Raw genomic sequence first — 72,089 nt, 5'->3', positions numbered from 1 at the left:
GCACCTGGGTGGCTCAGTTGGTTAAGCATCTACTTTCAGCTCAGATCATGATCCCAGGGTCCCGGATTGAGTCCCATGTCAGGCTCCCTTCTCTTTGGGGAGTCTGCTTCTCCCTCTCCCTCTGCCCCTCCTCCCCACTCATTCTCTCTCTCTCTCTCTTTCTCTTAAATAAATAATTTTTTTAAAAAATAAATAATAAATAAATAAAAAGACAAAAAAAAAAAACCACATGAAAGCCACATACTTACTGAAAGAAAAGTGCCATGCTAAAATTCTATTCCCAGAGGAAATATTCTAAATATATAAGAATCGTATGGGTACATGATCATATTTCATAGAAGAAATAAAGGTAATTAAAGATAGAGAAAAAAGAATTTACTACTTTGGGTCTGCACTAAGGATATAAACTATAGTGGGTTCTTTAGGTGTAAGAAAATTATTCCAAATGGAACATTGAAGGGACAATGAAATAGGTAAATGTGGGTATAAGTTGAAACAGTGACCATATAAAACCATAATATTAATGTCTATGGTTTAAAATTGTGTAAAATCAAAGTACATTTATAAGTGGGGGTGCCTGGCTGGCTCAGTCGGCTAAGCATCCGACTCTTGATTTTGGCTCAGGTCATGATCTCAGGGTCATGAGATTGAGCCCTGCATCAGGGTCCATGCTGAGTGTGGAGCCTGCTTGAAATTCTGTCTCTCTCTCTCTATCCCTCTGCCCCTCCCCCCACTCGTGTGCTCTCTTTCTCTCTCAAATAAATAAATAAAAGGTTTGTTTTTTTTAAAGTACACTATAAGTGTAGCAATTAAACCAAAAGGGGGATAAGTGGAGTTTAAAGGACCTAAATTTATCACAATGTCTAAGAAGAGGTAAAACAACTATTTATATTGGACATTAATAAGTCAAGGACACATGTTGGGATTTTCAGGATAAACACTAAAATAATAACAAAATTTTATAAAACTATGAATATAGTGAAGGAATATATCTCAATTAATGGAACAATAATTTATTGAATAACTTAATTAGTAGAATTATATTCAATGAAGTCAATGAAGGAAAAGATTTCATATCAGAATCGTTTTTAGACAAAGATGCAGGAGTTCAAACAAGAACCTCAGCCTTATCTTTTGGGTCCTTTCTGAGTGTTCAGGGGCCCACAAAGTATTGAGGGTGGATATTGGAGAATGAGAATGACTGATTCTAAGGGCAAAAGTGAAAGCATCCCCAGGTACCTCTGAGTCACAATTTTCCACAGTTCTTACAGAATCACTTACCTCAGCTTTAAAGAGAGACTGGTAACCCACAATATATATTCTCAACCTCTTTTTCTAGAAAAATAGCCATGTAGTTTTGTGAGGAAGCCACATCTTAATAAGCCTCATCTTTTTTTTTAAAGATTTTATTTATTTTTGAGAGAGAGAGAGAGAGAAAATGAGCAAGGGAGAGGGGCAGAGAGAGAGGGAGAAGCAGACTCTCTGCTGAGCAGGGAGCCCGATGTGGGGCTTGATCCCAGGACTCTGGGATCATGACCTGAGTCAAAGAGAAATGCTTAACCAACTGAACCACCTAGGTACCCCTAGAAGCTTCATCTTCACGTTATTCTTGCTCTCCCTTTGTTTTTCAGTCTCAAGTGAAGGCCTACAATAAATTTCAAAGGTCTCTTTTGCAGTATTTCCTCCCCTTGAGACATATCTGTTTCTGTAAAGACTAGTTTGTCTCTACGTGGAACTGGTAGTAATTGATTCTTCCAACTGTTTCAATAGCTGAGATTTGAAACATATGTATTATCTCAATTTCTATTTTCAATAGATCTTCTGCAACAGGATTTTGTAGTCCCCAGACATAATTCGCATTATCATTTTATCACTGACTATCCTATTTAGGCTGAATGTCCCACTATTGTTCCCTCAAAAGAAGACACCCCTCACCCCAAAGTTGCTGAACAGAATTTGCTCCAAAAGGCCATTATCTTGGGAAAGAGTAGTTTATGTCCCATGATGGGAAAAAATTGTCTACTAATTCAATAGGACAAACGCCACAAATGACTCATGAAAGAAGGCACAAGAAAACTAAGGATAACACGTGGTGCCACAGACTTTGATCAGACCAAAGAAAGATGAGCCTGGGCTGAGCATAACTGAACATACTATACATTGCACAACAGGAAAAGACTTCTGATTTCCTTCAGATTCATATGTTTATAGAGGGAATGGGAGTAGCAAGGATCATCTGACCTGAGTTGGATTCACCAAATCATCTAGCAAGTTAACAAGCTTCTCTCTCTACAACCATAAAAATACTTATAATGTAAGGTAGAGAAGCCAAGATTTAAAAAAATATTTTAGTCACAGATAAAAAAATATATATACATCACAAAAAATTGGAGAGAGTTGGAGTGATGTCAACAAAATGGCAGACTAGGAAGTTCCAGGCCCTTGTTTCCCCCATAAAAATATTGAAAATGATTAGACTAGCTAAAATTACTGTATAAGTGCTCTGGGAAACAGTCAAAGACCTGCAGAGTGTCTAACCAAGAAAAAAGCCACATTCAGAACAGCAGGGAATTTTGTGGCATTTTTGTTTGCCATTGTCCCACAGTCTCCCTGATATGGCATGACCTTGGTCTGGTGGGAGTGACAACCCAGATCTCGAGCTCAAAATGTGAACCCCCTGGACTTATTTTTTTCTTTTATCACTTTATCCAGTGACATTAGGAGCAACTGGTCAGCATCATTATAATCATTAGTTTCCCAAAGTGCTTGAAAGTATCATATACAGAGTTACTCAGCTCCTTGATTCTTCTAAGTGGTTGCTTAGAAATATCCAATGCAGATATTTTTCATATCTCTATCACCTGATCATGCCATGGACTATCAATGCTCTCCTTATTATTAACAATACTGTCTAAGCATCTTTAAACTGAATCAGGTTACAGAACCAATTCCAGTAACCCCAAAACCAATTCAGAAAACTCATCTTAAAATCCTGTTCCTCTAGAACCACTCTTGGTACCAAAATCTGTGTTAGTCAGTGTTCTCCAGGAAAACATAACCAATAGGATAGAACCAATAGGATGGGAATTGGCTCATGCAATTATAGAACCTGAGACGTGCAAGCTGGAGAAGTGAGATCCAGCTGAGATCTTGTCATTATCTGCCATCTACAAGCTGGAGACCCAGGAGAGCTAGTGGGTATAGTTCCAGTCCAAGTATGAAGATATACACACCAGAGGAGCCAATAATGTAAATGTCAGCCTAAGGCAAAAGAAGAGTGATGTTCCACCTCAAACAGACAGACATAAGAGGAAGGAATCCTTCCTTCGTCCACTTTTTTATAGGACAGTGCAGAGGGCCAGGTTCCAAGGGCTGTGCTTACTGCTGGTAGATGGGTTTAGATGGGGGTGGGGGAGTTGCTTTAGGCAGGAACAGCGGTTAGGGCAGTGGTTAGGGCAGTGCAGGAAGCTCGTGTTGGGAGGCCTGCTTACAGAAGCAGAAACGGCTGGTTATCTTTTGCTCCCAGTGGGGCTTCTGGTTATCTCTAATAAATTCCCATCTTCTGGGGCCTGCCGGCCTGGGTCTGCTCTGAGTAATTTTCCTCTTCATAACCAGGCTCTCAAGGAGACTGGATGATACCATCCACTATGGAGGGAAATCTACTTTACAGAGCTCACAGATTTAAATGCTAAACTCATACAGAAAGTCACCTTCCCAGACATATGCAGAAATAATGTTTAATCTGGGCACACCATGGTCCAATCAAATTGGCACATAAAATTAACCATCACAAACCCTCAATAAAATACTAGCAAACCAAATTCAGTGGTATATTAAAAAGATTATATACCATTGTCCAAATAAGATTTATTCATGGAAAGCAAGAATGGTTCCACATATGAAAATCAATTAACATGATACATCAAATTAACAGACTAAAGGGAGAAAAAAATCACACAATCATCTCAATTTACACACACAAAAAAGTCATTTGACAAAATTCTACACCTCTTCATGATGAAGAAGTTGACAAACTAGAAATAGAAGGAAATATATGAAAATTCATATATGAAAAGCCCACAGCTAATATGCTCAAAGCTTTTCCTTTAAGACTAAAAACAAGAGAAAGATGCCCACTTCTGTCACTTTTATTTACCATAGTATGAGGAAGTTCTAGCCCAAGCAATTAGGAAGAAAGAAAGAAAAAAGAGAGAGAGAGAGGGAGAAGGTATCAAAAAAAAAAAAGCATTGGAAAAAAAGATGTAATAGACGACAGGAACTTATGTAGAGAAAACCAAAGATCTTCCACCCCTCCCCATGCACACAAAACACACATACAAACTGTAAGAACTAATAAAGAAACTTAGTAAATTGCAAGATACAAATTCAAAACACAAAATTGGGATGTGTTTCTATCTACTAACAATGAATAATCTGAAACAGAAATAAGGAAAAAAATCATATTTACAAATAGAATAAAAAAGAATAAGATACTTAGGAATAAACATAAGCAAGGAGGTAAAGATTTATACATGGAGAATTATAATACATTGCTGAAACCAAGACATAAATAATTGGAAAGTCATCCTGTGTTTATTAATGAGAAAACTTATCACTTAACAACTCACTTGGAATTTGTAGGGATTGTATTGAATCTGTAGCTTACTTTGTGTGAGTTGTTTTTTTGTTTTTTGTAAAAATAGAAAAAGCTATCCTAAAATTCATATGAAATCTCAAGATCCTTTGCCCATTTTTAATTTGGAATATTTTTCTGCTATTGAGTTGTAGGAGTTCTTTATAAATTTTGGATATTAACTCCTTGTCAGATATGTGGTTTGCAAATATTTTAATAAGATTGATAAACCCCTGGCCAGACTTATCAAAAAGAAAAGAGAAATGACCCAAATAAATAAAATCATGAATGAAAGAGGAGAGATCACAACCAACACTGAAGAAATACAAACAGTTATAAGAACATATTATGACAACAATATGCCAACAAACTGGACAATCTGGAAGAAGTGGATGCATTCCCAGAGACATATAAACTACCAAAACTGAACCAGGAAGAAATAGAAAACCTGAACAGACCCATAGCCAGCAAGGAAATTGAAGGAGTAATCAAAAATTTCCCAATAGGGCGCCTGGGTGGCTCAGTTGGTTAGGCGACTGCCTTCGGCTCAGGTCATGATCCTGGAGTCCCAGGATCGAGTCCCACATCAGGCTTCCTGCTCAGCGGGGAGTCTGCTTCTCCCTCTGACCCTCTTCCCTCTCGTGCTTTCTATCTCTCGTTCTCTCTCTCTCTCAAATAAATAAATAAAATCTTTTAAAAAAAAAAATTTCCCAATAAACAAGAGTCCAGGGCTGGATGGCTTCCCAGGGGCATTCTACAAAAGAGTTAAAGAAGAACTAATACTTATTCTGAAGCTGTTGGAAGAAAAACTTCCAAACTCTGTTGTATGAAGCCAGCATTATCTTGATCCCAAAACCAAACAAAGACCCCCACCAAAAAGAATTACAGACCAATCAATATCCCTGATGAACATGGTTGCAAAAATTGTCATCAAAATACTAGCCAATAGGATCCAACAATACATTAAAAGGATTATTCTTCATGACCAAGTGTTATTTATTCCTGGGCTGCAAGGGTGGTTCAACATCTGCAAATCAATCACTGTGATACACTACATAAATAAAAGAAAGGACAAGAACCATATGATACTTTCAATAGATGCAGAAAAAGCATTTGACAAAGTACAGCATCCTTTCTTGATTAAAACTCTTCACAGTATAGGGATAGAGGGAACATACTTCAGTATCATAAAAGTCATATATGAAAAGCCCTCAGCAAATAAAAAAATAATAATTCTATGATCAGGGAATGAATGCATGCATGAATATATAAATGGAACCACGTGAAGGGTAGCATTATGAATTTGCATGACACTTAAAAATCAACTAAGGTCAGTTCAACACCAATGTCTCAGTATTACATAGGAAAGGAAAACTGAATTAAATGGGTTTGTTCAGTGATGTTCATAATCATTCCAAATGATCGAGTAGGGTAATCTAATGAGAACAATGCACACAGAGTATCTAGAATACTGGCAGCACAAAAGTAAATAGGATGACAATACAAAGGCAGATTATTTAACATTCAAATCTAATTTTTAATTGTCCTAATTGAGTGGACAATTCTTTTCCCTTCCTTCTTCAACCTGCTGAATGTGATGTATCCAAAGTCAGTTGTTTCAAGTGCCTGATTCTTTTGTTAGATCTACAAACCTGAATAGGATACATAATCTCAAGATTCATTTCCATCAGGGCGCCTGGGTGGCTCAGTTGGCTAAGTGTCCACTTTTGGCTCAGATCATGATCGAGAGTCCTGGGATCGAGCCCTGCATCGGGCTTCTTGCTCAGCAGAAAGCCTGCCTCTTCCTCTCCCTCTGCCGTTCCCCCTGCTTGTGCTCTCTCTCAAATAAATAAATAAAATCTTTAAAAAAAAAGTTTCATTTCCATCATCTGGGAAATATAAAATTAAACTGAATAGTTTATTAGCAATATATCATAAGGATGATTCAATATATAAACATAAAAAGTATTAAAAGGATTATAATGTATATCATATAAAAATACCATATATTCTTATATATAATATATATTTAAATATATATATGTTGGGGCTCATAGGATAGAGGTGGTGATTACTTATAATTAGTTTGGAGATTAAAGTTTAACTGAATTGTCTGGATTATGATATGACACGCTGTTGAAATTTTTAGAAATGCTACTAAATGGTCATTTGGGATCAATCAACCTATCATTCTTCAGACATTATGCATTAGTTCAATATACTCAGTGAGTTCAATACAGTGTGTCCAACATGTATGGCTGACAAATCACACCGTACAATACAGAATACTTCCAGTTGTAGAGTTGTTGCTGCTTAAAACATTTAATACCTACATAGGTCTCATGAGGATGAGGTGAAGGGAACAGCATTTATTTATTTATTTATTTATTTGACAGAGAGAGATACACAGGGAGAACAGTAAACACAAGCCGGGGGAGTGGGAGAGGGAGAAGCAGGCTCCCTGCTGAGCAGAGATCCGATGCAGGGTTCGATCGCAGGACCCTGAGATCATGATCTGAGCTGAAGGCAGATGCTTAACGACAAGCCACTCAGGGGCCCCAACAGCATTTCTGATTAAAAGAAAAAGAAGCAACTGAAAAAATATAGTAGGAGTCACAGCAGTGCACCTGGCCAAAGAACAGAAGAAGATAAAACTTAAGGAGAAGAAGAGACCCAAAACTGAGGTGCGCAAGCCTGGATGTGGGTGATCATTATCACTTTAATGTCATTGTTTGTGATGTTATGACTCTGGTTAAGAGTGACCACAAGAAACAACACTAAATTCAGAATGACCGCCTTTACCCACTAAGAGAGGAGGATGGAAGAATGAAGAGCCAAACACAGAAAACACCAGCTGGTGTCTGAGAACTGATTGGTTGCATGGGAAAAAAAAGCCCACACACATTGGAATGTTCGATGCAGAATCATTAACATGGTCTTAAATGCCCAAAACTTTCTTCCGGTGTGGATCTTATCTAGCTTTACAGATAACAAGACACCTTACATTATTACTCTAAATACTTATTCTAAGAATATTATCTGATTTTGAAGCCACTTCCTACTGACTTGTTTCAACATATACGGAAGAATAATCAGGGGTTGTTGCTAATGTGAATTAAAGGTGAAGTTTTAAAAGTTAACTGATAAATTAATAGCCAAGCTTTATCTAGGTTAAGTAGGAAAGTTTGGGACAATGCAAAATGAGAGCAGATGCCTCTGACTTTCTCTTCATGTATGTGCAAACTGAGGATAGGATCTTCAATAGGAAACATTTAGATTACGATAAGGGCTTTGGATGATTGTTAATATGTTAAAATATGGGGGCCAAAACAAACCAGCAGGGCTTTTGCCTTTGCTCACCCTTTCTTAGCTCCCAGCACCATTCAGAGGGACCAGAATAAGACCATCTAAAAAAGAAAGCAGAAAGTTATCACGACCTTGGAACTTGACACAGACTCGAGAGAGAGGTTGAGGAGATGGGGATGTTTCCTTCCAGGTTGACAGCCAAATTCACCAATATAGAAATAGACTGAGAATCAGGGTGGAAGTTTAAGCCCTAGGGAATCTGAGCATGATGGACAAAGTCTATACAATAAGCAGTCCTAAAAGTTGGCTTGTACAAAACATGAAGACTGACACCCTCTTCATTTCCAAAGAGATGAGAGCCACAAAGACAGAGCAGTGGCAGCTCCTCTGAGTTCAGATGAAACCACAAAGAAAGTCATTGAATCAAGGAGCTCATTATAACCACCGTGACACAGCCCCACCCCTCTGCCCAGCGGAGTTCAGAGTAAATGGCCTTTCCTGGATGAAAGGCACTGCCACAGCCCTCATGACACCTACTCACCTCGTATATGTGATACATGTGGGAGGAGACTCATTATTTGTTCTTTGTAGAAAATCAAGTGTGAAATGATTTCATCATTTTCTTTTCAAGTCTTTTCAAGGTTGTTCCTTAATAAATAAAAGAAATTTGATTTTTTTTTTTTTTGAGATTTTCTACACTGGTTCCAAGCTCTCTTTTTAACTTTCTTGGAAGTGTTCTGATGTTGTGATTAAGAGTACAACTTTGGTATCAGATAAGGCAAGATACTAATTCCATTTGTGCATTCAAACCTGTATAATCTTGGTCCAGCTGACCTTACGAATTCAGTATTTCCATATTTGTAAAAAGAAGAGAAAAAGAGTACCTTAATCAAAGGGTTCTTCTAGGTATTAAATGAGAAAGCATGAACTATTGTTATTGTCCTTTGTTCAAGTCAATACCTTTTTCTCCTTTTGCATAGTTTTACTACATTTTTTTTCTTTCTGGGAATATTTTATATAGTAAAGGCATCAGGATTTGGCATCAAGAATTGTCCAATGTAAAGAAATGTTAGCAACTCCCACTTCTCCCCCTTTATGCTTAATTTAGGACTTTCTCCAATGGTTGGCTGATGCTAATGTCCCCATACTTGAAGATATGCTTACTTTATAGCAAGGATAATAGGGTATACATTCTCAGTCATTACGCCTTACTATATATGAATTTATACCTGAAAATTAGTGATGCAAATTGAATTCAAAATTAGTATTTTCAAGTATGAAAGTGTTAAAAAGTCTTCTATGGTAACAGAACAATCACAATGTTCTATTAAAGTTCGTGTTTCAAATAAAAGAAATTTGCATCTTCAATAAGAAAATATATTTAAATATCATAATTCATTTCAAACAATAAAACATATACAAAATAAAATCTTAAAATAGTTGATTACTGTCAGTAAAGTAAAGGAAATGTATTTATTGTCATCAGAATTGTTCTAAACACAATATTGTCCTCTGTGATACTAAGAACAAAAATCTTGTGGCATTTCTTAAAAGAGTGCCCTCTACTGTCTGTAAAGATTTTCTTCCTAGCTTTTGGTGCTCATTATTCAGGCTTTATATTAATAATTACTTGATCTGTGAAAATTTTGTCAAAGTTGTCTGTAAAAATTTTAGAGAAAAAAAAAGAGGTTTTATATTCCATTCTTGAATGGTGCTTAAGCAGTCTGTTGACAAAAATATGCAGGACAACCAATGTACATAACTTACTTGAAGAACACTATCACCATCAATGATGAAGGTCAGTTATATGCACACAATTACAAAGACAGAGCATATGTCTTCTGACCTACAGTTATTATAAGACTCCATATATTTTAAGAGGTATCCTGATTTCAGAGGTGTTAAAATGTGAAAAACAACATACCTTAGACTTATTTTTTTTTAATTTTTTTATTGTTATGTTAATCACCATATATTACATCATTAGTTTTTGGTGCAGTGTTCCATGATTCATTGTTTGTTCATAACACCCAGTACTCCATGCAGAACGTGCCCTCCTCAATACCCATCACCAGGCTAACCCATCCCCCTACCCCCCTCCCCTCTAGAACCCTCAGTTTGTTTTTCAGAGTCCATCATCTCTCATGGTTCGTCTCCCCCTCTGACATACTCCCCTTTTCTTCCTCTCCTGTTATCTTCTTCTTTTTCTTTTTTCTTAAAATATGTTGCATTATTTGTTTCAGAAGTACAGATCTGTGATTCAACAGTCTTGCACAATTCACAGCGCTCACCGTAGCACATACCCTCCCCAATATCTATCACCCAGCCACCCCATCCCTCCCACCCCCAACCACTCCAGTAACACTCAGTTTCTTTCCTGAGATTAAGAATTCCTCATATCAGTGAGGTCATGTGATACATGTCTTTCTCTGATTGACTTATTTCACTCAGCATAACACCCTCCAGTTCCATCCACGTCGTTGCAAATGGCAAGATCTCATTCCTTCTGATGGCTGCATAATATTCCATTGTGTATACATACCACATCTTCTTTATCCATTCATCTGTCGATGGGCATCTTGGCTCTTTCCACAGTTTGGCTATGGTGGACATTGCTGCTATAAACATTGGGGTACACGTACCCCTTTGGGTCCCTACATTTGTATCTTTGTGGTAAATACCCAGTAGTGCAATTGCTGGATCGAACGGTAGCTCTAATTTCAACTGTTTGAGGAACCTCCATACTGTTTTCCAGAGGGGTTGCACCAGCTTGCATTCCCACCAACAGTGTAGGAGGGTTCCCCTTTCTCCACATCCCCGCCAACATCTGTCGTTCCCTGACTTGTTAATTTTAGCCATTCTGACGGGTGTGAGGTGGTATCTCATTGAGGTTTTGATTTGGATTTCCCTGATGCCAAGCGATGTTGAGCACTTTTTCATGTGCCTGTTGGCCATTTGGATGTCTTCTTTGGAGAAATGTCTGTTCATGTCTTCTGCCCATTTCTTGATTGGATTATTTGTTCTTTGGGTGTTGAGTTTGATAAGTTCTTTATAGATTTTGGATACTAGCCCTTTATCTGATATGTCATTTGCAAATATTTTCTCCCATTCTGTCGGTTGTCTTTTGGTTTTATGGACTGTTTCTTTTGCTGTTCAGAAGCTTTTTATCTTGATGAAATCCCAATAGTTCATTTTTGCCCTGGCTTCCCGTGCCTTTGGCGATGTTTCTAGGAAGAAGTTGCTGCGGCTAAGGTCGAAAAGGTTGCTACCTGTGTTCTCCTTTAGGATTTGGATGGACTCCTGTCTCACGTTTAGGTCTTTCAACCATTTGGAGTCTATTTTTGTGTGTGGTGTAAGGAAATGGTCCAGTTTCATTCTTCTGCATGTGGCTGTCCAATTTTCCCAACACCATTTGTTGAAGAGACTGTCTTTTTGCCATTGGACATTCTTTCCTGCTTTGTCAAAAATAAGTTGACCATAGAGTTGAGGGTCCATTTCTGGGCTCTCAATTCTGTTCCATTGATCTATGTGTCTGTTTTTGTGCCAGTACCATACTGTCTTGATGATGACAGCTTTGTAATAGAGCTGGAAGTCCGGAATTGTGATGCCGCCAGCTTTGCTTTTCTTTTTCAGTATTCCTCTGGCTATTCTGGGTCTCTTCTGGTTCCATACAAATTTTAGGATTATTTGTTCCATTTCTTTGAAAAAAGTGGATGGTATTTTGATGGGGATTGCATTGAATGTGTAGATTGCTCTAGGTAGCATTGACATCTTCACAATGTTGATTCTCCCAATCCATGAGCATGGAACGTTTTTCCATTTCTTTGTGTCTTCTTCAATTTCTTTCCTGAGTATTTTATAGTTTTCTGAGTACAGATCCTTTGCCTCTTTGGTTAGATTTATTCCTAGGTATCTAATGGTTTTGGGTGCAATTGTAAATGGGATAGACTCCTTGATTTGTCTCTCTTCTGTCTTGTTGTTGGTGTATAGGAATGCCACTGATTTCTGTGCATTGATTTTATATCCTGCTACTTTACTGAATTCCTGTATGAGTTCTAGCAGTTTTGGGGTGGAGTCTTTTGGGTTTTCCACATACAGTATCATATCATCTGCAAAGAGTGAGAGTTTGACTTCCTCTTTGCCGATTTGGATGCCTTTGATTTCTTTTTGTTGTCTGATTGCTGTGGCTAGGACTTCTAATACTATGTTGAATAGCAGTGGTGAGAGTGGACATCCCTGCCGCGTTCCTGACCTTAGGGGAAAAGCTCTCAGCCTTTCCCCATTGAGAATGATATTCGCTGTAGGTTTTTCATAGATGGCTTTTATGATATTGAGGTATGTACCCTCTATCCCTATACTCTGAAGAGTTTTGATCAAGAAAGGATGTTGTACTTTGTCAAATGCTTTTTCTGCATCTATTGAGAGGATCATATGATTCTTGTTCTTTCTTTTGTTAATGTATTGTATCACGTTGATTGATTTGCGGATGTTGAACCAGCCTTGCAGCCCAGGAATAAATCCCACTTGGTCGTGGTGAATAATCCTTTTAATGTACTGTTGGATCCTATTGGCTAGTATTTTGGTGAGAATTTTTGCATCCATGTTCATCAAGGATATTGGTCTGTAATTCTCTTTTTTGATGGGGTCTTTGTCTGGTTTTGGGATCAAGGTAATGCTGGCCTCATAAAATGAGTTTGGAAGTTTCCCTTCCATTTCTATTTTTTGGAACAGTTTCAGGAGAATAGGTATTAATTCTTCTTGAAATGTCTGATAGAATTCCCCTGGGAAGCCATCTGGCCCTGGGCTTTTGTTTCTTGGGAGATTTTTGATGACTGTTTCAATTTCCTTAGTGGTTATAAGTCTGTTCAGGTTTTCTATTTCTTCCTGGTTCAATTTTGGTAGTTGATACATCTCTAGGAATGCACCCATTTCTTCCAGGTTATCTAATTTGCTGGCATAGAGTTGTTCATAATATGTTCTTATAATTGTTTGTATTTCTTTGGTGTTGCTTGTGATCTCTCCTCTTTCATTCATGATTTTGTTGATTTGGGTCATTTCTCTTTTCTTTTTGATCAGTCTGGCCAGGGGTTTATCAATCTTGTTAATTCTTTCAAAGAACCAGCTCCTAGTTTCGTTGATCTGTTCTACTGTTCTTTTGGTTTCTAGTTCATTGATTTCTGCTCTGATCTTTATGATTTCTCTTCTCCTGCTGGGTTTAGGCTTTCTTTGCTGTTCTTTCTCCAGCTCCTTTAGGTGTAGGGTTAGGTTGTGTATTTGAGACCTTTCTTGTTTCTTGAGAAAGGCTTGTATTGCTATATACTTTCCTCTCAGGACTGCCTTTGCTGTATCCCAAAGATTTTGAACAGTTGTGTTTTCATTTTCATTGGTTTCCATGAATTTTTTTAATTCTTCTTTAATTTCTTGGTTGACCCATTCATTCTTTAGTAGGATGCTCTTTAGCCTCCATGTATTTGAGTTCTTTCCGACTTTCCTCTTGTGGTTGAGTTCTAGTTTCAAAGCATTGTGGTCTGAAAAGATGCAGGGAATGATCCCAATCTTTTGGTACCGATTGAGACCTGATTTGTGACCTAGGATGTGATCAATTCTGGAGAATGTTCCATGGGCACTAGAGAAGAATGTGTATTCCGTTGCTTTGGGATGGAATGTTCTGAATATGTCTGTGAAGTCCATTTGGTCCAGTGTGTCATTTAAAGTCTTTATTTCCTTATTGATCTTTTGCTTAGATGATCTGTCCATTTCAGTCAGGGGGGTGTTAAAGTCCCCCACTATTATTGTATTGTTGTCAATGTGTTTCTTTGCTTTTGTTATTAATTGCCTTATATAATTGGCTGCTCCCATGTTCGGGGCATAGATATTTACAATTGTTAGATCTTCTTGTTGGATAGACCCTTTAAGTAGGATATAGTGTCCTTCCTCATCTCTTATTACAGTCTTTGTTTTAAAATCTAGTTTGTCTGATATAAGGATTGCCACCCCAGCTTTCTTTTGGTGTCCATTAGCATGGTAAATGGTTTTCCACCCCCTCACTTTCAATCTGGGGGTGTCTTTGGGTGTAAAATGAGTCTCTTGCAGACAGCATATTGATGGGTCTTGTTTTTTAATCCAATCTGATAGCCTGTGTCTTTTGATTGGGGCATTTAGCCCATTTACATTCAGGGTAACTATTGAAAGGTATGAATTTAGTGCCATTGTATTACCTGTAAGGTGACTGTTAACTGTCTGTTGTCTGTGTTCGTTTCTGCTCTTTGCTGCTTTTAGGTTCTCTCTTTGCTTAGAGGACCCCTCTCAATCTTTCTTGGAGGGCTGGTTTCGTGTTTGCAAATTCCTTTAGTTTTTGTTTGTTCTGGAAGCTTTTTATCTCTCCTTCTATTTTCAATGATAGCCTAGCTGGATATAGTATTCTTGGCTGCATATTTTTCTCGTTTAGTGCTCTGAAGATATCTTGCCAGTCCTTTCTGGCCCGCCAGGTCTCTGTGGATAGGTCTGTTGCCAATCTAATGTTTCCACCATTGTAGGTTACATATCTCTTCTCCCGAGCTGCTTTCAGGATTTTCTCTTTGTCTCTGAGACTCGTAAGTTTTACTATTAGATGTCGGGGTGTTGACCTATTTTTATTGATTTTGAGAGGGGTTCTCTGTGCCTCCTGGATTTTAATGCCTGTTTCCTTCCTCACATTAGGGAAGTTCTCTGCTATAATTTGCTCCAATATACCTTCTGCCCCTCTCTCTCTCTCTTCTTCTTCTGGGATCCCAATTATTCTAATGTTGTTTCATCTTATCGTATCACTTATCTCTCGAATTCTGCCCTCGTGATCCTGTAGTTGTTTCTCTCTCTTTTTCTCAGCCTCTTTATTTTCCATCATTTGGTCTTCTATATTGCTGATTCTCTCTTCTGCCTCATTTATCCTAGCATTTAGTGCCCCCATTTTTGATCGCACCTCATCAATAGCCTTTTTGATTTCGATTTGGTTAGATTTTAGTTCTTTTATTTCTCCAGAAAGGGTTTCTCTAATAACTTCCACGCTTTTTTCAAGCCCAGCTAGTATCTTTAAAGTCATGATTCTGAACTCTAGGTCCGACATCGTACTAATGTCCGTATTGAGTAGGTCCCTGGCTGACGGTACTACCTCTTGTTCTTTTTGCTGAGGTGATTTCTTTCGTCTTGTCATTTTGTCCAGAGGAGAATAGATGAATGAGAGAACAAAAGGCTAACAGGTTTACAACGTCCCCAGCAAATATACTGTATACAAATCAGAAAAGACCTGAAACCAGGGGAAAAGAAAGGGAAAGAAAGAAAAAAGAAAGAGAAAAAGAAAAAAAAAAAGAAAAAAAAGATAAAAACAAAAACAAAACAATTCAAAAAAGGCAGAATATGATCAAATATGATCAGGCTAGTGCATAGATCAGTGCCACACACTAGATTTTGGGCGTATTTTGGTCTGTTACAAAAAAGTGCCTCCTAAAATTTTAAAGGAAGAAAGACATATATGTACAAAATAAGGGTTGATACAATGAAGGGATGGAAGATGACTGTAAAGATGAAAATTATAAAAGATTTTATAAAAGGATTTGGTAAGATAAGTTGTTTGAAAAAAGAAAGAAGATTTAAGGAAAAAAAAAAAAGGAAAAAGGGAGAGAATGTGATCAGGCAGGAGACTAGAACAAAGCCATACACTAGTGGTTTAGGGTATATTTTGATCTGTTAGAAGAAACTGTACCTCAAAATTTTAAAGAGAGAACAACTTATATATATATGCCAAAAACAAGGATAACTACTATGAAGGGATAAAATATGACTCTAAAAATGAAAAAAAAATAAAAAATGTTTTTTTTTAAAAAAAGGGATTTATAAGATGTTGGTTGAAAAAGGGAAAAAGAAAAATAAAAAAAAAGTCAACAAAAATTAACTTAGATGAAATAATGAATCATGGTAAAAAAAAAAAAAAAAAGAAGCCATGAATCTATGTGCAGTATTCCCCTAGCGCTGGAGTTCTCCTATTCTCCTTGATCGATCAACTTGGTCTTGGCTTGCTGGCTGTTTGTGTTGATCTTCTGGGGGAGGGGCCTGTTGCTGTGGTTTCCAAATGTCTTTGCCGGAGGCGGAATTGCCCCGCCCTTGTCGGTCTGGGCTAAGGAAGCTGCTCCAGTTTGCTCTCAGGAGCTTTTGTTCCCTGCAAGCTCTCGGTACAGCTTTGGAGGCCCAGGGCGAAAATGGCGGCCTCCCAGTCTCCGCCCGGAGGAGCCGAGAACTCGGGGCCCCACTCCTCAGTGCGCCCCCAGAGAAAAGCAGTCACTCCCGTGTCCCCGGTCTCTGGCCGCACTCCGTGCTCACCCGGCCTGTGATCGAGCGTTGCTATCTCTGGCACCCAACCCCGCTCGGAGTCTCCAAACCCAGCAGATCCCTGCAGTGCGTTCCCGCACCGCTCCTCCCCGGGAAGGAAGGGGAGTCTCCCCGGATCTGCTGCTTGTTGGGTCCCTTCTGGAGGAGCAGTGGCCTGACTGGGCCGCAGATCACAGTTTATGGCAACCCCGAGCTGAGAGCCTGCGACTCTGCTCCGTATCTGCAGCCGGCTTCCCCGCCCCGACACCTGGGAGCTCTGCCGCACTCAGGCACCCCCGGTCTCTCTGTGACCCCAAGGGTCCTGAGACCACACTGTCCCGGGAGGATTCCACCCCCCGCTTAGCCACTGCAGCGACGTCCCTCCGCCGAGCCAACTTTTAAAATGTCCGATTTTGTGCTCCGCGGCTCTAGCACTTGCCAGAAGCGGCCGGCGGAGGCCCCTCCCCCGCCGTCTATCCTCCCGAATATCGCCTCGGATTCACTTCTCCGCACGTCCTACCTTCCAGTAAGTGGTCGCTTCTCTGTTCAGAGAGTTGTTGCTACTCTCCTGTTCGATCTCCTGTTGAGTTCGTAGGTGTTCAGAATGGTTTGATCCCTATTCAGCTGAATTCCTGAGACCAGACAAAATCTAGGTCTCCTACTCCTCCGCCATCTTGCTCCGCCCCCCCTTAGACTTATTGAAATAGATTGAGGAGAGGAAAATATGAAAATGAAGCCAAATATAAAAATAAGTATGATAAATTTTAAAGAAGCAAAATACTATGTCAAGTCTAACATGTAAAAATCTATTAAATTATCTAAAAAATTATATAAAAATTGTGTTTTTGATGACAATTGTGAAAAATAGAATAAACTTTTTAGTTTCTGAATTAATTGAGCTATGAAACAGGGCAAAATGAAGTTTGCAAACCTACTCAGATAAGAAGTTTTTTAAAAAATTATATTAGCTGACTAAATGGCATTTCAATAAATTGTTCTGATGACTTAAATGACATTACAAATATTAAAATATCAGTACGATAAGAGCTAAACAAGTTTCAAATTCAACTGCTATTAGCTCAGCAGAAATATGTAGAAAATTATTATGGAAAATATAAACAGCTGATTCTCAATTTAATGGACTCTGGAAGATAGACTTCAGTCATACACATGTGAAATCTAGCTGGGTGAAGGAAAAAAAAGAAAAACTTGCATCAACATTTTCTTTAAAAAATTTGTACATTCTATAAATGATTTGACAAATGACATGCTTCTTCCATATTCCATTTATAACATATAATTGCAGAATAAAGAGGAAGATAAATTTTTAATTTGTCTACTGAATGATATGGCATGCCAATATCCATTTCTGTACCAGTTGATAAGTATTTTAATATGACCCCTTCCATGCTTGCAGGAAGAGTGCACAAGAAAGGTCCAATGAATTCCCAAAATACAGAGAGGCCTTAGTATTGTAGCTACTGTTTGAAATTTGAACATTAAAGAAATAATAGCAGAGGTAACTGGTCTAGTAGTCAACCTGGATAAGTACGTGTAATACCCAAAGTTTGTTTCTATGAGTGAATCAACTATATTTAAAAGGCCAAGGACAGAGTATACAGTATATAGATCATTTCTAATTTTTCTTTTCTGTTTTTCTGTACTTTTATCTGAAATGAGAATGTATTCATATTAAATTCACAAACTGTAATCTTTATTAAAGACCACCAAATATACTTTTTGGATATCCAAAGCCTATAGGGCAAATTCAACTTAGGAGACAGCATGAAAGTCTTTTCTCAACAGGCCACAGACTGTTTCCTACATTAATTTTGAAGCAGTCAGGGAGCAGTTAAAGATGGTGGCATAGGAAGATCCTGAACTCACTTCCTTTCATGGACACACCAGATCTACAGCTACATACGGAACAATTCCTTCAGAAAAAGTACCAAAAATTAGCTGATGGTCTATCTTCCAATCAGCCCGAAACTAGGTGCTAAATAAGATCCCTCCCCTTGGAACAGTGACAGGTCTTGGCACATCCTCAACAACAGGGATCCATCAAGAATAAGTCAAGCTGCTGCTTTTGGGGACTGTGACGCTAGGAAGGTTCCAGCTGGGCCGAGGACATTGGATCTCCCTGCCCTCCTTCCCTTCGACCTTTCCCCAAAGCCCCTCAATAAAATGGGTCGGTCACCCCCTCCCTCCAAAAAAGAATAAATCAAGCTGCTTAGACAATCACAAAGGTTTGAGAGACAATCAAGAGCTAGGGCAAAGAGAGACAATCAAAGAGTTAGGACAATAAGATTCACCTCCTACACAAAGCCACTCTTTCAAGACTAGGAGAGGTAGTTGTTTTACCTAATAGATGGGAACAAACACAGAATCACACCAAATGAGAAAATAGGAATATGTCCCAAATAAAAGAACAAATAAAACTTCAGAAAAGACCTTAATGCAACAGAGATAAGTAATCTAAGTGATAAAGACTTCAAGGTTATGGTCACAAAGATGTTCACCAAACTTGGAAGTGAATGGATGAACACAGGAGAACTTCTACAAAGAGATTAAAGAGTGCACGTGATATGATGAGCACTGGGTGATATAGCCAACTAATGAATCATTGAACATTATATCAAAAATTAATGATGTACTATACCTTGGCTAATTGAATTTAAATAAAAAAAATAAATGTAAAAAAGAATAAAATACAAAGAGATATAAATATAAGAAAGTACCAAACAAAAGTCACCAAGCTAAAGAATACAATAACTGAACAGCAAAACTACAGTAGAGGATTTCAACAGCGGGCTGGATGAAATAGTCAAAGGGGAGGCAAGAGGGATGATTTGAACACTCTAATGACTATATGCCATGCACACCTCACCTACATCATATCAATGTATTATGACTGGTGTGTGTTTATTAGTTTTTCCACTGGACTGAGCTCTTAAAAAAGAGATACCATATTTTGCCATAATTTTACCCCCTTAGTAATTTTATGTTTACTGGAACTTGGTAAACACAAAGCTCATCGATATTGAATGGAAAATTCCTTACCGTTTCTTCATTCAGACTATAGTGACAACTTTGAACTGACATCTTTCCAGTCAGAGCTTCCTCCTCACAAGCTCATAGACACACACACACACACACACACACACACACACACACACACACACACACACTCAGAACTGAAAGAGGGAGCAACATACAATTCAGGCAAAAAAACAAACAAACAAAAAAGTTAACTTCAAATAAATTCTAAGGAAATCACAAAATGGCCCACTCAACAGCAATACAATAATAATGTGAAAGGTATTATGTCAAAAAGTATCACAAGGGGCGCCGGGGCTCAGGTCATGATCCCAGGGTTCTAGGATCAAGTCCTACATCCTTCCCAGGGAGCCTACTTCTCCCTCGGCCTGCTGGTCCCCCTGCTTGTGCTCTCTCTCTCTCTCTCTCTGTCAGATAAATAAATAAAATCTTTAAAAAAAAGTATCACAAAATTCTAATATAGAGAAAGGGAGAGTTGACTATTTTTAAAGTAAGTATACACTCCTTAAAGGACAGAACTCATGGGAGGAAAGAAACTGGGAAGTAAGGCACATAATAAAAGCATGTCAACACTCCTAAAAATACTTTGGTTATAGCCAAAGTTTCATTATATGCCAAAATTTATATTTTAGCTCAATGAGAACAGGTATATAGTTCATAGACAAGTATATGTACAGCAATTAATGATTCAATAATCAATATACATGTAATATGTGCATGCTTTTTTATACAGCTAAGTTCAACCAGAGAGCTAAAAAATTACTGGGATAATTGAGGCAAAAAGAAATTGGATTTTAATGTAATTACGCATATTGTCTTTCTGTGTGCTAAACCTGGAGTGCAATAAACATTTCTTAGACAATAAACTTTTGCAGTTCACCAGCTTGGTGAACTTGAGCATGTTAATGTTTAATTCTCAGTGTCTTCATATGTAAAATACAGAGAGCAATGTGATCTACTTCATTGTATCATGGCAAAGATCTTATGAACTAATGCAAGCAAATGCTTAATACAAAGCCAGGCACGTAGTGAACATCAATCAGCATTAACTATCACTGGAGGTTATATTTAAATTAAATCAATGAGATTCAAACTTCGTTGAAAGAGCATGCTTTCCTTCAATGTAATCCAGTTTCTTGGTAATCAGTCCTTTTTCATCATGTTTATTTCTGGCTTTGTTTGTTTCTGGTTTCTGGGGCTTCAAATCCCATAAACAGACTGATAAGTGAGTAAATGGGTGATTTGATGGTTTGTAAATCCTTGAGCCTGAGGGGTAGTTACTAACTGAACGATTAATTTCTGGTTTTTAGTCCTGAAGTTGTTCCCCGATCCTTCTTCAGGCATTTGCTTGTCTTTTTTTTTTTTTAATATATATACTCAAGTTTTAACAGCAAAATCATAAACTACAAAGTTTTATGAAACAGATTTTCCCCTAAATCTCCTGGCTAGGGGAGTTCAGAACCATTTCCCTGATCCTTAGTAAATTGCCTGAGATTTTTGGCTACCAAGAAGTGACTTATTTGCCACAGTTCTTTGACTCCTTCAGTGTGAGAAAACCGAAGCCCACCAACAGCTCACCCAGAGCAGTGGTTTTCTGCAAGGAGCCCCAGCAGCTGGCAAGCTCTTTGAAGTTCTTGAGTGAGGTATTAACACCTTATTTTAGCCCCACATATTTACAGTAAGTGATTAGTGAATCACATGTTTATCAGAATCAACACGGAAACATTGTATTTTGAAATCATGTTCTTCTCAACTCTGGTTTATAAAAAAACCTCTTCCGATGAGAATTCCTAACAGACCAGTGTTCCACATGATAGCATCTAGGTGGGCACATCTCTTCTCCTGGGGAGATGTCTCACTCTGTGACATTGCTACTCAACAGAGTTAAGCACTGACAAGGAAAATAACAGCACCCAGATCTCACACATTGTTCCATATCCTTTGTTTGATTGTGAGTAAATGAATCTTTATCTACCAGATAGTGGAGGGGATAATGTTTTGGTTGGTTTGTGAGAGGAGGGATTGAATGTGTTTTCTTGTTTATGTCCAAACATGAGGTTGAGGCAAGTGAAAATTACATTCTGTAATGTGTCTTAGTTGATATTTATGGATGATTTTGTTAATGTCGCCATAAAACATAAAATTATAAACTTATTCTACACTAGTAAAAGAAAATCAGGACAGCAATGACATTCCAAACGCAACTGCAAATATGATGGTCAACACTTTAGAGGATGTATCAAAACGGAGAGTTGAACAAGGAATTAAGGTCATCACTTTTCTCCCATTTTCTCATCGCTTCCATTTGACTAGAGGTTGTAAGACGGTCACCTTTCCAGACTATAGGCCTCTGCCCCTCCCCACCCCCTCACCTCCCTCACACTCTTCCTCAAAACAAACAAACAAAAAAAATTAAATTCTTTTCCACCACAGAAAGTTAAAAAATACAAAAACACATTTTTCTCCATTGGTCACTGAGTACAGAGAACGTGCCTGAAAGACGCTCTACTAAGCAAGTCGTAGCACACACCAAGATCATGACATGAATCTGAGCAATAAACAAAGGAGGAAAAAGACATAAAGTAGAAGTGAGCATCCTAGAACACCTTGAAGGTTCACCCTTGGTAATTTTCTTCTAAAGCAAATTACAATGGTGAAGCTAAGCAAAGAAATTTAGCATTAGGCAGAAAGTTTTAAGAAAGAGAAGATGTAGCAAAAAGACCCAATTAAAAGTGGAATATATAGGGCGCCTGGGTGGCTCAGTTGGTGAAGCGACTGCCTTCGGCTCGGGTCATGGTCCTGGAGTCCCGGGATCGAGTCCCGCATCGGGCTCCCTGCTCAGCGGGGAGTCTGCTTCTCCCTCTGACCCTCTTCCCTCTCATGTGCTCTGTCTCTCATTCTCTCTCTCTCTCTCAAATAAATAAATAAAATCTTTTAAAAAAATAAAAAATAAATAAAAGTGGAATATATAACATAAAAAGTGACATTTGTTGTATATTTTCCAAGTGACAAACACTTTTCATGTAGTAAAATATTGAACTTTTCATGTAGTAAAATATTTAAGCCGCACAACTACTCTATGAAGTAGATGCCCTAGTTATCCCCATTTGTCAGATGGAACATCTAAATGCAGAGAGCATGTATATTTTGTCCAAAGTTTTACAGCGAGGAAGTGGAGGAGCTGGGACTTGAATACCAGCAGCCTGGCTTTGGAACCTACATACATGACCTCAACTACACCGGCCATGGCCACCACAGAGGAGGTTGGGTCCAGCTGGCAGACAGCTCAGTACCTAAACACTCCTCTCTGACTATATAGTTACTATTCCAGAGCCTTGGATCAGGGTGTCTAATTGCATGTACATAGTTGATGTTAAGCCACAGAGCCTCCATGGTCACTTTCCAGGATGGATAAATGATGCACAAGAAACACCTACAGTAGATTGTTTACATGACTATGTGATTTCATAATCTTAGGGGAAGCAAATTAATTCACTTAAAATTGACAAAATTAAAATAAAAGCTTTATTACAGAGGTTGTATTGCAGTAATGCTAGAAGGATAGAGAGATGGTAGATCAACTATAGACATCAGAACACGTGATGGCACTACCAAAAAGACAAGAAATGGTGGAGCTGAATTGGTACCATCCCCAGAGAGGGGGTCATGCTTATAGCGTCTTTTTCCTGGACAGAGAAAGGAATTCTCCAGTTATCTTCACAGTACCTGGGGTTCTTAGAACTCATATGCCTAGAGATTAGTTGTCGGGGTGCCTCTAGTACCAAGCTTGCTTGCTATATAATAGATATTCTTTGAATATGTTAGCTGTCCTTTATTCCCCTGCCTATCCTTGGCCATTGGCCCAGAGGAAGCCTACTTCAGCTGCATGCTACTAAATAAATATCTTCAGATCTTGTTAAATTATGCTAGAAGTTAAGTGACAAGCTACAGCAAAAACAACAGGGAAAATCTTTGGCAACATCTCATCTGCCTGCCTAGTCAAGCATTCCAGAATTCCTGAGCTTCTTGAACAACTTAGCAATAATTAGGTGAATGCCCAAGATACACTTTAAAAGTTCTGAAGGCCAAGCAGGTGGATGAACTGGAAAATTCTCAGGCCCAGAGACCACAAATGTGAATTTCAAACCACTCATTGTTATCCTTTGTCAGAGGAGATTCACACAACTGTAATGAAAGGAAAGGTCACTATAATCATATGTTAAGGTTGGGAAATCCCCCTAATTTTGACCCCAAATGAACTGGCTCTGTCTCATTTCACCAAATTTGAACTCATCATTATGTTTGTTAAACTAATGTTGTATGCTAGATTATTTTGGTTCTAGGCTAGGATGTATCTGGTTCTGCGGTATGTGTTCCACATATATGAGTCATTAGGTCAATTAATTGCTCCCCTTTTTTCACATATTCATCTTATTTAACAGGCATATCTATTAAATTTCTTTCTCATTGAGATTCAAGTGAAATTATCTGCTTAGGTTAAATTCAAGAGTGTAAACTCTTACTATTTGCTTCTCAATTCATATATAGAAAATTGAGGCATTCCTTCTAAAGAGATATTGTTACTTATTTAATGAATATTTACTGCTTGCTTATCAGCATAGTCACTGACACTTAGTAGCCACAAATTAAATATTCAAGTGACAAAATGTATGAATGAAAAACAGACATGGCCTCTGTCTTCAGGGAGACTATATTATTCCTAATGAAAGAAATTACAGGGGTGCCTGGGTGGCTCAGTCCATTAAGTATCTGACTGTTGGGTTTCAGCTCAGGTCATGATCTTAGGGTCCTGGGATCGAGCCCTGAGTCGGGCTCCCCACTCAGCGCAGAGTCTACTTGTCTCCCTCTCTCTCTCTGCCCCTCCTCCTGCTCACTCTCTCTCTAAAATAAATAAATCTTTAAAAAAAATTACAAAATCTAAGTAAAAGGCAAAAAAAAAAGTTCTAATCAGTGTTATAAATGAAACAGAAAAGGGTTTGAGCTTCAGAGCAACAGTGGAGGGACAGACAATCACTAACTGGGTGATGAGAGATGGCAGTAATTTAGCCAAGACAAAGTGTAAGGATGAATGGGACATACAAGAAAGCTAAGGGAGGAGCAATTCAACAAAACATACCAGCAAGTACAGAGCCCTGAGACAGGAAATTGCTTAGTACAGTTCCAGAAACAGATGCAAGACCACTGTGGTTTAAGATTAATTAGTGAGAGGGCAATGGACATATGACACATGCTGTTGGGGAGATAAGCAGAGGGCTACAACTGTATACACGTGCTCTCTTTAGATTTGGACATTATAAACAACGTTACTTAGATATATATTTTGTGGCTGCAGAAGTCTTTTTATTTTTTAATTTTTATGTTGTTTGCCTTTTTTTTTTTTTTTTTTTTTAAGGCAATACCAAAATGCGTTTCTGGTCTTTGTATCCCTATACGAAAGCTTAATCTCTAAACAAACAAGGAATAGAGTACATTTGGAAAAAAGATGCTAAAAATGTTTATTTCTTTTTCCTTTCCCTTCTTTCCCTGCCTCACCGTCTGCTAGCCACCTTAGCACGGGAAGTTCTTCATTAGCTTCTAACCCTCCATAAGTGGAGGAAATGAGGGCAAGGTCAGTTCGAGAGATGTTTAAAAGAATTTATAATTGGCACCCGCTTTTTGAATTGCCATGGTAGTCTACAAATAAAACTTCAACTTTTACAGAAGCAAATACTTTCAGAGGTGTAAAAATCAGAGTTGAAACTAAGCATTTTGCTTTTTCCCCTTATAAATCTTTATTTGGTCTTCCACTTTTTTCTACCTTTTAGGTAGCTCAAACAACAAATGAGGGAACAAATTCATGTGACATTATTTCCTTTTAACTAGGCCTCTATTTCCTTCAGCAATTGAGTTCTTAGATATACATCACTGTTAATTTTTTCAGCAGAAACACTTCCATGTGTTTGAGATAAGAGTGTTGGTATTTATCTAGATTCTGAAAGAGATACCAGAGTTGGAATAACAATTAAAAAAAAATGTGTAATGCATCTCCCTCCTTTGGGAAAAGATTAAAAAAGAGTTGACGGTAAATGAACAAGATGACCTCTCATATTTTTGTCTAGTCCTAAGATTATATGGCCTTTGATTACGGTAAGGTGGCACACTCTTTTATTAGTGACAAATGGGAAAAATGATAGCCTCCACCTTTGGAGATCGACTGCATTGAGTTATTAAGTGGATCTGGCCCGCCACCTTGCGGCCATAAGTGTTCATTACATACAAACTCTTGGCAAGTGTTTCAAAAACCTGGACTCCCTTGCTGTGATAGAGTTTAGGATAAGGATGCCTTGCAAGTTAGCTCATCAAAGTCTTTCGGTCAGATCAAAATGGCATCAAAGCCACGGATGACAGAAGGCAGGAGACTTATTTTCTTAAAGATGTGCAAGAAGCCTCATGCTATAGTCTCTACTCGTCTGTAGCAGAAATCAAAATCACTAACTAAAATTGTCTTAGGGTCTGCGGCACTGCAAGAGTTGGAGAAGGAAGTATGGATCTGGCAAGAATTATTCTGTCTGTTACATAGAAGGAAAATTAAGCAAATTCAGGGGAGAAGTTCCTAGTGCCAGAACTGATATCGATGTGTTGTGCAACAAGCGCAGCCCAATTGTTCACAACCCTGACTAGAGATCACTTGAGGGGTTGGTTAAAAGTAAAGATGCTCAGACCCTCCCCGTGTCCTTCCCAGGAGTGATGCTGAAGCGGGGCCCTGGTATGAGTGGTTTTTAAATGCTTGCCACTTGCGCTAACGGGCAGCCAGAAAAGGAAACACCATGTCCCTTAACCCCATTCAGTAGGATGGATGGTGATTTCAATTCAACATGGTTATAAAGCCACAGGTCATCTTGTTCAATGATATACAAACAAAACCCCTTACATTACAGCACATTATAACACCCCAATATTGCCTAAGTTTTCAAAAAAGATTAGAAAATGAAAAGAAACCCAAAATATAACTTTTTAGAACTTCCTTGGATAGGCTCCAATGAATCTGTTCTACAAAGAAAGTATCCCAAATGAGTCTCCTGGTCTTCACTTCTTTGGGGGCCTAGATATATCGTATTGTGGGACATTATTACACGAATTGTGAATTTCTCTCATTCTTGGGCAAGTGTGACACTTTACCTAGTGGTTCCAGAGATTTCATCTGCATACATAAAGCCTTGTTGAAAATGCAGGGGCGCCTGGGTGGCTCAATCGTTAAGTGTCTGCCTTCGGCTCAGGTCATGATCCCAGGGTACTCGGATCAAGTCCCACCATCGGGCTCCCTGCTTGGCGGGGAGCCTGCCTCTCCCTCTCCCACTCCCCCTGCTTGTGTTCCCTCTCTTGCTGTGTCTTTCTCTCTGTCAAATAAATAAATAAATAAATAAATAAATAAATAAATAAATCTTTAAAATATATATATTAAAAAGAAATAAAATAAATAAAATGCAGTTTTCTGTATTTACCCCTCAGAAATGCACATTAGTAAGTTTGGAGTAATAAGGAGAAATCTCCGTTTACTTAACAAGCAATCCGGAGATGCAGGTAGTTTCATGCATCTCAGAGAAGCTTTGCTTTGCTTGGAGATATTAAAACTTACTAATTCACCAAGGGCTTGGGAGTGTGTACGATAAGGTAAGAGATGTTTTTATATTTAATTTCTACTACAGTGGTTTCCAAAGTGTGGTTCTTGGACCAGTAGCATCAGCACCACCAGGGAATTTCTTACAGAAATGTGAATTCTAGCCCCCTTCTGGACTTATGGAATCAGAAACTCATGGTGAGGCCCCACAAAAGTATTTTAACCAGCCCTCTCGCTGATTCTGATATACTCTTAAATTTGAGAACCACTGGTCAAACCATCCCATCCTCCTTGATGGCTTTTTGGTGTAGCTTCTCCTTGTTCTTAGAATTTTTGTCTCATCCTCCTAACACGTCTTTAGGAAGGAAGCATGCCCCATGCCTATATATCAACATGTGGGGAAATGCATGGTATTTGAAATTACAAGACCTGGATGGGAATCCCAACTCTTGTCAATTACTAGGAATAAAACCATGCATAAATCGTTTTACTCTCTTAGTGAGTTCCTCATTAAACATTAGAAAGGAAGGGAACATTTACCTAGTAGAGTCAAGAACTTTGATTGAAGCTTTACTCTTTTGTCAGCTGCAGTTGGCATTACTTGTAATTTATAGATGAGAAAACAGAGACACAGAAGACTCAGAAAGGTGAACATGCTTGCCTTAGCCAGACCCATTGGACAGTGTTTCTTTATCTGCAGAATGTGGATAATGACTCCATGAGTTTGTGGTAAGGGTTAAATAAGGCACTGGAATTTTAAAAGACTTGTAAAAGGCAAATATTATGTTTCTATTTATTATCTTAGTAGCATAGTAGGTTGGGTGGAATCAGCACACCCAAAGAAAAGATGAAACCAGAGGCTCCATCTAGCCAGGTGATTCGGTGATTTGATTCCCTGGGTTCTCCCCTAACTCAGGCATCCCAGGTGACCTGGAGTGGAACAGGTGCAGCTCTGCTGTCAAAGGGTGAGGGGAGAGGCCTTGCCCAGAGAGGAGCACAGAGACACCGCTTCTGTCTTTTGCCATGAAGGGCCTTCAATTTTCAGGTGAGCTTTGGTGATGAGAATCCTGCAGCTATTTTCAGGAGCTTAAAAAAAAAAAAAAATCTCTGCCTGCTTCTCTCTCTGCTGATGTCATGCTGCAGTCCAAAGCATGAGTGCTAGACAGGCCAGCGCTGTCTGCAGGACATGTGGCATATGTCCTTCAGGGCTATAGTGGAGGGGACTGGATCCCTGCAAGAAATGCTTGCAGATGTGTCTCACCAGAAAAAGCCAAGTGTCTTCTCCAGCGTCCTAAGAGGAAATGCAGAGTAACACAAACTTCTGTCTGCACTACTGTAAATGCTACTTTTTTTTTCTTTTTCCTCCTATTGGGTGTTCATCGATATACTTCTCTTGCCAAATAAATGCATTTCTAATTTCATGTTTTGAGTAGAAGACCAGTGAGTAAAACCAGATGATAAAACCATGGTTAATATTTTGACTCTTCATGTTTGTTTGAGGGACAAATTATGAAGAACAAGTAGGCTGAGGTAAGTACTTAAATACCTTGTAAAGAAATCTTTATAGCTCTCTATATAAGCCTATTAGTTCCGTTTCTCCAAAGAAACTTGACTAATAGAGAGGGACAGATATTCTAGATAAATCTTTGGAAGGTCTTGAGGTTATGAGGATCTTGGTGAGCTTGGGGGACTAAGCGAGCCACCAAAGCGACAGCATAGACTGCAAAAGGCAGAGTAACACTAGCTGAAGCTGGAGAGAGAAGCCAGTAGGAGAGTAACTTATCAAGTTATACTTTGTTCTAGTTGGCTTTGAAGATTTAATTTTGCTTCCAAAGATGACTCACCTGCTACCTAGAGAATTCTGAGGACTGTATTTAATATTTAAGATATGAAAAATGCCCAATCGGCTTTAGTCTTTATTGCTGTCTTATACTGCAGTCATTCCAGATTCAACCAAAATGTTAGAGCCAGGCACTGAGATACAAAGATGAATTAAACATAATTCAGGCCTTAAGGAGAGAAACAATTAAGAGTGACAGGATTTTAGTAACATCATAGAAATATATACAGAACTATGTCATTGGGAGGCAGACATCATTATTTCTAATCTACCAATAAGGAAACTGAAATTCATGAGGCTAAAGTCACTGGCATATTTATGCAGAATTGCAAGTAGGACAGGAAAAAGTAGCCCTTATTTTGGAGGGCCGTGCTTGTTCTCCTCCCTCTCACCTTTAACTCTCCTTCTTGCCCACTCATATTTAAGAAGTGTGGGCTCTAGAGGAATTTGACATTTGGGGATTATAAAGAAGACGAAAGAGACAAAAGAAAGCAAAGAGAAAAAGACACCTAATTTGCCATCCCGGAACTAGTCTTTTGGAGCCAGGGGCTGCACTCGGGAGTGGGGAAGCGCTCCTGGTGCGCTGCACAGCACTTCCGCTTGCACCGCACTTTCGGTTGCAGAACACCAGAGCCAAGGGCGTCTTCCTTGGAAGGCAGTGTTTTACGTTCTGCTTTGGGTGGCATAAAAACTAATGAATGGGAGTTAGTTCTGTTAATTTGTGTATACCATCTTGAATGTTTGGACATTTCATAAGTATTTAGCAAAAAAAAAAGTTTAAAGATTCATGATATGGATTCCAGCTCAATAAAGATGAAAAATGGTCTAGCTACTCTGCCCCACGTCTGCTCTGCCCCACATCTACGTTTTACTGGCGGCTGTGGAAAAGACCAACGGTACTGAGGATAAATGGAGGATAAATGGATTATCAAGAAAATCAATCCTCAAGGAGAGTTTAACAGAAATGGGAAAAAAAAAAAAAAACCCTCTCTTTTGTGTTTCCCATCGTCTAAGAGCTGTCTTTACAGGCATCCAGCGGAATACAGTCCGCTTCATTTTCCCTGACTCATGCCCTATCCTGCAATTGTCAATGAATGTCAGCAAAACAATGAAAACCTAAATTTTTCTGCCAGCTAGCCTGTTACTGTCGTTTTAAGTAAAATTTACTCCGAATAGGCAATAATGCTATTTAGTGGTTTTCAAAGGACTTATTCAACAGTCACAACCTAAGATGTAATTGTTATTATATCTGAGAGGAAAGGAAGTCAGAATTTCATCTGAACATAAGACAGATTGGCTCATGTCACAGAGCTAGTGAAGTGGCAGCCCTGAGATTTGAGCCCTATTTCCTGCCTCAAGATCTTCTAGTAAGCTCCAAGGGGCTCCCAGAGTTCCTTGAGTGGCCCTTTTCTAATCTGTGCTTTTATAGTTAATTTAGTTCTTAGCAGAGTTACCTAGTCCTCGAGCTGAAACCTTCTGTCCTATCAGAAGCTACTGTTCTTTCACTATTTTTGAGCATAAACTATGTGTCAGGCACGGTTCTGACCAGTTCATGTAAATCAGTGAACAAAACAGTTTCTGCCTTTGTGGAACTTAGATTCTTGTGAGAAGACTTAAAAAAAAAAAAAAAAGTTAAAAGGTGATCTGTGCTGGGCACCTGTGTGGTGCAGTCAGTTAAGCACACCGGACTCTTGATTTCAGCACAGCTCCTGATCTCAGGGTCATGAGGTTGAGCCCCACGCTGAGCACAGAGTCTGCTTGTTGCTTCTCCTTCTCCCTCTGCCCCTCTCCTCCTCCATCACTCCCCCATCCCCCCGTTTGCATGTGCACGTGCTCTCTCTTCTCAAACAAATAAATATATCTTTAAAAAAAAAAAAGGTGATCTGTGTTAAGTGAAGAAACAAGCATGGTAGGAATGACTGGGAGAGTGGCAAGTAGGTGCAGGTTGCTGAAATACTTAAGAGGGGGCTCAGGGTGGTCCTGAGATGACAGCAGAACAAAGATTTGGAGAGAGTTAGCTAATGCCAGCCCCTAAAATACAGCCTGTTACTTTGAGCCTCTGAACACCCAGCAAGAGGTAATCAGCAGGCTTTCACTGAAGGATCTGAGGTAACCTTGAACCTACTTAGAAGTGTAAAAATAGAAAATGCACTTCAACGCTCCACCCAAGATCTCAAGATCATTTTATTCAAGTTTTAGGTGCTTAAGTACCTCTCAGCCAAAATCATAAAGATCTTAGATAAACACCCTGCCAGGCTGAAAACAGAACTGTCAAAACAAACTGTCCAACACGCTGTTGGACACACACCAACCAGAATTACTTAGGGCTTGTTAGTCACTGTTGAAACAATGGCATATTGAATTGTCACCTGACTACTTCTAGGGGTGATCACTTCCTGCTGCATCAAACATGGAGAATAATCGGCACGTATATTTATGAAGTACCTTAGTGTCCATAACTGTAATAATAGAAAGTGGGAAAAAATGGTCCTATGACATAACAGGCCAATCAGGCTCACATCACCACAGCCTCTCACAGCCTTTGAGACAGGGACTCTTTTGTGTTTCTGGAGGTTTTTTTGTTGTTGTTTTTAAGCATGTACCAAAGTGAGAAAAACAAGCTCCATAGCCGTGTGCTACAGGCCAGAGCTGACCAAACTTCACACCTAACACAGTAATATCGAGGTAAACAGAAGGGCTGGTGAGGAGGTGGGTGGCAGGCAAGAGATAGGAAGGAAATAGGTGGTTACTCAGGGTTGCACTGAAGTGACAACGTGGACTTAGAGCCACCCCAGGCCAAAATGGGCCAGTTTCTGAAAATAATTGGTAGTTTCATGCAGGGGATAAAAAAACAAACAAACAAAAAAACACAAAACAACTATGAATGCTTGGAGCTTGTTCAAATCTGTCAGAGTGAAAAAGATCCAAAAGAAAACACAGCTAGGAATAGTTGATTAAGTTCTGTAAACACTGGATGGAATCAATGTATCAACTCGTTTATTTTCCAGAAGTGACTGAATTTGTTCTTTACAGCTGACTTGTGCCGTATCCATGTCATACCATACCTACATTTGCTTAATGATAAAAAGACAATGTCAAATTGCTTAATAAATGTAACATTTCCATAGCAACCGGCAATAAAATACTGTGTTCGAAGGGTCACTGTAACAGAGGACTGTGCACCACCCACTTTGGGGAGCACCGCTCACACTTGGCCATGAAGGCATAACCGGGAGTGGCCCAAGGCAGTGCACGTGCTTGCCTAGCTACCCCTATGCTTTTAAGTGCACAGTGCTTTAAAGGAAGAGAACGATTCTGCATGGAGCCAGAAAAAATGGAATAAAGCAGTACAGTCGGCCAGCCCAAAGTGGCATTTTTTCTCGTTGTCACCCACACAGAGCTGTACTGGGGCATGCTGTCTGGATGACACAGGTGTTGTCTCTCTTGATGGGGGGGAACAAACTTCAATTTTTTTTTTTTTTAAACTTAGGAGTAGGACCGTATGTTTTGTCCACTGGGAAACCTGAGACAGTGAGATAAGGAACCATCAATAAATCAGTCAGGACAAATGTGCATGAAGCAAGGCTATCCTTGGGAAGCCGACATCTAGGCTCACCCGACATACTAGTATTTGAGATCTTTCTACCAGAATACAGCAAAGGACTCACTCATCTCTGCTGCTGAGTCATACTGGCCTCCAAGGCAAGAATGGGCTTTCTGACACATCATTCAACCTTGGTCTCCAGAAGGAAGGATCAGGGCAAGTCAATCTTACCTGGCACATGAGGCCAAGGTTAATGAAAAGACATTTCCTAAAAGTGTTTTTAGTTCAAGACTGACACAATTGCCTGAGGCTACAAAGCAGCTTTAAAGCTTCACTAGCAGGAAACACAGGAGACACACTTGGGAGATACTGTTCACGAAAGAGCATCAGACCCAAATTACAGCACTCAAGTATCTGGTCTGGCTCTGAACTTAGCTAGGTTATTCAATTTCATGGGGACACCTGGGTGGCTCAGTCGGTTAAGCGTCTGCCTTCGGCTCAGGTCAGGATCCCAGGGTCCTGGAATCACGCCCCGCATCAGGCTCCCTGCTCGGCGGGAGGCCTGCTTCTCCCTCTCCCGCTCCCCCTGCTTGTGTTCCCTCTCTCTGACAAATAAATAAAATCTTAAAAAAAAAAAGAAAGTTATTCAACTTTATGGACCCATAGAATCAGAAGGCTGGTCTAAAATGGCATGAAATGTCCCACCCAAGGAGCAATTTTCCCCACCAGGAATATCCAGAGATGAGGAGGACTGAAATAAAAGGCCACCTCGGGGAGAACCTCCAAACTTAACTACTTTGGTTGAGCAATGGCCCAAGTCTCCTGCGCTACAGGGACTGTCTGCAATGTGTACAGAGAGTTGGGATCTGCCATGTATTTGTTAGCTTTTAAACATTCACCTAATCTCATTCCTAGCTAGTGGGTTAAGTCTGTTTGTTTCAAAATACAAATTGTATCATAATTCAAATATGAGCTCCCATTTGACTTTATCAGAAACATCCTGATGTTTTTCTGTCCATACTGACACGTGTTCATTTTTAAGGCTTTGATGTCAAAATCCAAATTCCTGTGAGCTTTCCATAATTCTCTGCGTGTTGTGCTTGTGGGGCTTGAGCTTCTTCCTTTTCTCTCAATCCTGACTTAACTTTCTCAGTCAGTGCACTGGGCAGGGTTTGGTGGTGGTTGGAATTCTGCCATGGATCTTTTGTAACCACCTATTTCTATCCGTCTGGTGACTGTGATATAATCCATAAAAGTCTAGAGATAGACACCATCTGGACACATGGCTGCAAGAGATGAAAGAGGATTAGAGATGGCCTTTAAGGTTAAAAAAAAGGACTTTCTACTACTTCCTTGGTTTTTCATTGTCTCATAACTTTGCACCCTCACTGCCCACCCACATTTTGGTTCCAAATGAATGAATGAGAGACTCTCATATGGTCAGGAGACATCAAGCTTGTTCTGACCCCAGGAGCCTTACCTATGTGCCATTTGCTACTCTGGGACATGGTGGCCTCACAATGACCAAGACGTGACAGAGAGAATAGGTCTGGTTGGGACTCAGAACAAAACCGGGGACAGAGAGCAATGCCTCTGCACCTTCGGCGTGCAGCAGAATCAGGAAGAGCTGGTGAACAACACAGACACCTACGCCGAGATTCTGAGTCAGCTAACTCTGGGACGAGGCCTAGACATCTGCACTTTTAATAAGCACACCCCCACCTTACCCCTTATAGTCTCACCCAGGCAGCGTTCCATCTTCAGCTTTGAGAAACGCATAAAGCAATGACAAAGCCTTACCTGTGGAGCAGAAAAATCACACACACATCACCCACACCGCGGGCACGCTCCCCCACCACACTCACCTCTCAACAGCAGCTCCTGGCCAGGAAAGAGCTAAGTAAACCTGTCTACATCTGACCATGCGCGAACATTCATTTCTAACAGCCACCCTCACTCGAGCTTTTCTGCTCAGAGTCCACACGCCATCTCTTCACATGTACGGTCAAAAAAAGCAACATCTCTGAACTCATGGCTGGTTTTCAAGGTATGCAATTATTTTATTTCCTTGGCCTGACAGCACAAACTTCATTACACAAGAATCTGCAGCTGAGAGAACAGACACAGATTTCTCCCACAGGAAGGACCCTTTTCATTAGCAGAGATGATCTGAAATGTCATGTCTGAGTGCGATGCCTGCTCCCCACGCCCGCCCACAAAATCCCCAAAGTGAAAATAATCAGAATCCATAGAATCCCCATGAAGTATTAAGTCATCCCCTCAAACCTGTTTAACTAGCAGCTGCAGTACATGAAAACCTAAGTCAGGAGGCAGCTGGTCATCACTTAGCAGATCTGTGTGCCTGGGACCGAAGGGGCAGCAACAGGGAGCAAGAATCCTGGCTGAGTGGGAGGCGCAGACAATCTGTCTCACCTCGTACCTGCCCCTTCCGTATATAAGACATCTCCGTCCCTACACGTGGAGCAAAGTTTGGGAAGTGCTGGAGGAGTGGTTTTATAGCCCGTAATTGGAAACGGTTGTGGCTCACTGAAGTCCCACGTAGGTGTGGGATAAGGGGCACCAGAGAGAGAGCAGGTTAGACAGAGATGCTCGGCTTAGTCAATTCCAGTTTAATGCTACCAAAACTATCTTCAAAACCACACCATCCCTCATGCCTGGCCCCTGTCTTCTTCCAGTGGTGAGAGAGCTCCATCTCAATGTCGGCCTGATGTCAACCAGCACCACTGGGTGGCGCTGTGATGTCTCGGGATGCATGTGGGATTATGACAGGGATGGGGAGGAGTGGAGATAGGCCGGGGTCACAATGCTTTTATTACAATGGGCTTCCTTTGGTCCCTAGGAATGAAAAGCCAGAAAGTAGTCCTAAAACACCCTCATCCCCTTTCCCTACCTGTCTTGTGCAAACGTCAAAAATAGAATCTCTGCCCGAAGAGGAAAGAGAGCAGGAAGTTACTGGTGGTCCACAATCATCTCTGGCCCCAACTTGCCCGCCTCCTGCCTCTTCCGTGAAGTCACACAAAAACCAATTCACAGAAATGTTGTGAAATTAAATCGTCTTCATTCCTCTATCAAAGCCAATCCAACGCCTCTGTCCTGACATACTTTCTCCCTGGGCTGAGGAAGCAGCAGAAAATATCAATTGAGCGTGTGAAAATATGATGACGGTGTGTGCAGTGTAGTGTTTCCAGATGTCTTCCCCTTCTGTCTCCTCCACGGTGGGAGCCCTCCCTCTCTTTCCCCAAGTCCCACACACACCCCTCCCCCTACCCCGAGTCCAGGTGCTCCCATCTGCTGGGCTTCCAACACTCACTTCCCATAGACACTCTCGTCACTGTAGGCCACATACAGAAAATAGTCTTCCTCATGGTTGTCCTGAGGGAAGAGACAAGAGGAAAACATCACATTCATTATCTTCACGATTCTGAGCCTCACACAAGGTAGGTAGGTATGCAAGGCATCATGAGCCTCCACTGAGAAAAGAATAAAGAAGTGACAGGAATTCAACTTTTGAGTTCACAAAAAATCTTCAAAGAGAACATCCACACATATAGATAACCAGGGATAAGAACATGACCCTTAAAAAAGCTCATTCTAGCAAGAGGAACACACATACAAAAAATAACATATACTACAATATCCACTAGCAGGGATTATAGGCTATGGAATAAAAATGAGATTAAGAGATTGTTAGAAGAAGTGTGCACAACTCACAGGGCACAATAAGAAGGCAATACCGTGTGAAATCCTTTAAGGAATAATGCAACCATAAAACTGGGTGACACAGCATGAGCAAGTCCTTTACAAGAGTTTTCTCATTAGATCCTGACAGTTTACCAATTAAACCAAATGAAGTCAGGAAATTACTCTCTCCAACTCAGTTTATCAATTAAGACAAATGAATCAATTGAAAGGCTTTACCTTGTAAATTTAAATTGCATTCTACTTGGAATTTGCAATCAGAAACAATTTCTTGCTGTTTCAATAAAGACAATCCAAGATTAGAACCCTAGAAGGCAAAACTGAGAATTCAAGAAGAATGACTCTAGTAAGCTGCTCAATCCCTAGAGGCCGAGTGACATTTTAACTGCCCAGAGCCTTACACTGGGACGTGTAAGGGGATACAGGGAAGTAACACCTCTTGCCCCACTTCCCAGGTGTGTTATCAACAGACCCCGGAACAAAGGCTAGAGAACACGAGACCGCACGGTGTTGTTGTGACCAGGACACTTACCTCATACAGCTGGCCCATGGTAGCGCTAGTGGGAGGGATAGTGTTGTTGACAAAGAAGAACAAGGCGTCCTCGGGCCTCAGGTGGATCCTCTTCCGGATTAGGAAGTAGAACTGGCCAACTGGATAAAGGAAGGTTTTAGAAAAGGAAGACGATTAGGAAAAACAAGGCAGGGGGCGGGGGGAAGACCCAGAAAACAAAACAGAACGAAACAAAACCTCTACTGCACCTGCGCCCGTTAAAGTACCAGCTTTAGATAAAATCTCAGCAGAGCCAAATACTGTCCTATAGCTTTAGAAATAGAATGTGCAACTCAAAGAAGCCTCCATATTCCCTGACATGCCACTGAGAAGCTTATTCTTCAATCCTTTCCCACTTTACTCAATTTTCAGACATACTGTTAGCATCCCCACTCAAAGCTTTGAGGACGACTTTGAGGGAATCCTATGTACATCCAGACCAAAATACTCTCTAATTGTTGTCTAAATGGCATCTGAAATGCACTTCCATCCCCATTCCCACCTTATGACAAACACGTGACGGGGAGAGGTCTACTGGACTCCAGTAATCTCAGCATGGTCGCTCATCCCAAAGTCTGGGCAGTAAGTGGGGTTCAACGCTGCACCTTCTACCAAACATACTGAAAAAGTTCTAGAAGACTGATATTCAAATCTAACAACCCTGGGGCAAATACGTCTACAAAATCTTTGCAGTGTTTTCTGGATTCCTGGTTATTCCAGTAACGATCATTAAGGTGAACAATATATTCTTTGTAATCCCAAACAGTAACTACAAAACGTATTACCAAATATGAGGAGACAAAGTATTCAGCTGCGAATCTCTAAAACGTAATCTGCCCTCTGACTTTCCTTTTGGAATAAACTGATTATCACAATAACAAAGCAGATTCTAAGTAGTTTAAAACACAGACATCTGGCCATTGCTTTCAATGTTGTGCATTCTGCTGTGTCTAAATCACACAAGGCGTTGTGATGGGAAATGCATGAGGGAACTGGCAATGGAGAAGAACGGCTGAGTCACTCCGGTTTGCATTCCACCCCACCCCCACCCCCCCACCCCCCCACCCCCGCTCTCTGGAGAATCCCACCCACTTTCTTCAACTCTACTTCCTCTCAATCCCACAATCCCATGCACACAGGAGGTATGAAAGAGGCTCCAGGATGGGAAAGAGGGCCTGCGGAGGGAAAAAGCATTACCTGTGAGATCAGAGGGCACCAGGTACTTCCTCTTGTCCAGATCAGGCACCCTGGCCTTAGGAGCCTTCTCCACAATCACCTGGGAGGGAGGAAAGTGAGGATGAAAAATAAAGAATCTAATCTAGTATTTTTCCTTCCACATCCTACGGTTGCCCTATTTGAAGTGCATTTGTCTAGACCCATTAAAATGTTCCCATTTCTTATTCCCCTTTACCTCTTACAAAACCTGTGGGAACATGGGCTTCCTGAGTAAGATTACAGTTCTCTTACTGCAACAAGAAGAGAATGGAGGGCATGCGACGAAAAGTAAAGAGAACCTTGAGTTTAGATAGTAATTACAAGTTACCTGTCAGGTATAGGATCTATACTTCCTTGTATTTAATGAGAGCATCAAGAGGACTGTGCATTGAGCAGGACTTGAGGCTTGAAGCTTTTAAATGAAAGTGAACACATTAAAATAGTGAAAAACATTATTTTGTGTTTCTGGAGAAAAAGCATCCTTAACCAGGAAGACCAGAGGGGCATGATCCCACTAAAAATTTAAAAATGAAAAATGGAGAAAAAAATGTGAATCAGAAATTTAAAAGAAAAAGTAGGAAGAGGTTCAGGGAGAGACCAGTGAAGGCCCAACAACGAGGATGGACAGGAGGCAGCAAGTTAATAAAATCAAAGGGAAAGACAGAGAGCCTAGCACTGTGTCTCAAAGGAACCCTGGGAGCTGCCAGCTCCCATCAGTCATAAGTGATGGAAACCACAAAAAGAGAGCAGAAAAAGAGGGCAATAAAACATACTGCAGATAAGACATCCAGACAGGACCACAGGCTTTGGAGGAGGAACGGGGGGTGGGGGGGGGGGGTTGGGTAATCATTAAGGCCTTGGCTTACCAGAAAATATTTTAGGTTTCCAAGAATCCCAACTCTACTCGTGGGCCCTAGGTAAGATGCTTTTCCTCTATGGTGCTCAGGTTTGTTTTTTTTTTTTTGTGCAATGTGGCCCATATTCCACAGGGCCTTTTACAAAGTTTAAGCCTAGACAATCCGTTCCTCCCCGCAATGTTGCAGGTTTTCAATACATTGTAGCTATCAAGATACTTTAAGATCTCAAGAAACCCTCCCCTCTCGACGTATGACACATCTATTCTTCTGGATGGTAGCTAAGAGATAAGGTGGGGCCAAACTAAAATTGAGTTATGTGAGCAGTCAGGGTACTTGATTGCACTGGTAATACCAATGGTCCAGCTGGAAGGGGCTTCAGAAATCACTTACACCAACCCTTTTTTGTAAACTGGACACTTCAGGACATCAAGATTAAGGATCCTGCCCAGAACTAGAACAAAATCTCACAACTCAGAGAGCAGAGCTCTTCTTCTGTGTCACAACTACAAAGGTCACAGGCTGAGCACCTGATGAGCAGTTGGGAGGCTTAGTTTCTGGTTAAAACCCAACTGGAGGAACCATGAGATCTGACTGATGGTTCTAACAGCTTACAAATTATCACAGAGGTAAAACATTTTTTCTTACATCAAACAATGAGCAGGAAAATAGGGAGGATGAGTTGAAATATTCTGGGTGAATGCATGTAAATGGCTGAAATGGGAAGGGCTTAGTTTTGAAGAAATACCTGGGAATTTTAACTAGATTTAGGAACAGGTACATTTCAGAGTTTGTGACTGAGGCAGAGCTACTGCAACAGAGCCTCAGACTTAGAGTTCTGAGTAAAAGGTAGTCACTGATGCTGTCTAGCATCATACGACCCTGACCTTTTGAAGGCCACGATGTTTTTTCTTGGTTTCCAATACCTAACAGTGTGAGGTACACAGTGCCTCCTTAATCGTTTAATAAAACTGTATTAGAAACTGAGAAACAATATGGCATGGAGGATCCAACAACCAGAGTTCGAATCTCAGCTCTGCCACACACCAGCCACAGGAAACCTTTAGGAATACTTCATTTCTCCGTGCTACATCTGTAAAACGGGATTATAATGGTGTGAGGATTAAGTGAATAAAGTCAGAGCATGTACAATACTGCCAGATACAGAGTAAACTATCAATCAATGAAAGTTGACATTTTTAAATATTCTAAGAAAGCAGGACTGCTATCAGCACAATTGGGGGAAACTTTTGAAGCAGTCACCCAAGGTCCAGAGACTAAACGCGTAATTTGCAAAGGATCATTAACTGGGTGAGTAACAGAGCTAGCTCTCCTTTTTAGCCGAACACCCTTGTGTGCAATTCCAGGTGAATGGAACAGCCCTAAGGTCTTCTTGCTTCCTTACGAAGGACTGCACGGGGTTTCTACTGCGGGCATAAAGCCCAAGATGCTTCCAGTAGCCGTAACACGATGAAAATTAGGTAAGGATTGAAGAGTCCCAGAGGGTACCTGCGGGTCAAGAACTGACACCAGATAATCACAATTACTTTACCTGTACATAATATGTAATGTTTATCCTAATATCCCTGCCTGAAGATAGCACAATCTGAAAGTCTCTGCTCTTCCATCTCCAAAACGCAAGGGTTGTTGTTCCCCCTACCACACTCAAAAGTCTTCTGCCTTCCAATCCAGCTGCGCAGCCTACATTACAGAAAAACCAGGCAAGTGGCGGGGGAGGGGGTGACGGAAAAAGCGCCCGGATGCAGAAAGCTACCTTAATGTTTCCTCTGTATCTTCTGACTGCAGGCACTAATTTTAACCACATAAACCAGCTTCCAAAACGGAAAGAAAAAGGCCTCACTCCTTCATCATTGTGTACAGGTACAATGTGATCGAGTAAGTACCGGTGGGAGACGCGCTGCATCCATAAATGCCCCTGGAGCCAAGAATGATGAGGCAATCGGGCTGTTGCGCAGAGAACGTGACCTTGTTTTCTGGGCCAGACCTGTCTTGTGGCGCCCCCTCCCCCCCCCCAACACACACACGCTTTTCTACTTCTTATGGACTAAAGAAAGGATCCATTGGTTTCTGAACCCTTCCCTCCCAAACCCAATGTTACGAGGGCCAAAGTCGACTTAAGGGAGAAGCACCTAAAACAGAAATCGATGGACGCAAACCTCATTGCATCAAGTTATTTCCAGAACAATTTCCCTGGGATCTTAAAGGGAACAAATGTAGGGTCCCAACCTGATCCTTCTCTCACGAAAGGGCCACATTTTGAACACCTACACATCCTCTGAATACTGCTGAGTCACTCAAACGTAGGCTCCGCTCTAAAGATGCGGTCAGTTGTAAAGATGACGGGCCCTGGGGAGATGGGTTTTAAAAGATCTGCAGTGAGAACGTCCATTCCATTGGCTGTCCTAGCAGTGAAGGGCGTTCAGGGCTCAGTCATCATAGAGACCACCCTTCTTCGGTACCTAAGGGCAGCCATCACGACTCCCCCGTTTCCCCCCACCCCCGCTAACCCCCTTCCCTCCCCCTCCCCGTTCCCCATTACACTCACAGGGACCCTGTCCGGATATTTCTTCCGGATCTTTTCTCCTTCCTTTTTCCGATACTCAAAGGGATGGTCCTCCTTATACTGGAACTTCATGATGGACCGCAGGGTTTCTAAGATCCCCGGACGGGGCCTGCCTTCCTCGCTGATGGTTGCGTCTCTCCCGTCTCCCTTCCCTCTGCCAAATTTCAATAGGTATCAGAACCGCCCCAGAAATGTCAGCTCCCGTCGCAACGCAGCTTGGCAGAGCCTTCCGAAGGGATGTCGTGTCCCCTCCGACGCAGGACAGAGTGGATCGGGTAGAGAAATCCCAGCGGCTTTTCCCGAGAGCTGGAAGCACAAAAACAACACGGCAGCGCGTTGGTATTGTGACGTCATGACGTCCCGCCTCCCCACCCCGCCCCCCAGCGTTTGGACCGCTCCAGGTGGGGGGAAGGGCGGGACACGATCTATTTTTGAGGAGTTCTCTTTTAATCTAAACTTTCCTGAGCAGAGTTTGTTACAGACATGAAAATTTTTGACTTCGAATTTTATTGTGGCTGTGACATTAAAAATGGTTTGAATGCAAAAAATACGTTCTAAAGATATCTTCTTCCCTCTTTCTCGCTGTTTCTTGGTTTGATCCAAAAACAAACACAGAGGGCGAATATCCAGCTTTTTCCAGCTTATTGGGATCTGGAGTCTAGGGAAGGAAAGAGTGGGGGTCCTGGAATTCTTTTGGTCAGTACAGAAATGAGCGGTGCTTGCATTTTGCCCTTTGCGCCTTCAGTTGCGCCGCCAGCTCTCGGGGTGCTAGGCGGGCTCCCTCCGACCCTGACCCCTCCTTCACCACGCTGGCGTCATTTTGTTTAGGTCCTTGTCGCAGTTTGCTCCTAGAGCGGCGGCATAAACAAAGCATGACTCAGGAATTTGAGGAGATGATGTATAAGGTGAAGGGCAAGCGATGTAATCAAGGTCCAGAGAAGTGCCGTCAGTCAGGACTGCTAAGGGCTTCGCTCATGTTCCAGTATAGAAATGATTCACTTTCCCCTGTTTAACTCAGAAGTTGGGCCTGTCTTCCGTAAACGAAAATATCAAGCAATTCAGGTGGTTAACTCAATACTTCTTAAACATTTCTGTTTTTATTCTGCAAAAATTCACCAGAGGATAGTATTACTTGTTAAGTGTCCCTAAGGTGAAAATAAAGTGCCCCCCGGAAGGGCTGATGGAAGAAGACTGGTGGGCTAAGTGCCATTGTCGCCTCCCTCCGGCCCTCCCCTTTCCCCACTAAGAATCAAAGGACTGAGGCCTTTCCAGCCACTGCTAATGGCAGGAATTCCAGGGACTTGTAGGGGGAAGGCAGCGAAAACTGTAAATGATACAGAAGAGAAGAGGAAGGACCACTTTGCTCCGATCGAGTCCAGGGAGCTCTGAAATATACAACGGCAGTCCCTGTCACCTACCTTCTTTTATCACGGTCTCGGTGTCTCTGGTTTAAAAAACAAACCCACAAAATTTAAAAAAAATCTAAGTTTCATCTTTGAAAAAAGGAAAATGAAGAGCATAGCTTTACTTCTTGATGTTAATTATTTTTCTCCATGGCATCTTTCAGTCCTTTTTTGCATAAAAATCCAGGAACTATTCTATTGCATTATATGTTTATAATCTTTAGTCCTTATTTTCAAATTCAAATTACTGGCTCATTTTAGTTTTGACCCGCTATAGCTAAGATCTCTCTCTCTTTTTTTTTAAAGATTTTATTTATTTATTTGAGAGAGAGAATGAGAGAGATAGCATGAGAGGGAAGAGGGTCAGAGGGAGAAGCAGACTCCCTGCTGAGCAGGGAGCCGGATGTGGGACTCGGGCCCAGGACTCCCAGGATCATGACCTGAGCCGAAGGCAGTCGCTTAACCAACTGAGCCACCCAGGCGCCCTAGCTAAGATCTCTTAAAGGAAGTACTTTACAACCAGGTGAGAAAGGTAACCATGATGGAGATTAGTATTTTGAGAGTGTGGTTCTCTGATCAAATCATAGCTAGTTAAAATGCTGACTTTAACTTTTATTTTAAAAAATACCTAAGCGCAATGGCAACTTACATATGAAAAATAGTTTGAAGATAAAATTTCAGTTAATATTTCTACCTCAAAGTTTTTAAAAATGCTAATCTTAGAATATACAATTTGGCAACTTTCAAAGTTTGCTCTCTACCTTTATTATCAGCATAACATTTAAAATATGCAAACAGTAATTTTATAAATTAACACATTGAATCAGACAAAATATCCAACAGACATTCAATTTTTAACCAGAGACAAAATACTATATTAAAAACCTCACATTTCAGGAATTCTCATTCATTACTGAAAGGGATGGAAAATGGCATAACCACTTCGGAAGACAGTTTGGTGGTTTCTTAGAAAACTAAACATACTCTTACAATATGATCCAACAATCATCCTCCTTAGTATTTACCCAAAGAAACTTAAAACTCTGTCCACATAAAAACCTACACACAGATGTTTATAGCAGCTTTATTCATAATTGCCAAAACTTGGAAGAAATCAAGATGCTTTTTGGTAGGTGAATGGATAAACTGTAGTTTGTCCAGACAATGTAATATTATCAGTGCCAAGAGGAAATGAACTATCAAGACATGAAAATATCTTAAATGCATATTACTAAGTGAGAGAAGCCAATCTAAAAGGCTAAATACTGTATGATTCCAACCGTATATGACATTCTGAAAAAAGCAAAACTATGGAGAGAGTAAAAAGTTCAATGGTTGCCAGGGGTTGGGGGTCGGGGATGAAAATTCTCATATAATGATGGATACATGTCATTAAACATTTGTCCAAACCAGTATAATGTATGACACCAGAACTGAACCCTAATGTAAACTTTGGATTTGGGATGATTATGATGTGTCGATGTAGGTTCCTCCGTTGTAACAAATGTACCACTCTGGTGGAGAATACTAATAATGGGAGCGGCTATGCATGTGTGGGGGGCAGTAGGTATATGGAAAATCTCTATATTTTCCTCCTAATTTTGTTGTGAACCTAAAACTGCTCCAAAAATAATAAGGTCCTGGGGCGCCTGGGTGGCTTAGCCAGTTAAGCGTCTGCCTTCAGCTCAGGTCATTATCCCAGGGTCCTGGGATCGAGCACAGCATTGAGCCCTGCTTTGAGCCCCGCATCAGGCTCTTGCTCAGCGGGGAGCTTGTTTCTCCCTCTGCCCCTACACGCCCCCCCCCGCCCCCCCGCCCCCCCGCCGGCCGCTTGTGATCGCTCTCTCTCTGTCTTTCAAATACATAAATAAAATCTTAAAAAAACAATAAGGTCTTTAAAAAAGCTCACATTTTCTCAAATACACATTTCAATTTTTTCTTGTAATCTAATTTTTTGTGTTCTCAAGGGTTAGAGTTTTTTTGATCTTTAATGAACACTTTCAAATAGGTAAAAAATTTCAAAAAATAGTAGGATGAACACTTATATACCCACCACCTTGATTTTTTTCATTTGAAAGTAAATGTAAACTTCATGACACTTAACCCCAAAATACTCAATATAATCCTGCTAAGAATAGGAAATGTTCCTACATAATCATGATACTATTACACCTAAAAAAATTACCAATATTTTCCAACATTAATACGGAGTTTATATTCACATTTTCTCAATTGCTCTTAAAATACTTTTTTATATTTTTCCCTCAGTCAATCATTAGAATACAAAAACAGCTGGAATTGACCATATAGGTAGGTCTGATTTCTTTTTTATTCAGGATATTTTTATATTATCACAGTTAAACTAATGTGTGCCAAAAAGCACATGAAAAGATGCTCAATATCACTAATCATTAGGGAAATGCATGCCACCTTACACCTGTCAGATGGGCTACTATCAAAAAGACAAGAAATAACAAGTGTTGGTGAGAATGTGGAGAAAGGGACTCTTGTGCATCACTGATGGGAATGTCAATTGGTGCAGCCACTATGGAAAACAATATTGAGTTTTCTCAAAAAATTAAAAATAGAAATACCATGTGATCCAATAATTCCACTCCTGGCTATTTACCCCAAGAAAATGAAAACACTAATTTGAAAAGATATATGCACCCCTATATTTATTACAGCATTATAATAATAACCAAGTTACAGAAGTAACTTAAGTGTCTATCAATAAATAAATGGATAAAGAAGAGGGGGTATATATGCATACAATGGAATATTATTCAGCTATAAAAAAAATGAGATCTTGCCATTTATGACATGTATAGACCTAGAAAGTATTATGCTAAAAGGAATAACTCAGAGAAAGACAAATATCATGTAATTTGGGAATTTAGATTCATATGGAATCTAAAAACCAGAGCAAACAAGCAAGCAAGCAAGAACAGAAACAGAATTATAAATACAGAGAACAAACTAGTGGTTTCCAGCAAGGCGGGGTTGGGGGTATGGGGAAAATAGGTGAAAGGGATTAAGAGATATAAACTTCCAGTTATGAAATAAAGAAGTCACAGGGATGAGAAGTACAGCATAAGAAATAGAATCAATAATATTGTAATAATGATTATTATGGGGTGCCTAGGTGGCTTAGTCGGTTAAGTATCCAACTCTTTTTTTTTTCTTTTAAAGATTTTATTTATTTGACAGAGAGACACAGCAAGAGAGGGAACACAAGCAGGGGGAGTGGGAGAGGGAGAAGCAGGCTTCTGCGGAGCAGGGAGCCCGATGCGGGGCTCGATCCCAGGACCCTGGGATCATGACCTGAGCCGAAGGCAGACGCTTAACCATCTGAGCCACCCAGGCGCCCTAAGTATCCAACTCTTGATTTCATTCAGCTCAGGTCATGATCTCAAGGTCGTGAGTTTGAGACTAATGTCAGACTCCATGCTGGGCATGGAGCTTGCTTAAGATTCTCTCTCTCTCTTCCTCTGCCCCCCACTCTCTGGCTCTCCTTCAATAATAATAAGAAGAAGAATATTGTAATAATGTTGTATGGTGACAGGTGGTGACTATACTTAATGTGACGAGCATAGTGTAATGCATAGAATTGTCAAATCATTATGTTGTACCCCTGAAACGAATATAACATTGTATGTCAACTCTACTTTAATAAAAAATAAACTAATGTGTAAAACCAGAATTTCAATGTAGTGATCTCAAATGAGAAATATAATAATGAAGTTCAGCAACTCATAACCATTTGCCAAATTCACTTCATATGCTTGGAATTTAAACAAAGGAGTTAGTTAATTTGAATTTTTAGATAAACTGCCATCTGCAAAACAGTGCCAACTACCATCAGGATGACTCCAATCTTTCTTGCCTCAGGACTGTGCATAGGTGGATCTTCCTTCTTAATAATTTGAATGTGCTCACTTTGCTCTGTCCCAACTGTCACTATGTTAGTTTAGTTTTATTAAAAAACAAAACTCAACTGAGTACGTTTTAAAGCTCTTATTGGCGGGATGCCTGGGTGGCTCAGTCAGGTGTCTGCCTTAGGCTTGAGTCATGATCCCAGGGTCCTGGGATCAAGTCCCTCATTGGGCTACTTGTTCAGTGGGAAGCCTGCTTCTCTCTCTACCTGTCGCTCCCCCTGCTTGTGCTCTATCTCTCTCTGATAAATAAATAAATGAAATTTCTTTAAAAAAAATAAAGATCTTATTGGCTTTATTAAGTGATCCCTGAATTGGGCAACATCCCATCTACCAGACAGAAAGGAGCTCTGAAGAGCTGTACAAAATGAAAGACTTCTTTTTTTTTTTTTAAAGATTTACTTTTTTTCTTTTAGAGAGAAAAATGAGAGACAGATCGCATGCACAAGCAGGAGGGGGTAGAGGGAGAGGGAGAGAAAATCTCAAGCTGACTCCCCGATGAGCAGTGTCTCACGACCCTGATATCATGAAAGCCAAAACCGAGTCGGAAGCTTAACCCACTTCACCACCCAGGCACCCCCTAAATGAAAGATTTTTATAGGCAGAAGAGGGTGGGACAAAAAAGTTACGGGAAAGAGAGGACTGTTTGTGGCAGGGTCACTTTCCTTAAGGGGATGTGTATGAACCAGACTAAAGCTATCTTGGACTAATCTGCCATGATGATGCTCTGTGAGCAGCCCCCCTTCTTTGTTTTTGTTTAATCACACTCTAAAGTACAGCCTTGGGGCATAACATCCTTGATCTGCTTTGGAGATGCACTATTCTCAAGCCTTTTCCTCCAGGATGGCCTCCCAGCACGTAGTTCCCAGTCCCTAGGGCTATAGAAGCAGGTTTTAGGGAGGTGAGATCGGGGAATGTGCTACTCATCTTGTGGTTGCCCAAGACCTTTTTTCTTCATAGTCTCACCACGGGTCTTTCACATAGCGGCTGCAAGTTAGGCAGGCTTTTTCCATGGCAGATGAAGGCTCTCTGAGCAAATTTCCCAAAACAAATCAGCAGAAAGCACATGGCCTTTGAAACCTCATCTTTTTTTTTTTTTAAGTTTTTTAATTTATTTATTTGACAGAGAGAGAGACAGCGAGAGAGGGAACTCAAGCAGGGGGAGTGGGAGAGGGAGAAGCAGGCTTCCGGCTGAGCAGGGAGCCGGATGCGGGGCTCGATCCCAGGGCCCGGGGATCATGACCTGAGCCGAAGGCAGACGCTTAATGACTGAGCCACCCAGGCGCCCCCGAAACCTCTTTTAAGCTCTGATGTGACACTTCTGCCTCATTTTATTCCTCAAGGCAATCACAATGTCCTGCCCAGCATCAAAGGGAGAGGACAGTAGTACCGCCCTCAGATGGGAGAAGTGTTAAAGAATTTATGGGCAGGTTTTTTAAACCACCAATATTACTCAAACCCATTTTTAAATTAGTCTTTAATATTGTCCTTGAGAGAGAGAGAGAGACAGAGAGAAAAAGCTCACGGATGCCAGAATAAATATAACAAAGTCATATTTCATTGCATCAATTCTCTTCTTAAATATCATTCAGTGGTCAGAGATTCTCCCTAGTCCTTAAGAAAAGTGGAAATTCCTTAGAAAAAGTGAGCATTTATGATCAGCCTGCTGTTTCTCTGGCCTCACATTCACCCATGTCCTATTTTGCACTCTATGTTCCAGGCATACAAAGTTACTTAAACTACTTCTTTTCCTATACTGCCCTTGTTTCTGGCCATTGGATAGTCTCAAAGGTTCTTCCTATTGCTTTCTGTCTAATTCCTGTAAATCATTCTTTAGTTCAGGCATCACCTTCTCCAGGAAATCTTTTTCATCTCACTTGCCTGGGTTCTGTAACTCTTCAATGCACTTCCAAAGCACTGTGTTCTTATCTTTGTCTTAGTGCTTATAATGTACATTAGCTAACACAATGCCATTACTTCTCATTGTTTTGGGGGACATATACAGGATTGTGGGGAACTCCTCCTCCCACACTGATACCTCTAGTGGGGCCCACTAACCTTGACAGCCTTGGTTATTTAGGAAGCCCCATGACTTACACAAGACTAATCAGAATCCTTAAAATTTCTCACATATGAACTAAGAAAAGTGTTAAAAAACAAAATTCAAATGAGTAAATTTGTAGATCTAATTGGCTTTATTTGATGATTTATGAATCAGGCAGCATCCCATCCCATCTTAGCAGATAGAAAGGAGTTCCAAGGAGCTATACAAAGTAGAAGGCTTTTATAGGCAGAAGGAGGCAGAAAAAGAAAGTTTCTTGCATAGAGGGTTTACTTTAGGCAAGGTCTTTGAGAGTAGGTAGTGGGCCTATCAGGCTGATTACCTCACTAGTGCTAACCGGGTAGTTCCAGATTGACTGGTGAAAGGTCATATTCCTGGGAGAAGCTGAAACTGCAATTAGGTTAGGTATTTAGTCTATGGTGATGTGGGCTTAGCACAAGTGACTCCATTTGGGACTTGTCTTTCTCTCTCTCTCCTTTTTTAATTTTTTATTTATTTGTCAGAGAGAAAGAGCACAAGCAGGGGCAGTGGCAAGCAGAGGGAGAAGCAGGCTCCCCACTGAGTAGGAGCCCTATGTGGGATTTAATCCCAGGACCCTGGAATCATGACCTGAGCCAAAGACAGACACTTAACCAACTGAGCCACCCAGGCATCTGGGGCTTGTCTCTTTTTTTACAAAGTAAGCTCTTCTCTGGTGACGAAGTTGGATGATATAAGATCAGAGGCTTACAATAGCCATCATTTTAATTTCATGCAGTCCAAATGCATGAGATAAGACAAAGAAAGTGACATTCAGAGAAGTAAGATATATATAAGTAGGGATATAGAGCGATAGATACAGAGTTAGAGGGAGTTCTAATGGCATTTAAGTCCTTAGCTTCAGGTAGTCTTTCCCAGTAGACTCTATGTGCTATTTGATGGCATATTATTGTTGCCCAGTGAACTAGGGAGACTCCAGGCCCTAGGGCCATGACCCCACCCAGCCCAAAGATGTCCAGGAAGGTTCTTGGTCATGTCACAAGAAAGAATTCAAGGACAGACACAGCACTAACAAGCAACAAAAGTAGTAAAATTTATTAAAACCAAAGTACACTCGAGATGTGAGAACAGGTGAGTTCAAGAGAGAGAGAGAAAGCTGAGCACCCCAGTGTTTGGGTTTCTATCTTTTATTGGCAGTTGTTAGCAAAGGGGTGGAATACTTATTACTTGGGGCAGGGATTTCTTGGAAGAAGGGTTTTACACCTTTTCTTCCTTATTTGGTCAAGGGTTTCCTGTCATGGCACACGCCATCTTGGACCTGTCTAGTTTGATCTGGCTCCTTGTGAAGTGCTGCCAGGGTAGGCCTCTAACTTTCCCTATAGCTAGCCATAACTTCCACTATGCTGGCCTCCAGTTATCCTGTTAGAACTGAACTAACTGCCACCAACTCTAACATTACTTGTGTTTCTATCCTGAGTGCTTTGGATACAAAATAAAGACAAAAAATGCGGAGTATGTCATAGTCAAAAGAACAAAGGGTAGATTTTAAAATTTAAGATGGTAGACTAAAAAAAATGTATTTGCTTTTGCTGTCTCCTGAAACTTTCCTAAAGCAACAGTGTCATGGATTGAATCGTATCCCCCCAAAAGATGTTGAATTTCTAACCCCCAGTATCCATGAATGTGACTTTTGAAATAGGGTCTCTGTAGATGATCAAATTAAGATGAGGCCATTAAGGTAGGCCTTAATCCAATATGACCGGTGTCCTTCTTAAAGAGAAAAATTTAAATATAGGGACAGACATGCATAAAGGAAAAAGTATGTGAAGTCATGAGAATAATGCCATCTGCAAGCCAAAATGTAGGCGTCTACCGAAAGGTAGGAGAGAGGCGTGAAGTAGTTTTTCTCACAGCCCTCAAACTAACCAACTGTACCTATACCCTGATTTCAGATGTCTGGCCTCCAGAACTAAGAAACAATATATTTCTGTGTTTAAATCATCCAGTTAGTGGTACTTAGTTATGGAAGTCTGTGATATTGTACTTCATAATAATAAATATATATTTGGTCTTTTAACTAGTTCCTGTCAGAGCTCCTAAAAACCCTTGGAATTTCCTAAGTGAGGAAAGCAATAAAGATGTATTTTGTTGTGCTAGTGAGTGACTTTTGGAATGCCTAGGGGCATTCCTAGAGGAAACAACCAAGGGATTAAAGAATTGGAACTTTCAGTCCCACCCTACTCCCCCACTTCCGAGGAGAGGAAAGGGCTGGAAATTGAGTTCAGTCACCAACGGCCAATGACTTAATCAGTTATGCTTATGTAATGAAGACTTCATAAAAACCCAAAAGGATGGGGTTCTCGGAGCCTCTAGGTTGGCTGAGCTCGTGGAGGTGCTGGATTGGTGGCATGGTTGGAAAATGCATGGAAGCTCTGCACTTCTTCCCACATACCTTGCTCTGTGCATCAATTCCATAAGTAAAATGTTTCTCTGAGTTGTATGACCCACTGGAGCAAATTAATCACACAAGGAGGAGGTCTTCAGAACCTCCAAACTATAGAAGCTCAGGTGACAATCTGGATTTGCAATTAGCATCTGAAGTTGGGGATGAGGGGAGCAGTCTTGTAGGACTGAGCCCTTAACCTGTGGGATCTGACACTGTTTCCAGGTAGATAATAAAACTGTATGAAACTTGGGGACATGAGAGACTCCATTTTGAGAAAAGCTCCATTCTCCTTTCTAAAACAAATGGCTAATGAATTCTTGAACTGGGCAAAAAGACTCTTGAACTGGGCCAGAAGCAACAATTCTTTTACGAGGAATTGTTCTTAAAAGTCAACAGGACAAGAGTTATCTTGATCATAAGACTTGATTGCAGACTTTCTGAAGAGAAGATAGTTAGGTAACGCATACCAGGAATAATTTCGTCTAACGCCAACGGAATAGTCAATCAATGTGTAAACAAAAGCAGCTCAGCCGGTTAGTGCCAATTGACATTTTATTTGTCTTTTTTTACCCAGGTCATATAATTGCTGCCTTTCCTCTTTCTCATAAAAACCCCTTGCTTTTATAACCGGACCAATGTGAGTTTTCTCTTCAGTGAGTCGGATACATCAGATGAGTTGTCCCACAAAGTAAACTTTATTTGCACAAATAAGGAGATCACAAAGAATAATTTCCAAAGACTGTGACTCCTTCACAAAGGTGAGTGGATTCCTTTTATTTAAGGTTAGGTTGGATATTTAGATAAGGAAGCCTTGTTATAATATATAGAGGCAGGCATAAGGTCACACACGTGCCTTAAGGAAACATGTGCCTATACATACATTATATATTATGTAAAGGAGACTGAGGTTCCTCCTTGTATGGAGATCTTATTTTTTTCATTTTTATTTTATTATTATTATTTTTTAGTATTATAATGATGTAAAGGCAATTCTCAGTCATTCCAGGGGTTATTCCCTGGTCCATCTGTGTAGGCACAAGTTTAGCTCAAAAGGTCTGGGTGGTCTGAGCTATAGGAGGTCTTGTCAGGGCAGGCAACATCACCTGAGGGGTGGTTTCATTTGCCTGAGTTAAGAGATAAGCTAGAAAGAAGAGCTCAAGGAAAAATGTAAGACAAAAGTTAGTGAAAGTGGGCAGTGAAAGTCAGGTCTTGGGACCTAGCCGGTGACAATTTCATCCCTTCAGTGGGATACTATTTGGGTTCTACCTGAGTCTGTGCTCCCCAAATTGCAATTCTGAGGCCCCAAATAAAGGCTTTTGTTCTTTTTCAGTTTTGCCTCTCCTCTCAGATGACTATAGTATCAGAATTGAGTTGAATTCCAAGGACACTGAGTTGGTGTCAGAGAATTGCTTGGTATGGGGGAAAAACCCACACGTGGGAATTGGTGTCAGAATCCTACAGCCCGAGGAAATAAATACAGACTGCAAAAAGAAAAAGGAAGTCAAAACCCCACAAAGTCAAAAAAAAAAAAAAAAAAGAGAGAGAGAAAATAGAAAACCGTTTTAGAGTATAAAAAGAGTGACAAGTGACAAATAACATACTTAAGAAAGGAAATCCTAAACTGACAGTAGGGATACCTAAAGTAGTCCATTATTCATTAAAGAACTGAGAGAGAAAGGCTCAGGCATTTTTGCCCCCAGGCTACCTCCCTTGCCCCATACAACCACGTGATCGTCTCTCCTTATTCCCTGTACAGACAGGAGATTTACTGGGTAAACAAGGTCTATGAACTGTGGCAGAAGGGGAAAGCAGGCTCAATCCAAGATGGTGCACTGAAAACGGAGTGGGCTTGGGCGAGGGGGAGATTCAAAATTTACACACTTGAATCCCCCACCTTCTTCCTCCTAATCTGTGCCCAGAATTCTGGCAGCTCAGCTGGGTTTGCATGCATACAGAATTTGAAATGAGCTTTTTAGTGCCCTGTTCTTAAATACAAGCAGACAGTAAGGAGTCAGGATTTGAGGGAAAGATCTGATATGAAGCAAACAGTGAACAACAACTTCAAGAGAATAAAAAAAAAAAAAGACTACTTAGGGAAATTACAGCCTCAAAAAATTTATCATTAATATCCTCAGAGAAACAAGAGAAAATATTGCAGCCGTGAAACAAAAATAGCTACAACCAAAGAATATTCGGACCATATATATATATATATATATATAGAGAGAGAGAGAGAGAGAGAGAGAGAGAGAATGAGGAAGGTAAAATTAAATAGAAATATTAGAAGACAGTTGAAATTTTTTAGAAAGTAAAGTAGCAAGGCAAAAAGATAAGGAAGAAGGCCAGGGTATATAAATTAGAGGTCCAAATTCCAAATACTAGGAGTCTCATAAAAAGGATACAGAAAATGTGGGAAGGAAGTCAGATTTTATTTAAAGCTAGTTATGCCTTTAAAATCCTAAGGGAGGGATGCCTGAGTGTCTCAGTCAGTTAAACATCTGCCTTCAGCTCAAATCATGATCCCAGGGTCCTGGGATGGAGCCCTGCATGTCCCACCACCTCCTGGAGCTCCCTGCTTAACGGGGAGTCTGCTTCTCCCTCTCCCTCTGCCCCTCGCCCTGCTCATGTGCGCTCTCTCTCTCAAAAAAAAAATAAAATAAAATCTGGGGCGCCTGGGTGGCTCAGTCGTTAAGCGTCTGCCTTCAGCTCAGGTCATGATCCCAGGGTCCTGGGATCAAGCCCCGCATCGGGCTCCCTGCTCAGCGGGAAGCCTGCTTCTCCCTCTCCCTCTGCCCCTGCTTGTGTTCCCTCTCTCGCTGTGTCTCTCCCTGTAAAATAAATAAATAAAATCTTTAAAAAAAAAAATCTTTAAAATCCTAAGAGAAATTATTTTCTTCCTGGAATTTTATGCTAAACTATTATTTAAGTATGAGGGTAGCACAAGACAAAACTTGGATATGGAAGGTCTCCAGAAATGTGCTTCTTCTGTATCTGTTTTCAGAAAGAAAGCATTCCCAAAATGAGGAAGTAAACCAAGAAAGGATAAGACATGGGATATAGGAAATATATATGATTTACATTGGATTTAACATGAGAGATAAGATAATCTATATGTATATATAGATTAACATGTAACATACATGTTTTATATACAGTATGTACATATGTATTAACCCCCATAATCCTCACAAAATAATATAATGTATATGTACTGTTTGTCATCATTTTACAGGTGAAGAAATTGAAGCATAGAATGATTGACTATAACCAGAGCCAGAATTTTAACCCATAAGACCTGATTTCAGGCTCTTAACCATTAATAGTCATTTTCCTGCTTCCCAATATACTCATTTAATAAAAAGTTATGATAGAACTATATTTATAAGATGGGAGAGGACACAAGAAATGTTCTAATGTGCCCAGGTAGCCAAGGCAGAGATGGTGGCGATGAAAAAGAACTAAGATTTCATCTTCCGTAATGGCAAGTCAATGCATGATACTCCAAACTGGAAATAAAAATCAAGAACAGCAACATATGCATAGTATTTGGAGAAATGTAGACTTAAAAAGATCAACTACAACTACAACAAGTAGGGAGTGGAAAATAAGTGCATGATGAGGAGGTGCTATTTTCCTTCCTAAGCCTTGTAGAGCTATTTAACTTTTTAATCTGTATGAAAGTCTACATTTGATTAAAAAGAATAAAGCTTAAATTAAAAAAAGTAAGAGCAGCAGATTTTTCAGTTTGGAGTTTGAAGTCTAAGTAATTTGAGTATAAAACCAGTTCAGTCAACTCAGGCAGGTTAAACCACTTCTCTGCCATTCAACCTCCAAAGCTGATAAGTAATGAATTAAATGCTGCACTTTAGGCAGTAAAATAATTATGATTACTTACCAATTATTTGACTCCTGATGGACTTTTGTCCATTAGAGAGCAGGTTCCAAGTTTAGTGTAAAAGGGAGTACAGCAGATGACCCATATGGGCAAGCTTGACATATAAACTGGGACTCAAGAAAGGTCTAGACACTTTGAACACTGATAACATTTGTCAAATAAGGGCCACAATAACCAAAGGGCAACGGAAACAATTAAAGAATAAGTACTGAAAAAAAAAAAAGTACCGAGAAGCTGAAATACAGAGAAGAGACATTATATTTAGTTGGCCTTATTTCATAACTTCGCTTATAACTAACCTTTTATGAAACACAAGGAAGAAGTATTGTCTTTGGGGTAGTTCAGGACTATAATTGTCTCCTTGTCTTCTATATCTCACCTCTTACTTATGCTTTATTGACATCCAAAGCATTTTACAAGTTACATGATCTCTTTTCTCTCCTCAGAACTTTACAATGGCTTTCACAGAATGTGTGATAAAGATCAAAATACTTCAGCTCCCATGTAATGCCTTCCATACAAAGATTCTAACCTGTCCTTCCAGGTTCATTCCCATTATATCACTCTTGGTATTTTTAACATTCTCCATGATTCACATTCTCATTTTTCCTCTTTATTCACAGACCAAAAAAAAAAAAAAAAAAAAACTCTTATACTCTATATGTGATGTTTAAAATTTTATTATCCTGTAGGGTTCAACTCAGGTATTACCACATTCACAACACCCTTTCCAAACTTTAAATGTTATGAGGAATTCTGAGGTGGCAAATAGTGCAATTATGGGTTAACTAAGGTGAAGGTGCCAAGAGAGACACTGGCCAACATCATTCGAGACAGCATGTAAAATATTTCCCACAATTGAATTCTCAGTGTATCTTGGACAATACATAAATCACTGTAATTGTTTTCCCAGTCAGTCTGCCAGCTCAAGGACAAACTTCCCATCCCGGCCTCCCTTTTGCCTTCCAGACAATCTGTTTACCCAAGGACAAGAAAACAAAACTTGCTATTTTCAGACTCTGCAATTTTTCTCCTCAGCCTATTAAATTTGTTATATAAATCCCATTTTTGTTTTATTTCCATATTCTTATATACAAGTATACTCTTAATGTGTAAAAGAATCAGACCCTCTAATAACCGTCTTACAGACCACACTTTTAAGGCTAACTCAATAAGATTCAATACTGTAATTCCTGACAGATGAAGCGTAGCAGAATTGCTACCTCAAAATATGTTTCTTTGGCATAAGGATTATCCTAAACTGGTTATTTTTAATAAAAGCAGACAGGAGAAGTTCTGAAAACTGAGTAAAAGTTTTGTAAGAGACATTTATGTTTATAAGGGAAATCTCCATTTGTAAGGGTGTCTCCTTCTCTTTCCCAAGAAGAAGTTGACTGAATCTCCAGAAACTCTCAACAATGGAGAAGACAGTGATTTAAATCTGCATAACAACCATACTTTCATTTACTGTGCTTTTCCTGGTAACCTCTCATACCCCCCACCCCACCCAATCTTCTTTTGTCTTTAGCTGGAGATGGTATTCAAGGTGATGGCTTGGGCCATTTCAGGGAGTTACTCAACTTTCTTGGGTCTCTCCCATGTATACAGGAGGTATACATGTTATTAAATTTTTATTTTTCTCTTTTTAATTTTTATTTATTTATTTTTTTTACTGGGGTGTCTCAGCCAAGAACCTAGAAAGGTAGAGGGAAAATTATTTGTCCTCCTCTACACAGGCCCCTGCAGGGCATCCTGTACTGTTGTATTTGCCTCCAACCCACAGATAAAACTAGTCAACATAGCCCAATCAATCATTTTTCAGACCCATCCCCCCAACCACCAGGAAGGAGAATCTATATTGCTCTTTTGTAAATCAATATATGTCCATCTTTCAGGTCTCCCTCTTGGATTGGAAGCTTTGTGCTATCAGAGTCAACTCCTCCCACTATGTAGGTGTAGATACCTTCTTTCAGATAGTGATATCCCACCAGACACTACCCCTTACAGGAGTTTTAGTTTGGGTAAGTAACAAGCTATGGAAAATATGGGTTTTTTTTTGTCCAGAGTAATCACCCCAAGAAGCCCAAAGTAACCTGTAGAGGGTGGCTAGTGCAGCTTCACCACCAGGCTACAGAAGATTTAATACATATTTGTGTCATTTGGGCTAAGAAAGAGGTAGGAGAGAATCTCTACTGCTTAAAATCAGAGGAAAGGGGCACCTGGATGTCTCAGTTGGTTAAGCATCCAACACTTGATTTCAGCTCAGGTCATGATCTCAGGTTCATGATCTCAGGGTTATGAGATGGAGCCCTGCATTGGGCTCTGTGCTCAGTGCAGAGTCTGGTTGTCCCTCTCCCTCTGTTCCTCACCCCGCTCATACTCTCTCTCTCTTAAATAAATAAATGAATAAAATCTTTAAAAAAATAAAATCAAATCAAAAGAAAGATCTATAAAAAGACCTAAAGAACCTAAAATTCTGCTGACAAAAATAAATAACTGTAGTCCTTTTCATCACCACCCCCAGTGTTCCTTTTCAGACTCTCACCATCTTTAACTAGGATTTTTACAATATGCTCCTAGCTGAAATGAGGATCTGACTTCCTTACACTTCACCCAAGACCTCAAACTTTCACTGGAGTATCTTTCTAAATATTGATCACATTATAAAACTCTCCCAATAATAAAACATTAAGTAGAGCATTCCAGCTCTTTCCTGCAAGGATGAGACGTGCATTCAGAAGTGGTTCTCTGTAACACATCTCTGGAGAAGGACCTCTTAATGGTCAATCCATCAAAGCCCAACAACTTACCTGCCTGGGACAGTTTTCTGACATCTGAATCATTGAGACCCATGCACCTCACCAAAGTGGTTTGAAAAACCTTTCTGTTTTCTTCCAACTTCCTTGCCTGCAGCCCTGGTCTGGTCGAGTCAAGAATTTGGGCTTTGGGGCCAGAACCTCCTCAGCTCCCATCCGGGCTTTGTCCCTTATTGTCATGAGCTGGCAGAGGAGTGGAGGACTCCGTTTCATCTGGTCCCCTGAATTTATCTAGATATCTATCAAGCCACTCTGAACACCCACAAAATCAGCCTGAGATGTAAGATTATACATCTGGATCTCTACGGGGGCACAGGATCATCAGTCAAGAGGGTGCACCTTGTGTGGATTGTGGTTGATATTTTCAACTGTACATCCCGTCAACCACAACTCAACAGAACGACTAGGAGGAGGAACTCCCAACAAAGAAAAGACCTAGAGACAATGGCCTCTCTCACAGACCTAATGGATATGGGTATAAGCAAGATGTCAGAAATAGACTTCAGGGTAATGGTTATGAAGACAATAGCTAGGCTGGACAAAAGCATTAATGGCAACATAGATACTCTAAGGGCAGAAATGAGAGCTGATCAGGCCGAAATTAAAAATGCTATAAATGAGATGCAGTGTAAACTAGATTCTCTAACAGCTAAGGTAAAAGAGGCAGAAGAACGAATTAACAATCTAGAGGACAAACTGATGGAAAAGAAGAAACAGGAGGAGGCCTAGAACAAACAGCTTAAAATCCATGAAGACAGAATTAGAGAAATAAATGACACCATGAAACATTCCAATGTCAGAATTATTGGGATCCCTGAAGGGGTGGAGAGAGAGAGAGAGAGAGAGGACTAGAAGATATATTTGAGCAAATCGTAGCTGAGAACTTCCCTAATCTGGGGAATGAAACAAGCATTCGTGTCCTAGAGGCAGAGAGGACCCCTCCCAAGATCAAGGAGAACAGACCAACGCCCCGGCTTGTAATAGTAAAACTCTCAAATCTTAGAACTAGGGAAATCATCTTAAGGGCAGTTAGGGGGAAGAGATTCCTTACGTACAGAGGGAGGAACATCAGAATAATGTCAGACATATCCACAGAGACCTGGCAAGCCAGAAAGGGATGGCAAGACATATTCAGGGTACTAAATGAGAAGAACATGCAGCCAAGAATACTTTACCTGGCAAGGTTGTTATTTAGAATGGATGGAGAGATACAGAGCTTCCAGGACGGGTAGAAACTGAAATAAAATGTGACCAGTAAGCCGGTCCTGCAAGAAATATTAAGGGGGATTCTATAAAAGGAGAAAGACCCCAAGAGTGATATAGAACAGAAATTTACAGAGACAATCTATAGAAACAAGGACTTCACAGGTAACATGATGACAAAAAATTCATATCTTTCAATAATCACTCTCAACGTGAACGGCCTAAATGCTCCCATAAAACAGCACAGGGTTGCAGATTGGATAAAAAGACAGGACCACTCCATATCCTGTCTATAAGAAACTCATTTTGAACCTAAAGATACATCCAGACTGAAAGTGAAGGGATGGAAAAAGATCTTTCATACCTCAAAAGTGGACCTCAAAAGAAAGCTGGGGTAGCAATTCTCATATCAGACAAATTAGATTTTAAGTTAAAGACTGTTTAGTTAGAGATATGGATAAAAAGACAGGACCACTCCATATCCTGTCTATAAGAAACTCATTTTGAACCTAAAGATACATCCAGACTGAAAGTGAAGGGATGGAAAAAGATCTTTCATACCTCAAAAGTGGACCTCAAAAGAAAGCTGGGGTAGCAATTCTCATATCAGACAAATTAGATTTTAAGTTAAAGACTGTTTAGTTAGAGATACAGAAGGACACTATATCATTCTTAAAGGGTCTATCCAACAAGAAGATCTAACAATTGTAAATATCTACGCCCCCAACATGGGAGCAGCCAACTATATAAGCCAACTGTTAACCAAAATAAAGAGACATATTGATGATAATATGTTAATAGTAGAAGACCTCAACACTTCATTCTCAGCAATAGACAGATCATCTAAGCAGAAAATCTACAAAGAAACAAGAGCTTTGAATGACACACTGGACCAGATGGACCTCATAGATATATACAGAACATTCCACCCTGAAACAACAGAATACTCATTCTTCTCAAACACACCTGGAACTTTCTCCAGAATAGACCACATACTGGGTCACAAATCAGGTCTCAACCAATACCAAAAGAATGAGATTATTCCCCGCATATTCTCAGAACACAATGCTTTGAAACTGGAACTTAATCACAAGAAAATTTTTGGAAGAAATTCAAACACTTGGAAGCTAAAAACCATCCTGCTCAAGAATGTTTGGGTCAGGGGTGCCTGGATGGCTCAGTCATTAAGCATCTGCCTTCTGCTCAGGTCATGATCCCAGGGTCCTGGAATCGAGCCCTGCATCGGGCTCCCTGCTCAGTGGGAAGCCTGCTTCTCCCTTTTCCACTCCCCCTGCTTGTGTTCCCTCTATCACTCTGTCTCTCTCTGTCAAATCAATAAATAAAATATTAAAAAAAAAAGAATGTTTGGGTCAACCAGGAAATCAAAGAACTTAAACAATTCATGGAAACCAATGAGAACAAAAACACATCGGTCCAGAACCTATGGGATACTGCAAAGGCGGTCCTAAGGGGGAAATACATAGCCATCCAAGCCTCACTCAAAAAAATAGAAAAATCCTGAATACACAAACTAACTTTACACCTTAAAGAACTGGAGAAAAAACAACAAATAAAGCCTAAACCAAGCAGGAGAAGAGAAATAATTAAGATTAGAGCAGATAACAATGAATTAGAAACCAGTAATGCAGTAGAGCAGATCAACAAAACAGGAAGTTGGTTCTTTAAAAGATTTAACAAGATCGATAAACCACTGGCCAGACTTATCCAAAAGAAAAGAGAAAAGACCAAAATTAATAAAATTATGAATGAAAGGGGAGAGATCACGACTAACACCAAGGAAATAGAAACAATTATCAGAAATTATTATAAACAACTATATGCTAATAAATTAAGCAACCTGGAAGAAATGGGTGCATTCCTAGAAACCTATAAACTACCAAGACTGAAACAGGAAGAAATTGATAACCTGAATAGACCAATAACCAGTAACAAGATTGAAGCAGTGATCAAAAACCTCCCAAAAAACAAGACTCCAGGACCTGATGGATTCCCTGGGGAATTCTACCAAACATTCAAAGAAGAAATAATACCTATTCTCCTGAAGCTGTTTCAAAAAAATAGAAACAGAAGGAAAGCTTCTAGACTCATTCTATGAGGCCAGCATTACCTTCATCCCAAACCAGGCAAAGACCCCATCAAAAAGAATTTCAGACCAATATCCCTGATGAATATGGATGCCAAAATTCTTAACAAGATCCTAGCTAATAGGATCCAACAGTACATGTGATGCAAGGGTGGTTCAACATTCACAAAACAATCAATATGATAGAACACAGTAATAAGAAGAGAGAGAAGAACCATATGGTCCTCTCAATTGATGCAGAAAAAGCATTTGACAAAATACAGCATCCTTTCCTGATTAAAACTCTTCAGAGTATAGGGATAGAGGGAAAATTCCTCAATTTCATAAAATCTATCTATGAAAAACCCACAGCGATTAGCATTCTTAATGGGGAAAAGCTGGGAGCCTTTCCCTTAAGATCAGGAACATGTCAAGGATGCTCACTCTCACCACTATTGTTGAACATAGTACTAGAAATCCTAGCAACAGCAATCAGACAACAAAAAGAAATAAAATGTATTCAAATTGGCAAAGAAGAAGTCAAACTCTCTCTCTTCACAGATGACATGATAATTTATGTGGAAAACCCAAAAGACTCCACCCCCAAATTACTAGAACTCATACAGCAATTCAGTAATGTGGCAGTAATGTGGCAATTCAGTTCTGTGTCATCCCTTATTAAAATAATTCTTATCGTCCTTATTCCTGCTGGTTATGTAGGCTACAATGAAGGGTACATGCTTGAGAGCTCCCCTTTCAGGGCTTCCCAATTCCATTTGGAATTATTTCCACAATACAAATGGATATTTTAACTTAATGGACTTCTAAACTTGTATCTTCCTATTCAGACCCCACTGTCCCAGATAGGAAAATCCAGTAATCTCAGCCATTTCCAGTGGATTCTTTTATAAATATTGTAAATTATGAAGGTCTAATACAGAATTTCTTTTTCTTTTCTTTTTTTTACAAATTGAGAATTTCATCATTTAATCTCAAGAAAAACTTTGATTTTTCCCACTGGCACATCTGAACTTTTTTTTTTTTTGCTGCTTTAGCGAAGTCGGCATTACCTTAGATTAACTTGGTATATGTTTTGTGATGAAATGCCTTTTCCCCGTTTTAGAAATCACTATCTTGAATTTACCCCTAAATCTGGTCTTGCATAATCTTCCCTAATCAACAGACAACTACACCTTCCCTAATCCTAATAAATAGCTACACCTTCCATGCATTGGCTCAGGTCAATGATCAAGGAGTCATTTTTCATTCCTTTCCCTTACTACATTGCTCTACTCAATCCATCAGCAAATGTGGATGATTCTATCCCCAACATATCTTTCAAATTCCTACATTTATCTCTATTTCCACTTCTAACATCACCATGTTAGTCCACAGTCATGGACTATCCACAATCACAACTCCTAGCCACAGTCACCTCTTGTCTACTCTTCCTCAATATCTCCCATCTAGTCTTCATGCTTTCATACTTGTCCTATTCCAGTCCATTCTTCTATAGCATCAAGAGTCATTGCCTTAAAATTCAAATTGCATTGGGGGTGCCGGGGTGGCTCAGTCAGCTAAGCATCTGCCTTCGGCTTAGGTCATGATCCCAAGGTCCTGGGATCAAGCCCCATGTTGGGCTCCCTGCTTGGTGGGGAGCCTGCTTCTCCCTCTCCCTCTGCCTGACGCTCCCCCTGCTTGTGTGTGCTCTCTCTCTCTCCCTCTGTCAAATGAATAAGTAAAATCTTAAAAAAAAAAAAATTCAAATTGCATCAAGTGACTTACTGTTTAAAATTTTCAATGGCTTCTCAATGCGTGTAAAATACAGTGTAGACTCCTTGCCCCCAAGACTCCTTTCCCTTCTGACCCTATTTGCTGCAGTTCTCTCTTTAGCTTACTAGAATCAGCTACTCTTTGCTCAGCTCCTCAAACTTATCAAACTTTCCCTGGTCTTTGAAATTGTTCTTCCCTCACTCAGCCTTTTCCAAGGGTTCTCTGCACTATTCATGATTGTTATCATTTTATTTTTTACTTTTTCTTGAGGTCTGTGAGGACCATGAGTCAGAGTCCCTGACTGTCTTGCCCACTCTTTTACCCCCAGCTGCCTCTGCACTATTCCTGGCAGATAATTTTTTAAACAATACCTTTTGAACCCAGAAACTGTTGAAGCAGTGTAATGCAAAACCTAATTAGAAGTATTATATTGAGGAGGAAGGACATCTATTTCAATAAGACTAGAAGGAAGGAGGAAGAGCAGGTACTGGTCTGCAGGAGTTTATAGCTCTGGGGGAGGAAGTTACCTGAAGACTTGATTTCCTTTCTGAATGAGGAGGACAAGTCCCCTGCCTAGAATTAATGAGTGGGTGAAGGGGCATGGGGTTTGAAGGGAGCCACTGAAAAAAATTTTAAAAGATTTTATTTATTTATTTATTTATTTGAGAGAGAGAGAGAGAGAGAGAGAGAGAGAGTGCAAGTGGAGGGAGGGAGAGGGACAAACAGACTCTGCACAGAGCCCGAGGCGGTGCTCAATCTCACTACCCTGAGATCATGACCTGAGCCAAAATCAAGAGGCAGTTGCTTAACCAACTGAACCATCCACATACCCCAGGAGCCACTGAAATTTGAATAACTAATAAAAGGAGTAAGAGAATTACAAAAGAAACTCTAGAAGAAATGGCAGGTGGTTCAGGTGGTGTTGGGGACCATGACCTTGGCATGACCTCTCTTAGCAGAGTTGAGAGTTTTCTGCAGCACTGCTCAGCAGCATAGGCTTTGGGGAGAAATCAGTTTCGCTGAACCAATGTTTAAAGTTTGAAGGATAGGTGTAAAGAAAGTGAAAAGACATTTAAAAAATTGAGAACAGTGGTGAAAGTGATTGCACTGATTAAGAGACCTTAGATTGAGTAGAGAAAGAGGTGAAGCCAAACGGCTGCTAATATTCTGACAAAGTGGGAGGATCACAGGAATGCAAGTATCCATGTGTCTGAGGAGAGGGAGAGGCGGAGAGGAGACGTGGGGCTGAGAGATCTCTTTAGAATAAGGTACTTACAGGAGGATTTCTTCCAAGGTCTTATTCTACCAGATGATGTTTTAACTTCTTCAATACTGTGGTATCTTGAAGGACAAACAAGCCTAGAATATTTTATGGAATGTGTGATAATGAAGTGATTCATTTGGCAGCAGCAAAACAAAGCCACCACGGGGTCTATTAACAATTCATGCATCTTAACAATTTCCAGAGGCAATTTGATAAGTGACTCAGGCTAAATTCAGATCACCAGCAGCTTATACTCAGAACATTTTCCCCCTTGGGCTGAGGGAGCATTCCAAGAATGTATTTAATGAGGTGCTATACTAATCAGCCATTCCCTGGGTATATGTCTCTATGAGTGCTGAAGCTAATTGCCAAATAAACGTGTTTTCTCAAATATTCCTTACCTGTGTACAGACCATTTTAAAAGGAATCACATCTTTAGTTGTTAACCTCAATCAACAAATCTTTATTGATGAAATAAAGTGACTTTCGGTGCGACTTAGTGATAACGTAACAGGATGACTGGCAAAAGGACAAATGAGAACATAATTCTCAGTAGAATCTTAGCAAAAGGGTGAAAATTTGATGTCAGTAGTAAGAGTATCAAATATGTGTGCGAAATACTTCACAAATCTTGTCATTTATATTTAGTTTATTTGATTCTCACAACAATCCTTGGAGGTTTTATCAGCCCCTATTTTACAGGTGAGAAAACTGCTTTACAGATTTTCAATGATTTATCTAAGGTGACTGGCAAGTTATTTTCCCCCGATACACTTCACTTCCTCAATGGTCCAGTAGTACGTCAGGTGCACAGCTTAGCGCTCCACGTGTCCCGGGTAGGATCCCTTCTAGGCTGAGTTCAGTCAGCTGCTCCAGGAATCGGAGAGGCGTGCGGAAAGCCATTTCTACCACGGCTCCACTAGGTGGCAGTGAAGGCCACCCCACTCGAATGTGTCACTCAAGACATCTGGCTTTAAGTGGTCAAAGCCAGAAAGAGAAAAGCAAAGCGATGCTCTTCTTCTAGACTCAGAAAAGACCGCATATGCATGTGTATGCATGCACGTGTGTGTGTGTGCGCGCACATGTGTTTGCTAGGCAGAGGAACTGACAAGTGAATAGAAACTGTTGCTGCACTCTATGCAGTTTCTCATACTGCTAGTGGGTAGGACCAAGAGTGAAAGAAAGACCTTGATATTCGGCACTTTGATACTATAATGTGTTCTCTTAGCCCATATCTGCAAGGATGGATCCTGGATATCCACTTAGGGATTACATGATGTCCAAGAGTGTCATTGTCATTCGGCATAAAAGTGAATGTTCTCTCAAGAGGAAGAATTCATGACTTTGGTGCATTGTCTGTGGCTGTGCCTACGCTTTTGTCTTTCTCCCCGAGTGTATTACGATCTATTGTTGTGTTATAGCTGGCAGAAAGAAAAACCACTTGCAGTATCCTATGGGTAAAGGAACTCAATAGCAAAAGAAATTCAAGATACTTTTGATGCTTTCTTGGTTCGGTAATAATCAGCATTGCTAGAGGTTAGTTGCAAATTTTGGCCACTGGAGAAAGAATTGGAGCTCCCAATTACAGCAATTCCATCTTAGAAAATAGATGTGGCTGGAAATGAAGAGTTGGAAGCCATCCTTTCCACTGAATAATGTTTACTTGTCATCCTAAATCTTCCAGAAGTTAGGGGAAAAAAGTTTCATTTGTCTGTCTGTAGCAACTCTGGGGAAACCCCCACCCCATTTATAAAACCAGAGTTCCCATCAGTTTGAAGAGTGTTCTACTCGAGGAGACTCATCCACTGGGGGCACCTGCTTCTCTTCTGGCACTGGGGGTAGATCGGGTGCTTTCTGTCCACACCTTGCAACGGTGAAGCGACTCATGTGAAGAGCTTCTTCATACCCTGGGAGGGTGTCCAAAGAGGAGGGCAACTGGCCGAGGGGGCTGTGGGAGTGAGCCACAGCCAGGATTCTTCGAGCTGCAGGGCCAAATATTGACTGCAGGGCTAGGGAGGAAAGAAGGAATAGAATTAAAGTAAATGTGACATCTTCAGAAATCAGGGACTTACAACACACTTAATTTCCCTTCATTTTTAGCAAGTGTCTAAACCATTGTCACTCTCAGCCACAAAATGTTATGAAAATGCTGTGAACCTTGTTTGGAAACCAACTTCACTCTGCTGGAAGATCCTGTCTTCCCTGGGGTCCTCAACTAATCTAAATTGTGTCCCCATATCTGACAACCTTGTCCTTCCCTTTTACGGACTTGGGGCCCTTTACACCAACCCACTGATAATGCAGCCTTCTTAGAAATATTTACTTCTGTCTTATTTATCTTTTTTCAAAGGGCAGTAAGTGAAACAGGAAAGGTGAACAGCAACGTAGCCTCTCTTCAAAAGAAATTTCACAATGTTGTGCCACCTGCTGTTCTGACTAGTCTTTCTTCTCCCATTTCAGGAAAGAATATAATATGAAGAAGAGAAGAGAAGGACATAAAGGAAAGTGTTTTATAATCATCAAGGTGATGTTAGGCTAACATATAAGTGTATCAGTAGATACACTACAGAACAAAGAATTGCAAGTGCACATGACTAATTTCTTCAAAGATGTAAAATATTATATAGGTAATAAAAAATACAGGTTCTAACAAAACCCAAGACATTTTTGAAAAAGGGATACACTCAGAGCTTAAAATAGTTTTATCAAAATAACTTTATAAACTGGGTAACTCTTCCTATAAGACATTTCCAATATTTTCTCCAACATTCTACTTCTTTCTTCACTCTATCGTTAGACCAGTATTTGAGGACACAGAATCAGTGAGAGCCCATGTCACCACACCATCAGGTTTCTGGAAATTAAAACAAGCCTGAGTTCTAGAATCTTTAATACTATTCAATCCATGTTTCTATGTTGTTTCATCATCCTGATCATTCTTTTACTTGTCTTTTTTTTTTTTTTTTTAGTAGTTTCCTCAGCGTGGAGCCCAACGAGGGGCTTGAACTCACAACCCTGAGATCAAGGCCTGAGCTGAGATCAAGAGTCTGACACTTAATTGACTGAACCACCCAAGTGCCCCCAATCATCCTTTTTTCCCCTTAATTTTATTTATTTATTTGACAGAGAGAGACAGAGCGAGAGAGGGAACACAAGCAGGGGGAGTGGGAGAGGGAGAAGCAGGCTTCCAGCGGAGCAGGGAGCCTGATGAGGGGCTGGATCCCAGGATTCCAGGGTCATGACCTGAGTGGAAGGCAGACAGTTAACTGATTGAGCCACCCATGTGCCTCCCTGATCATCCTTTTAAACCCCCTTTCAGGTTATAATGTCAGAGTACTCACAAGTGATAGTGCTTTGGAGAGTGCTATCATGATCAAAAGCTATGACTGTCACTTCATAGGGAGGCCGGCCTTCATCTTCCCCATTTTGCTGGCGACTCAGACAGCAGCGGAAGCACGCAGACGTCAGGCCGCATAGAAGAAGCAGTGCACCAATTACCACCAGTAACCTGCAAGAAGAGCACCCCCCAGTGAGAGCTCTGCCATCTGGTGTGTTTCCCAGCCCTGGCCATAACTGGTCTTCGGTGTCTACATTTTTACTTTGACTATTTTGCACAATAATCATGATTTTAATTTCAACACTTTCATTTCACATGCATACTTATTTTGTCGGCAAGACTAAATCAGTTCATTAAAACAATAAAAGATCTAATGTGGTTTGGAGGGTCTGCTTCCTACTTTATATTCTCCTCTCTGTAGAAATTTCTAGAGGTGACTCTGACAAAATACACAATAACCTCTTGATGGCTGAGGAGATGGTATTGAAATAGGAAATCCTGACATATTGTCACATAGTTAATGATGAGGTAAAGAAACTTTACTCCATGAGATGCTAGGTAAGTAGGCTGGCTGTCTCATACATTTTTTTCCTACTGTCAATATATTTAAAAACTTAAAAAAATAAAAATGAATGCCCTTGAGAAAAATAAAGTTCCTTTGAAATGTCTTTCTGGGTATGATAGCTGAAACTTACCATATGTACCAGAGATGCACCCAATCTGTGGTCAGGCAACTATGGAGAAAGAATAAAGTTTTTTTGCAACAAAAACATAGTTGGCGCCTGTTGTAGTTCCAGAATCAGGAATATGAGTTACAATATAATTTGCTATTTTGTTATAATAAAAGCATCACAACTTACATATATTTTTTTAAGTTTGCATTTTAATTCCAGTTAGTTAACATATAACAGGTTATTTTAACTTCAATATAGCCAGCAGAATCTATTGCAAAATGGGATGCCTTAAAGTGTTTAGTACTACAGATGGCATTGGGTAAATAATTTTGTAAATCATTATAAGACAGACTAGTGATTATGAAAATGGTGTTAATAGAAAATATAACCATGATCACAGTAAACAGTTATGATGACAATTACCAAGAAAGAATTTGGAATGTAAGTTTACAAAGTTTGAAAATGGGCAGGAAAGTTAAGGTTTGTATATATATATATATATATATATATATTGAGTTCAATAAAATTCAAACATAAAGAAAATATCAGTTATAAGCATGAAAGCAATACAATGAAGTTTGTAACTTATGTTTTGCAAATTGTTGCAAAAAGGGTCACCATTAAATCATAAAAATTCTCACAATGAAAAAAAACCCCTGAACTTTCACATCCAATATCAGAACTAATATATACACCCACTGAAGCCAAACAGGAAGGAGGAAAAATGTAGAAACCAACTTCACCATGTTGAAAGTTAATTAAAGTAACTGAATTTTCTCTATAGAGATGACAAAAATATGGATTGCAAGGAAGGAGTGTGGGGTAAGCTCAGGAGTGGGAAGGGGAGAGGAAGGAGATATTTATGTTTGAAGATGAACAAATTTAATAATACTTTCTGATATATTGAGCTATTGAAACCTATTGAAAGTTTCTTCTACATCCTCTCTTTGGTTGTACAGTTGTAGAATATACAATTTGCTTTTTCAATAAACAATGTCTCCTGTAGGTTTCTCACATTCTCCATTTATTTAAAGCCTCTTCTAGTTCTATAGTGTTAGTGATTCTGATTCTGTTAAAAGTGATTCTTCCTGAGTAGTAGGTGTCTAAAACCTCAGACAGTGTGACAAGCAACAAAGGCTGCCACCATTTGTCCTGGGTTTAACAGTCTTGGCTATTGAAAAACCCTTCCCATGGCTAAATATGTGTTTTCCTTCAGGCTAAGCAAGTGTTTTGTTCCAACTGGCCCTGCTTTCTTAATAATTTACCTCCAAGTGGAATGAATCTCTTCCCCTTTTATGTCCTCTGCGTCTGTGTAAGACCTAATTGTGATAGGTTTAGATTAAGGGATAACAACCTCAAAGTGATAGCTGAATGAAGTCTGCAGTAAGTATTGACATGCCTTAAAATACAGAAAATGCTCGTCATATTTCAGATGGTGATGCTACTCTGGAATTACCCAAACATATCTGCCTGGGATGAGATTTTAAATCTAGTCTGTCCTGATGAGTCACTGAGAAGCATGGAAAAGGAAGACTTTTGCAAATTTCTGTGACTATATAAATTGAGATTGATTCCGTTGTTTTAATGGAAAGATAAGTCTTGGAAAAAATGCTTTCAGGGATGTTATTTTAAGTACTTAGGATGACACGAGGGCATGTCTTTATTTTTGCATGACCCATCTGTGAGATTAGTGGGTTGATGTCCATTTAAGTAAAGATAAAGGGAAGTCACAGATATTTAATGACCTCTTGACCCTCTTTTGGGTACTGTTTTTGTTTCTTCTTCTTCCCCAGTTTGGTCTCAGATACTTACTGTTCAGGATTCACGCAGTTCTCCTCACATCTTGCCAGGGGAAGCTGTAGAAAGGGAAATAGTCTCAGACAGGGAAATGTCTCATCTGCTCTGCTCAGCAGCCTACCAACCATTCCACATGACTCTGCTCTGTTAGTTAGCCGGGACAATATGAGGACAAGGTCATAGGGTCAGCCATGTTTAGAACTGTTTGTTTTCATTGCTCCCATGCCTGTTGATTATTATATTTGAAGTGGGAGACACTAGAAGAGCAAATATCTAATCTGTGGGGGGTTTTTTGTTTGTTTTGTTTTTCGGTTTTGTTTTGGTTTTTTGTTTGGGGTTTTTTTTTTTTTTTGGTGGTTGGTAAGCATTACAACTTTTGTGAGTGGGAGGCAGAAGCAGCATTTAAATCAATTTGTCCTAGAAATGTCCTGATCTGTCCCTCAGGATATTGTTATCACCATCTTAATTCTTTCCCAGCAACAAATTGAATTCTACCCCACTCCTTTTTTTTATTCCCTTAGCTCATCAATAACACACCGTACAAAAAAAGGAGAAAAGGAGGGGAACGATTTTATTTATTTAATAGCTACTATATGCCAGTCAGGTTGCTAAGAATTTTCAGTTTGTCATAACATTTCATCACAAAACTCATGCAGGTGGGTATATTTAGCCTTATTTTGAAAGGTTACGTGACGGAGGCAAAGGGGTTTAAGTTAACATGGCCAACTGTATGCTCCTATTGATGTAGCCAGAATTCAAATCAAACTCTATCATAGATATGACTAAAGGTAAGAGAAGCTTAAAGTGCTAAACAGATAAAATACTTCTTTTTGTGACTATTGCCAAAAAAGAAAAGAAAAAAGAAGGAAAAGTGAAGGGCAAGGAAAAGAACAGGAAGCAAAAGGAAAATACAAGAAGAAGAAATGGATTTACAGACAATAATTTAACTCGGATATAGAAAGCAAAACAAGCAGTCCATTCTCTACTAAGACATGTACAGGAAAATGATACTAGCCAGTTGCTTCTTTTTCCTCTTTTTTTTTCTTTATTTTAAAGTAGACTCCACACCCAGCGTGGAACTCAACACGCTGGACTTGAACTCACAACACTGAGATCATGACCTGAGCTGAGAGCAAGAGTTGGACACTTAACTGACTGAGCCACCCAGGTGCCCCTGCTTTTCCTCTTTACTAGTGTTCATAGCTGTGTAAATTTCCCCTTGACAGTTGTCCAGAATCCTCAGTCTAATGACCCTTTTCTCAGCTAACAAGTTACTCAGGGGCTTCTGATTTTTGGTAGGGAGAAATAAAAGGTTGGAAGTATTTTTCAGGAACTTTCCCTCTTTTAACTTATTTCTGATCTGAAGGCATCTAAACTGCTAGAATTGTATCAGGGCTGATGTGGAAACTCCGTTTAGGGGAATTATGTAATTAATTTTGATAATTTATTTGGGATTTTGAGGGATGAGTGATAGGATGCTAAAAGAGAGAAATATAGATAAGTGGCACTTCTAAATTACCACAGCTATCCTTCATGTGTCTATGGTTACCCTAATTTCTGTCCCCCCATTTCACTGATGCCATCAGCCACACATGGGCCATGTAACCCTATAACACTAAGGAAACATTCTAGTTATTCTTTTCCCCACTACCTCTTTGGTTCAATACATGTCTTTCACCTCAATCACATCCCCCAAGGTTCTTCTGAGAGTTGGTTTATCTGAGAAACAACCAAACAAACAAAAGTTTTATTTTTGCATTTTCGCAACTCACCTGGATGCAATATACCAGGGCAGAGACTGTCACGGCCTGGGTTTGCACCCCCATGGGGCTGAACTGCTTCTCCAGGATCAGGTACGGAGTGTCCGTGTCTGTTGCCTCCTTTCCATGCTCTGTGTTGGTCTGACTTCTTGACCTGGAGGACTTAAGGAGACAAATTTTTCTCAGCAATAAAACTTTCGCTCTCTCTTTCCTCTTACTCCTTTGGGCTTTTATTTTCTGTGGTCTTTCTCTCCCCTTTCATCCTGGCTTCTTTCTCTGTCTATTCTGTTGTTACGGTCTCCACATTTGCTTCTTTTGGCCTTCTTTCCTTTCCTTCTACTAGCAATCCTTTCTATATGTCTTTAACTTTCTCCGTCTGCCCCCAAAAGGAAAACATTCAG

General features: G+C 40.1%; 2 protein-coding genes across 3 annotated transcripts; both read right to left on the bottom strand.

Moving 5' to 3' along the window:
* Positions 1-34,374: 34,374 nt before the first annotated feature.
* GABARAPL1 (GABA type A receptor associated protein like 1) lies at positions 34,375-41,605 on the bottom strand. 2 transcript variants are annotated; one of them, XM_028119716.1, is made up of 5 exons: positions 41,244-41,605; positions 37,806-37,884; positions 36,591-36,709; positions 35,670-35,731; positions 34,375-35,473 (listed from the first exon to the last, which is right to left on the bottom strand). In XM_028119716.1, exons 1-5 carry the CDS (start codon positions 41,331-41,333, stop codon positions 35,428-35,430), a joined length of 396 nt encoding a protein of 131 aa, XP_027975517.1. In that variant the 5' UTR covers positions 41,334-41,605; the 3' UTR covers positions 34,375-35,427. The 2 variants fall into 2 exon arrangements, with proteins under 2 accessions (XP_027975517.1, XP_087882041.1); XM_088025915.1 differs by lacking the exon at positions 34,375-35,473 and having other exon boundaries at positions 35,627-35,731.
* A 24,103-nt stretch (positions 41,606-65,708) lies between these two features.
* TMEM52B (transmembrane protein 52B) lies at positions 65,709-71,775 on the bottom strand. The gene is made up of 5 exons (XM_028119662.2): positions 71,701-71,775; positions 69,944-69,987; positions 68,153-68,191; positions 67,462-67,628; positions 65,709-66,129 (listed from the first exon to the last, which is right to left on the bottom strand). Exons 1-5 carry the CDS (start codon positions 71,752-71,754, stop codon positions 65,888-65,890), a joined length of 546 nt encoding a protein of 181 aa, XP_027975463.1. The 5' UTR covers positions 71,755-71,775; the 3' UTR covers positions 65,709-65,887.
* Between the last annotated feature and the right edge of the window lie 314 nt (positions 71,776-72,089).

The sequence above is a fragment of the Eumetopias jubatus genome, unplaced genomic scaffold (assembly GCF_037043125.1).
Source record: "Eumetopias jubatus isolate StellerSeaLion01/CBP00866 unplaced genomic scaffold, mEumJub1_p1.0 scaffold_8, whole genome shotgun sequence".
Lineage (NCBI taxonomy): Eukaryota > Metazoa > Chordata > Mammalia > Carnivora > Otariidae > Eumetopias > Eumetopias jubatus.
This window is presented reverse-complemented; position numbering and strand designations above follow the sequence as displayed.

Excerpts from the sequence above, each read along its gene's own strand:
- GABARAPL1 (XM_028119716.1), bottom strand. The coding sequence starts at position 41,333 with ATGAAGTTCCAGTATAAGGAGGACCATCCCTTTGAGTATCGGAAAAAG. Across the intron at positions 37,885-41,243 it reads AATATCCGGACAGGGTCCCT|GTGATTGTGGAGAAGGCTCC; the intron begins GTGAGTGTAATG and ends CCTCCCTCCCAG. Across the intron at positions 35,474-35,669 it reads GACGAGAGTGTCTATGGGAA|CCCAGGGAGAAAGTATGTCA; the intron begins GTGAGTGTTGGA and ends CTGCTTCCTCAG.
- TMEM52B (XM_028119662.2), bottom strand. The coding sequence starts at position 71,754 with ATGGGGGTGCAAACCCAGGCCGTGACAGTCTCTGCCCTGGTATATTGC. Across the intron at positions 67,629-68,152 it reads GTGCATCTCTGGTACATATG|GTTACTGGTGGTAATTGGTG; the intron begins GTAAGTTTCAGC and ends CTCTTCTTGCAG. Across the intron at positions 66,130-67,461 it reads TCTCCAAAGCACTATCACTT|CCCTGCAGTCAATATTTGGC; the intron begins GTGAGTACTCTG and ends TTTCCTCCCTAG.